The sequence below is a fragment of the Lactuca serriola genome, chromosome 6, assembly GCF_051521515.1.
Source record: "Lactuca serriola cultivar US96UC23 chromosome 6, Lser_US96UC23_V15, whole genome shotgun sequence".
NCBI lineage: Eukaryota > Viridiplantae > Streptophyta > Magnoliopsida > Asterales > Asteraceae > Lactuca > Lactuca serriola.
The window spans coordinates 184,373,402-184,445,490 of NC_136413.1; the positions used below are offsets into that span (position 1 = coordinate 184,373,402).

The 72,089-nt window shown below is 37.3% G+C and overlaps 1 protein-coding gene and 1 non-coding gene across 2 annotated transcripts; one reads left to right on the forward strand and one right to left on the reverse strand.

Moving 5' to 3' along the window:
* The first annotated feature begins 33,971 nt into the window (after positions 1-33,971).
* On the forward strand, positions 33,972-38,096 carry LOC145057529 (endo-1,4-beta-xylanase 1-like). Its single transcript, XM_079005389.1, has 7 exons — positions 33,972-34,381; positions 34,678-35,033; positions 35,112-35,262; positions 35,341-35,687; positions 35,866-36,043; positions 36,134-36,670; positions 36,763-38,096. The coding sequence occupies exons 1-7, from the start codon at positions 34,316-34,318 to the stop codon at positions 37,879-37,881; spliced, it is 2,754 nt and encodes a 917-aa protein (XP_078861515.1). The 5' UTR covers positions 33,972-34,315; the 3' UTR covers positions 37,882-38,096.
* A 7,792-nt stretch (positions 38,097-45,888) lies between these two features.
* LOC145060764 (small nucleolar RNA R71) lies at positions 45,889-45,995 on the reverse strand. The gene has a single exon (XR_013686948.1). It is a non-coding gene; the product is annotated as a small nucleolar RNA R71 (small nucleolar RNA).
* Between the last annotated feature and the right edge of the window lie 26,094 nt (positions 45,996-72,089).

The window sequence follows — 72,089 nt, forward strand, 5'->3', positions numbered from 1 at the left end:
TGGGGTCTCCGGTAATACCTGCCCCTGTTGTCATCTCTATACCCAATAAAATTGACCATTTGATCCGTGGGTAACTATCTGCTGATTTGCATTGCAACGCGTTTGATGTTCCTAAATAATCTCAGTATCTCAGAAGAACCGCGACATGAATGATTGAATTGCTATTGACCAACGTCGATACCTGCGATTGAATTTATCTATGTTTTTATTAATGTTTAGTTTAAACATGTTTCCATGAATGTTTTTAATTTTCATTTGGATATTTAAGACTTAAGTTTCTAAAATTTGGATATATTCGCATCAAGAATTTGTTCATGTTCAATTATCAATTTTATTTATGGAATCTGACCCACAAATTCAAATTTGACACACGAAACCATTAACATGTGAACCCATATAAATAAGTGGGTTGACGGGTCATATATGAGTTTATGTTCAAAACCCGCCAACCCGTGACCTGTATAATTAAGTAGGTTGTGTTTGGGTTGGTATATTTTAACCCGCCAACCCGAACACGACACGATTGTCAGGCGTACTATCTTCTCTAATAAATGAAGTTTTTTTTGTCACTTGTCACACTCTCATTCAATTGGCCAAATATCATTTTTTTAGTTATTTTGAATTAATTCTTTTTCCACATATCACTTTATGAGTTTTTCTATTTTATTAAATTTTACACAATATTTTAATATAATAACTAAGATAAATATAATAATAAATGGATATCAATTTCATTAATGAGCGTACCTTTTAATTTTAAAATTCTAAAAATTAAAGCTCTTTAATTTCTTTTATCTATTTAAATTATTTGTTTAAATATAAAAGATAAAAAACCTTTCTATTATAATAATTCAATATTTTTCTTATTTTCTTTTAAATTCAAAGTTCTCAAATATTTTGACATTTTTATTTATTTATTTATTTATTATTTTTTAAAATTAACTCATATAATACATGAGTCTCACAGTTAATAAACATTATATATATATATATATATATATATATATATATATATATATATATATATATATATATATATGATGCGACATCGACCTCCGGCGAGTCTTCTGGTCTTCTGCTGCGGCGGAGATCTGGACATCCAAGTGTAAAGTCGTTAGAGCCGTCCCAGGGACTGTGCCCCGGGAGCGGACTCCGATGATCAAGTTAGATCAACTAGAAGATCTGAGATGGTCCTCCATAGCTGGAGAGAACCATATTGGTGCTAGTGGTGGTGTATGGTGGCTGACGGCAGCGGGTAGCGGTTGAGCCACCCGGTCGGAGTATAGTGGCGGCTGAGCCATGGGGGAAGATCCCTCTCCATGGAGGAGATACTATTCATTATATAGGGGACAATTAGGTCAAGGGGAATTAGGTCAGGCCTTGGGCCAGTCCAATTCAGGCCCAACTATCAAGGAGTTGGGCAAGGCCGTCCGGAGGCGCCGGGCGGGGCTGGCGGGCGCGCACCAGGAAAGGCTGGCGAGGGAGCGTCGGGCCGGGCCGGCAGGAGAGTCCCCAACATGGCTGGCAAGGGGACGCCATGTAAGGTTGGCAGGAGCACACCAGGCCATGCTGGCGCTCTAGAGTGGTCTAGGCCATGCTAATGGACCATATATCATCAAGTCCCCCCAGTCTGGTGTCATTGGTACGCGGCCAATGACATCGGACTGGAACTAGTCATATAAACTAGTAGGAGAGTCCCCAAAGAGGCTAGCAAGGGAGTCTCCGGAAGAACTTGGCAAGGGAACGCCAGGCAGGGATGGCAGGAGCGCGCCAAGCCAGGCTGGCGCGCTGGAGCAGTCTAGGCCATGCTAATGGACCATATATCATCAAGTCCCCCCCCCCCCCAGTCCGATGTTATTGGTACGCGGCCAATGACATCGGACTGGACTTAGTCATATAAACAGTGCGTCGTCAAGTCCCCCTAGTCTGATGCGATTGGGTTGCTGACAATCGGATCGGACTAGATAAAGCACCAATACTATAAATAATAAAGAGGAATGACCGAACCTTACCCACGATAGTCGTGGGGTTATGCGATGAGCCAGACATTGCTTATGCAGCTTGAGCTGACTTGTTACTCCTTCATTGAGAGGAGTGCGAGCCGATCGGTGCGATGCAACGTAACTGTTTCTAGCAATGTTATGCGCAACGAAGTTGCTAATAATGTTATTGCGGAGGGGGGCTGGTGTACGACATCTCTGTCGTGGCGTTTCCATCGTCTTGGGGGAATGTCATTGATAATTATCTTCATGAGCATTGATAACCATTCTGAAGGTGTTTCTTGCTCGAGCTATTCCTAGCTGGATTCCCCCCAGTCTGATGTGGGTAGCGTAGGTAGCCGTATCAGACTATGGTGCATAGGCAAGGTTTTTATGAGAATATCCAGTGAGGTTGTTTGTTATCATAAGAGACAACCAGATGTTGGCAACGCCTTATTGATCGTCCGAGCATAGGAAAACCATGTTGATTATAAGAGAAGAGACACCAAATGTGGTGATAAGCATGACATAAACTTACGATGTGTGACTTACGATGCGCGACGATACGCGACTTATGTTGCGCGACTTAGAAGAATAGTCTGGGCTTAGCAACTAGCGGTCATGGAGATGTTACGCGGGAAAGCATCGCGTGGAATAGATCGGGCTTGGCTGTCAGCGATCGTAGATAAATCACGCGAGAGAGCATAGCGTGGAATGGATCGGGATTGGCTGCCAGCGATCGTAAGTACATCACGCGGGAAAGCATCACGTGGATTCATATAGGCAAAGGTTGCGAGCCTTTGAGCCTCGTTGGCGGAGCATTCCGTTAATGGAGTCGAGCCGAGAAGTCAGGCGCCTCAAGGAAAGGATGCTGAACCTTGCATGCGGGGGGTGTCACTATAATGCAGTCGGGCTGAGAAGCCAGGCGACTCAAGGCAAGGGTGTTGAACCTTGCATGCGGAGCGTGCCGCTATAATGAAGTCGGACTGAGAAGCCAGGCGACTCGAGGCGAGGGTAATGAACCTCGCATGCGGAGCTTGCCGCTATAATGGAGCCGGACTAGGAAGCCAGGCGACTCGAGGCGAGGGTACTGAACCTCGCATGCGGAGCTTGCCGCTATAATGGAGACGGGCTGGGAAGCCAGGCGACTTGTGACATCCCCAATTTCACGGCCAGAAAAGACCGATTTGTTTATGCTTTGTTTTATAAACCAGATTATTCATTTAAAGTAAACGGTTGCGGAATTTGTTCCCAAAACAAGATATGATAAAAACTTATCAAAACATTTCTCAAAGAGAATGTATTTTCATTAAATAATAAAACCTCGGAATGTCATGTTTCGATACAGACACATAAGCATAAACAGAACATACATTCATTTACTCTAGTGATTTACATCTCCTTTAATCTCTCAGTGCAAAGCAGCTTCGTATCGATACCTGTGATACAATTATACTGAGTGGGTCAGGCTTGGGAGCCTGGTGAGCATATAGGGTTTTCAACCCACAATAATATAATTATTATATGTAAGTATCAAACAATCAACCCAATTACCCATCCCCATTATCTTCCTTACTCTTAAGGGTCTACCCTAAGAATCATCTATTCGCTCACTCCGTATTAGGCACTAAGACAATAGCTGTCAGGATTCTTTATCAGGCATTAAGACAATAGCTGCCAAGGCTCCTTCATAGAGCACTAATTCGATAGTTGCTATGGTTCATTCATCGGGTACTAAATCCATAGCTACCAGTGTAGGTACTAAGTCCATAGCTACCAATGTTTATCTAACAGTACTAAATCCATAGCTACCGGTGTAGATACTAAGTCCATAGCTACCAACGTTTATCTAACAGTACTAAATCCATAGCTACCATCGTCTATCTAACAGTACTAAATCCATAGCTACCAACGTTTGTCTATACGGTACTAAATCCATAGCTACCAAGGTTCATCTATACAGTACTAAATCCATAGCTACCAAGGTTCATCCTTCGTCTCATACTCAAACTCATCCGTCATCACACACCAACTAATTCGTCTACCCATGTTCTACCCAACATATTTGTAGATATAACATACATATACAGTTTAACTCATTTAAAACCTATATAAAACATCTATTCCACGCTTATCTCAAACAAACGACAATATATAAACTCCTAACTCGTATATCGTAGCAAATACTTAATACTTATGTGTTAGAAGAAAGTAGCTATACACTCACACCAAACATATAATTAATACATTCAAACAATACTTGTATTAAAATTGTGTTTATGAAAGGGACTATACACCCACGCATATAAACAACTTTATATTATACACATATCACGTATTTCATAGCAATTACTTAATATTTATGTGTTAGAAGAAAGTGACCACACACTCACTTGATCAGAAGATGATCGGATAGCACTACGACTTGTAGAAGTAGTATTCTTCGGTGAAACCGGGATCACTTCACACACCGGGTTTCTCGCGGGCAGAGCTTCGGCTCGGAAACTCTTTTCTTCTCGGGATCTTCGGACTTCGGGACTCGCTTCGAGTCTCGGGATGATACCGGGGCTTCGGGGGTACTTCTTTGCACGTAAATCGAGGTAATATGGGTGAGAGATGAGAGAATGAGCAACCAAACTCGGCTGGCCCTTCAAATCTATTTATAAGGCAAAACTGGCCCTTGCCACGTCGTGGCACCTTTTTCCACGTCGTGGGCTTGGTCGTCACTGCATGCATCATCGCAAGTTGCGTCTGGGGGACTCCCGGAGATGTCAGAAGACCTGCCACGTCGTGGTCTCTGACACAGCTTTGGGGTTCGCGTCCCGAACTTCAGAAATTCATAACTTTCGCATACGAACTCCATTTTCGACGTTTTTTATATTGACGCGTAGGTGAGATTATTCTCTACAACTCTCGTTTAGACTCCATTGGCTAATTTTGACTTTATTTTTAATATATTATAAATATATTACTTATATATTATCTTTAGTAGGCCGGGACAGGAAAACTCCGTTCGAAATTCATAACTCCTTCATCTGAACTCTGTTTTTGTCTGTCTTTTTATCGTTGGACTACTGTCGAAGATATATTCGAATCTCGTTTAGATCACTAACGATAGATATATATCTACCTTAAATTCACTATTTACGTCGCGCTGGATCGCGCTGGGTCGTGCCGGTTCTGTCGCGACACTTCGACAGGTCATAACTTCTTCGTTATAACTCGGATTTTGGTGTTCTTTATATGCACGGAAACCTTGTGACATATACTAAAACTTGGTTAAGATTAATCCTTATAAATAATCTTCTATCAAAAAGTCATTTTTAATTCTTATCGTCTCTAATTGACTAGCCCTGATCTACGGGCGTTACACGACTCGAGGCGAGGGTACTGAACCTCACATGAGGAGCTTGCCGTTGTAATGGAGTCAGGATGAGAAGCCAGACGACTCAAGGCAAGGATATTGAACCTCGCAGGGTTGGGCACAGCAACCCACTATCTATATGTTCGGCCCGGGTTATCGAGAGTGGCTAAAGTGTAATGGCATCTGATGTTCTACCACATCATTAGTTGATGAGAGTTAGGCAGGATGGTTGCTGAGATCCAGGCAACGTGAATACTGAGAGCTAAGCGTGAGACTGCCTAGGACCGACCACCACAGCTGCTGATAGCCAGGCAACATGATCGATGTTTGGTGTTGGGCCGTGGAGCTTTTCCTTAACTCGTAACACCAATCTCTTCCCCGGGATGCACAATCGTACATAACATCAACTCGTTATGTAGTTCAGCCCGAAATAGAAATAACACTTCTGTATAGTGTTGTGTTACTCCTTCTACTCCCCCTCCCCCCTTTTTTAGGAAAAGTGAAGAATGATATTGGCTTGTTCTTCACGTTCGAGCCTCATTCGTTTGTACATGCTTGCAAGTCCCATGCTCATGTCTTACAGACCGAGCATTACTCCTGTCAGCGAGCTGTGAGTGTCGCGACACTGGAGCAATTATAACTATAAGGAAAAGTTAGGCGACCCAGGATCTGACGAAGGCTGGGTATTGTGGCTGCTGAGAGCTGTGCAACGCAACTGCTGGGAGTCGGACCTCGCAATTGCTGATGAATGGGCTTTGCGGTTGCTGAGCTAGGTTGCATCGCTGCTGAGGGGCGGTTGCACGACGGCTGTGTGCTGAGCAGCGAGGCTAGCGAGGGCCGGCCAACATGAATGGCGAGGGCTAAGCAGCAAGACTGCCCGCAGTTTGTTGACATGGCTGCTGATAGTCGGCCGGTGCAGTTGCTGAGGGTTATTTCGAAATGCTTCACGAGTAGTAACAATAATGCACTACTCTTCTCTCTCTCCTTTTTTTTTGAAACGGTAAACTTTTTTTTTTTGAAGTTTACCATCACTGTAACTCATCATTCTAGTTGGGTTTAGGGTAAATGTATTTTTGAGAATAAGTAATTTCGGTGAAATGATGGTTAACATAAACGGTTCTTGAAAAGCTTTATAAGATGTACAAACAGTACTGTTGTGTGTATAAACGGTTGTTTCAGAGCTTGGAGCTCTATACAAAAAATATAAAAATTATTTTCTGATAGCATTTGAACTTAGAATGGGGTATTTTTTTTTGTTTTTTGCTCTTTAGACGTACCAAACAAACCCCAAACTATTAACAAAACAGGTCTGAATATGTCTTGTTCATAGAAAATTATGAACTGAAAAATTTTCTTGTTAACGTGAACAAAAAAATAGAATGAAAGCTTACAGAGACACATTTTCCCTTATTTTTTCTCAGACTAGACTGAAATAGGGAAAAACCCACAAAAACTTTTTTTTTCTTAGACTACCAAAGAGAACACTTAAATGAACAACAAAATTTCTTTCCTTATTAAACTTTGTTGGAAAGACACCAAAACATAAACAAAAACGAATTTGATAGGGTTTTCTTCCCATAAACTTTCTTCTTTTTCTTTTCAAATTTCTAAAGAGAAACATCAAATTAACAATGGAAAATTATTTTCATTTCAAACTTGTTGACAAAATCCCAACATAAATACAAAAACGGATTTGAAACTTTCTTTTCTTTTCAGCTTGTTCAACAAGCTATCAAGATATTATCATATTAGCAAGAAATAGATCTGAGAAAATTTTCGTTTTTCTTCTCTGAGCTTCTAAAGAAAGCACCAAAGCAACTTAGATGAAGTTGCACACATAGAATTACGAACTAATGGTGGTTTCTTGATAAAAACAACTGGAGATAGGGTAAATAACCACAAAAATTTCTCTTCTTCTCTAGTTGTTTGATGAAACACCAAAATAAAAACGAAAATGGGTTAAAAACTCATAAGAGTTTCTTTCTTCACTATTTGCTGAAGAAACCCATTAAATATAGACGAAAATTAGATCTTATGAAGTCTTTTAAAACTTGAGTGTTGCTCAAATGATCTAAAGCGAAAAATATCTAGATATGTGAGTAAGAAATGAGGCAGATCTGAAGATCTGAGCGAGAAAACTCAACAGATCAAGAGATCTGAACGATGGAGAAGCAGATCTGAAAAGACCTTAGCAATAACTAACAAATCTGAACAGATCTTGGTAAGATCCAAACATATCTGAACAAATGATGGGTAGACATGAACGGATCTGAACAAACCTTAGATGAAAACACATCAGGTCTGAACAAATCTGAGCAAAAACGAGCTGGGGGGCAACTGAGGCTTTTGCTACTTGCTCGAATCCGGGATGGCGCCAAATGATGGGACATCGACCTCCGGCGAGTCTTCTGGTCTTCTGCTGCGGCGGAGATTTGGACATCACAGTGCAAAGTCGTTAGAGCCGTCCCACGGACTGTGCCCCGGGAGCGGACTCCGACGATCAAGTTAGATCAGCTAGAAGATTTGAGATGGTCCTTCATAGCTAGAGAGAACCATCTTGGTGCTAGTAGTGGTGTATGGTGGCTGACGGCGGCAAGTGGCGGTTGAGCCACCCGGCCGGAGTATAGTGGCGGCTGAGCCATGGGGGAAGATCCATCTCCATGGAGGAGATACTATTCATTATATAGGGGACAAGTAGGTCAAGGGGCATTAGATCAGGCCTTGGGCCAGTCCAATTCAAGCCCAACTAACAAGGAGCTGGGCAAGGCCGCCCGGAGGCGTCAGACCTGGCTGGCGGGCGCGCACCAGGAAAGGTTGGCGGGGGAGCGCCAGGCAAGGGAGCGCTGGGCCGGGCCGGCAGGAGAGTCCCCAGCATGGCTGGCAAGGGAGCACCTAGCAAGGCTGGCAAGGGGACGCCAGGCAAGGTTGGCAGGAGCACGCCAAACAATGCTGGCACTCTAGAGTGGTCTAGGCCATGTTAATGGACCATATATCATCGATATATATATATATATATATATATATATATATATATATATATATATATATATATATATATATATATATATATATATATATATATATATATATATAACAGGATCGGGTGACGACTCATTTTAAAGTAAGGACTCGTGAGAACAACTTAAAAAATTGAAAAAAAAAATCTAAAAAAGTACAAATCATAAAATCGAACATAGATCTATGTCCGGAAGAAAAAAAAATGAATCATTAAAATTGAATCATGGATCATAATAATGCAAAATAAAAATTGAATTTGAATCATAGATCAATTTTAATGATGCAAAAAAAAAAATTTCCAATTTTTTTCTCCCGAACATAGATCTATGCTCGATTTTATAATTTGTATTTTTTTAGATTTTTTTTTCAAATTTTTTAAAGTGTCCTCAAGAGTCCTCACTTTAAAATGAGTCGTCGTACACACACACACACACATATATATATATATATATATATATATATATATATATATATATATATATATATATATATATATATATATATATATATATATATATATATATATATATATATATATATATATATATATATTCGTTGATATTGAATTTTAAGTTTGTATTTACTTGTTGGGTTCGATGACATGGTCCTTGCTTCTTGGGCCGATCCGACATTGGTGAATAAGATAGAGATTAGAGATTGCTTTTAAAATAAATTTAGATATTCAAAAGCTAATGTTAAATTGTGGAATTGACATTTTAAATTGAAAAATAGAAACGGGAAAGGAGATCCTATAAAGGAAGTAGTCGAGATTGATTTTAAAATTGGTGTCTTCATTGTTAATCTAGTACAAGTTTTCTAACTAATCCATGCTATTATTCTTGTTAAAATTGGTACCTTACTTTTAATTTCCTTCTTATTGTAAATGTAGTCTCTAGAAAGCTTTAAATGATGGGATATCTGGACTTGGGATACCTGCTAACTATATCATAATGGTTTTAAAATTCTAGGGTAAGTTTTAGGGACAAGAAGATTCATCAATCTAAAAAAAAATTATTTCATACAATGGCAAAAACAAAGATGACAACATGAACCTCGTCGATGATCACGTGAAGCCGAGTAAAAGAAATCACTTTCATTCATTGATATCAATAAAAATGACGTACAAAAATTAATTTGAGATTATAGATGTATATGTTACTATCTCATTGGACGCAAATTCATGTCATTTCAAATGGAATGGAGTAGAACATCACGGCACGCTCGCATGGCTGGCTTATTGACCGGGAAGAAACAAAGCCTTTAAATAATAATAATAATAATAATAATAATAATAATAATAATAATAATAATAAACAAAAAAAAAAAAAAAAAACGGTATGTAATGTGGATGAAGGATAGGAAGGTAATTTGCTATTTATTCCATCGGGAATGAAAAAAATGGGTATAATTAATGAATCATAATCAATGTATTTGAAAAGTTGATATTCTTTCATTAATGGCTCATTCATTTCCTTTTAGTAACCGAACACGTTTCTCTAATTCGGTTGGAACGATGTATTCCTTTCATTTGTGATCATCACCTACCAAATGCACACTTGAGTCGATGGTTGAATTGGAGCACTTGTAGTATATTGATATGGCGCAAAAAGCTAAAAGTCATCGAGAGATAGAAGAAGATAAAACTCTTACGTATTTTAATGGGATGATAAAGAGAACATATTGTCAAATGTCCATTTGGTGGTCTTACATTAGACGGTGAGTGGATAACAAATTCATTTCATGTGAAAGAAATTGTTTTTGGCTCGTTTTAAATATAAGTTCCCGACTTTTAAAGGATTTTATTGAGCGTCATGTTTGAAAAATTGTAGGGTTTATGGTAGAAATCTAGATACCCCTTGGATCGTGTAAACATTTTCCGAATTGATATTTCAACCTTATGTTCGGGTTATAAAAACTTAGCTTATGATAATCCCAAGAAGACACTTACGAATCTAGACATAAAAAACGTAAGTCAAATTGCTAGAAGGTTCTGAGTTTGCATGAAGATAAACAAGAGCTAAAAAGGTTGATCATTCTCCATAAAAAGAGAGTCGTTTTTCTATAGAAAACGACAAGTAGGGTTTCGTTTTAGGGTTGACTGTCTTGGAAACAAGTCAAGGGAATTTGAAATTAATGAGGAAATCAATGGTTTCCAAAACTGACGATCTTTGTCAGTTTTATCATAATCACCCTCAAGAATTTAACTTTTTCATTATATATCTACTTGTAAAATCCTAAGAGTTTTTTGGGGCGCTGCCCTCGACCTCGCCCGTTGACTTGGCAGCGGGACCCCAACTAGGGGCTCTGCCCCTTGGACCCTGCTAGGGGGGCTGCCCCCGAACCCCCAACTTGTCTTCGAACCAACTTCTTATTCAAGCTTATACATGTGTGTACTCCGCACATTCCCAAACATATATTAGAGTACAAATTACAAAACCCCTTTAGCTCACATGTAAGTTCCATTTACACAAAATGACCCGGTGACACTAAAATCACAAACAATCCTCCCCCATTTTAGTGTAACCCTTGAACAAACATAACATTATCAAAACAAAACCAATCCGGTACATACTGAAAATGTCACAGCAATTGAATTTCCACTTAGTATCATACTCTTACAAATATTCGAGAATCAATGTGTTCTAAAAATTGAACCCATCATCCCAGTTAATACCAGAAAGTAAAATACATACTAATTTATTGAAGTTTCTAGCAAAATACAACTTGACACTATTATTAAGCCGCCTGTCCTAATCCTCTCATGATCGTATCAAGGCCAAGTCCACAACCTATTGAAATGCGGCTATACTTCACAATCATGTGGGTAGCTCATTTCCATGTATCTACACATACATTTAATCAAAAGAATTATTAAAAAGTTAAACTTCAACCTGGTCAACTGCAGACCGAACACATTACCCGGGATGTATACTTCATGTGTTCCAATCTATAAGTGTGAGCTTTCTACATTGAATTCAGCTCCTAATGCCATATTAGGAGGGAATTGGGTGTCTCACCATTACAAAATTTAGATGGACTTCAATCCCATCCCAATCACAGACTTGTGCACTAAGTCTCTTAACAAACCCTTAGTCAAATGATCTGCCAAATTATGTAAAGATTGCACAAACTCAATTGAAATCACACCATTCATGATCAGTTCTCTAACCATACTATGTCAGACACCTAAATGTTGACACCTGTCATCGCACACTTGAGTATAGGCCTTGCCCAATACGACAACGTTATCACAACTGATAGAAATAGGTGTTATCGGTTTAGACCACAAAGGAATCTCATAGCCTAAGTTCCTTAGCCATTCAACCTCTTTACCGACAGAATGTAATGTAACGAATTCAGATTCCATTATTGAGTTTGTAATGCAAGTTTGCTTCTTGGAAGCCCATGAAATGACACCTCCCTCAAACAAGAATACCCAACCAGTCGTTAAGGAATGATCCTCCAGGTTAGTTATCCAACTTGCATCTGAATGTCCTTCCTTAACTGAAGGATATCCCAAGTAACTCAAGCCATAATCCATGGTTCATTTGAGATACTTAAATACTTTGTTTACTACTTGCCAATGTTGATTATTAGGATTTTTAGTGTGCCTGCTCATTTTCCCTACAGCAAAAGCAATATCAGGCCTGGTACTTGTCATTGCATACATCAAACTACCAATAGCCTTAGAATATTCCAATTGTGAAATAGGAGTTCCTGTGTTGTCTATTAATTCCACACTTGGATCTATATAAGTGCTCACAGGAGAACAATCAGTAAAATTAAACCGCTTGAGAAGTTTCTCAATATAATGACTTTAAGTCATTACCAAGCCTTTGTTCATCCTTTTAATTCTTATTCCAAGAATTACATCAGCCTCTCCCAAATCTTTCATGGAAAACTTTGATGATAATAATTTCTTTGTTTCGTCCACTTGATTTTGGTCGATACTAAAAATCAGCATGTCATCTACATATAAGCAAATGATCACTCCATCACTAGTAATATCATCAAATCTACTATAAGCACATTTGTCACATTGGCTAATCTTGAAGCTAGAGGAAAAAATAACCTCATCAAACTTTTGATGTCATTGTTTACGTGCTTGTTTCAGCCCATACAAAGATTTGACAAGTTTACAAATCATATGCTATGTCACACCCCCAAACCAGAACGGCGGAAATGTCTGGGGGTGGGTGACTTCATGTATAGTATTATAACAACTGAATAATAATGATCAAAGTCATACAACCATCATATTGATAACTTATAAGTTTAAATTGTATTCAAATCATTGTTTGCTTGATGCCAAAACTACATATGACAAAAATATATGACGTGATGCTGTAGTGCTCCATCCTCAAAAACCGTTTTGATTACTTGTTTACTGATTTCCTAAGAATACAAGCAGTTTTGAAAAAGTATCAACAATTAAGTTGGTGAGTTCACAAGAGTTTTGTATGGGAAAAATCTGCCATTTTTCCTTGTAAGATGATAGAGTGTGATTCCAGAAAATCCAATATTTTCTTGTAAAATGAACTGTTGGTCTTAATCCCAAGACCAAAATGATAAGTAGTGTTGTACTGGAAAATAGTATAATGTAGTTTTATCATTTTATAAAACTGATTGAAGGTAAGTTAGCCCCGTAAACCAAATGTATTGTTAATACCCCATGTGAGTTATTATAACCGTGCTAGCGACTAGTTGGTCTCCTACGACGTTCTTCAGGCGTCAGAATGTTAGACATTTGTCACCCCAGACCTGCCGGTCTAGCTGTAGCTAACAGATTAGGTGCGGGATTGTCAGTCCCGTATAGATCTATACACAAGTGTCACACTCTCTTACCGAGATTCTGGTTATATTTAAGGAACTTTAGTATGTACTTAAGTAAGTACGACGAAGGCATGTCTCACAAAATTGTATTAACAGGTTTACGTATAGTGTAATGAAAACCCTTTTGTAAATGGAAAATTTTCCTTTCTATAGGAGTTTTGTAGTGTAAAATAATTATTCATTTAAAAAATTATTTCTTTGTCCCGAAAGGGTAAACTAGTGAAAGTGCCACATAAACTATATTTATTATAATTTATAAAAAATTCTTCGTTGATATGAAAAACCTTTGTATGTAATGTTATCATTCTTCCTTGATAAAAGTAATATGGAATGAGATAATTATATATGTATTTTTATATAATTATGCACCTTGATCAAAATGTTACAAACGTGATAAAGTTTCATAAACTATACTTACATAGTTTATTATAGAAATTTAAATTTGTACCGTCTATATATATATATATATATATATATATATATATATATATATATATATATATATATATATATATATATATATACATACATTGTTTGTACTCGTTTTTCATATCTCTATGTTTTTATCAAAATTTTGCATGTAAAAGTTCACAAGTTTGGTAGTAAAGCTATTTCATATATTTAGTGCTTTTCGTAAAAAGTAAGAAAACGTATTTAAACACTTGTGTTTTTTTCACACACCCAAATCGGAACGACGGAAATGTCTGGGGGTGGGTGACTTCATGTACAATATCATAACATTTGAATAATAATGATCAAAGTCATACAACCATCATATTGATAATTTATAAGTTTACATTGTATTTATATCATTATTTGCTTCACACAAAAATACATATGACATAAATATATGATGTGATGTTCTAGCGCTCCATCCTTAAAAACCTTTTTGATTACCTGTTTACTGATTTCCTGAGAATACAAGCAGTTTTGAAAATGTGTCAACAATTAAGTTGGTGAGTTCATAAGAGTTATATATGAGAAAAATCTGTCGTTTTTCCTTGTATAATAATAGAGTGTAATTCCAGGAAAATCCAACATTTTCTTGTAAAATGAACTATAAGTCTTAATCCCAAGAACCAAAATGATAAGTAGTGTTGTACTGGAAAATAATATAATGTAGTTTTATCATTTTATAAAACCGATTGAAGGTAAGTTAGCGCCGTAAACCAAATGTATTGTTAATACCCCATGTGAGTTATTATAACCATGCTAGCGACTAGATGGCATGTTACGACATTTGTCACCCCATACTTGTCGGTCTAACTGTAGCTAACAGTTTAGGTGCAAGATTGTCAGTCCCGTATAGATCTATACACAAGTGTCACGCTCTCTTCCCAAGATTCTGGTTATAATACAAGACCTTTGTAGGTACTCTAGAAGTACGTGAAGATAGTGTCTCACAACCTTGTATCAACAGGTTTACGGATAGTGTAATGAAAATCCTTTTTGTATGTGGAAGTAATATCTTTCCATAGTAGTGACATAGTGTAAAATAATTATGCCTTCAAAATAATTATTTTTGTGTTGTATCCCGAATTGGCAAAATAATGTAAATGACCCATAAACTATACCTATTATAGTTTATAATGTATGTTCGTTGAAATGAAAACTGATATGTGCATATTTAGTCATATATTTTGTCTAATATCTTAATACTTTTAGGCTATTTTGTCTAAATTATTGAACAAAATGTACTTAATTATGTTAAAATTATATTTTTCAGCCTAAAAGATATGCTCAAGTTAAAAAGGAAGCGAGACTAGTAATCGGAAGCTCGGGAATTAAAGTTTAAAGAAATTAAGCTAAAAAGGTGAAGAACTCGACGAGTTGATGAGAAGATTCGCGAACCATCAGGTGCCTTACCGTACAAGCTATACAAGGGTTTTAAGTGATGGAGTCTTCGAGTCGGTCAAAAGGACTCGACAAGTTGCCCCTGTTTTCAGAAAACTATTTAAAGGACATTATTGCTCGAAACAAAAAGTTTTGGCTGGATTCTTTTGGCAACTTATTGGTGAATAGAAGGATTCTTGGAGCTCTGAATTTTGAAGATCAACTCTAGAGATCAATTGGGAAGAGATCAAAAGGCAACACACATTCTCTTTTCTTAATCTTTTGCATACACTATGTTTTTATCATTATATTTTGTTTTTGAGATGTTAATTACTGCTATAGATATGAGCTAAAAACTCATTACTTCTGTTTGGACTAGATAAACTTAGGAATATGGTTTGATTTTATGGTTTGGATTAATTTGATTTGGTGAATTGTTTTGTTAAGCTTGTTAAAGACCCTTATATGTTGACAATAATTATTTTCTGTTAATTATAAAGTCTATTAAGTTGCATGAACATCTTCTTAACTACTTGTTTCATATGATTTTTGTGAAAACAATATTATATGCCTAGTATTAGTGAATATGAACCTAGGATTAACAAGAAAATAGGTAAATTAATCTATGAGCTTCTGTGGTGAACAACCATACAAGATGTTGATTGAATTGATAAATTTAATTAGCTAATATTACAAGTCTTACTTAACCCGAATTAAATGCTAGGAAACTTGTTAGTTTAATCAATTGGCCACAATTTGAATTAATTAGTTTGATAAGGATTACTAATAGTGAACATGAATCTAATCACATTATAAATCGGTAGCCAATGATAAATTAATCCATTACACTTGCCATAAAATCAACCATAGGAATAAGCGAGTCGAATCTGAACATAATTCTCTTTTATTATTAAATCTAGTTACCTTTTATTTCCTTTAGTTGTTAATTGTTTTAGTTGAAGTGTTAGTTAATTGCTTAAGTTTCTAGTCTTGCAAAACTAGAGAAAACCCTTCTTTTTATTACTTGTTTTTATTTAGATAATTCTAGTAGTTAGTTTAATTGTTACCGTTCCTTGTGTTCGATACCCTACTTGCTTGAACTATATTGCTAATCGATAGGTACACTGCCTTTCATGTGTTTAATTTGTGTTTAAAATAGTAGGATTAAAACTAGTGCATTTCACACACATCAAAAACCCTTGTATTTTTAGTAAACTTTGCATGTAAAAGCTCGTAAGCTTGGTAGTAATGTCATTTCATGTATTTAGCATTTTTACATAAAATGTAAGACAACATAAGTAACGATTTGTATATTAACACAAGCTCTCTTGTGTTTAACTTGTATTCTCCCCCTAAAAACATGAAAATCTCGAAAAATGTAGGGGTATGAACTCACCTTGAGTGTGCTCGTGTTTGGATACAAAGGTGACAATGATGATCTTCAAGCTTAGAATACTCGAAAATAGTTGTATCCTATGAGTTTTTAACACATAATAATGTGCGTGAACAAGATGAATTATCATGAATGTTTTATATAAACACTAGATTAAATAAGGAAACTTACAATAATTCTTAAGAATTAACTTGAAGAATAGTTTCCTGGAAATGTGTTGATCTTGTTTATGGAAAGGAACTGTATGAAGTTGAACTCGGTTTCTTAAGAGCAAATGTAATAAGTTTGAAGATGGAAATAAGACTTGGGAAGGAGTTTTCGGTCACACACACACACACATATGAATTGGGGGGGGGGGGTGAATTGACATTTGTCTTGAAGTGTGTAATTTATCACATTGGAAAAAGATCCACCAGTCATGATCAAGCACCACCGAATTCACAAGGAGATTTCGGCCTAGCACCACCAAAATCACAAAGTGATTTCAGTCATGGCACCACCGAGATCACCAAGTGATTTTGGTCATGGTGTCAACCGAGGTCACCAAGTGATTTCGGTCCAGGTGTCAATCGAAATCCAATGCTTTGGGTTTTTAATCAGCTTACCTTCTGTAACGACCGAAAAATTCCAACCAATTAAAATTTTTCAAAAACAACCCGATTTCATTAAATTATTACAAAAAAGTTTTCAATACAATTTATTTAGAGTATTCCCAGAATCACATCACAACATAAACATGAGGAGCGGTACGATCACGCCTTCGCCTTGCCACGGTCTCCCGAAGAACCTGAAAAACATTAAACCACAACTGTAAGCCCGAAAGCTTAGTGAGATATCCCCAAAATACCAACCACACATACGCTCTTCCAGGCTACGACCTTCCGGAACAAATCATAATGCCTTCCGGCCCATATCATACATAGCATACATAACATAACAGAACACAGAACAGCCATGCACTTCGGGTCTACTGTGAGACTGGTCCGCCACACTGGCCAACAGTCCACCTGGTCCACCCTCCGAATCTAGCCATATACATCGAGTCTGCAGTGTGATTGGTCCGCCCGTACCGGGCCTTCAATCCACCTAGTCCACTCTCTGAGTCTATAGTATGACTGGTCCGCCCGCACCAGGCCTTCAGTCGGCCTGGTCCACTCTCCGAGCCTCGGCATGTCTGGTCCGCCCTCTTGGGGCCTACAGCCTATCCTGACCGCTCGCTGGGCCTTCGGGACAACCGGTCCGCCCTGGGTATCTTGGCCTATAGCACAAAGCAGGACTCGCCTCAACCCAACTCCAGTCCAAACAACCATGTGCACATAAACATACAATCATATAAGCATTCATAGTCAACAAGCCGATCAAACAGATCACATAACATATCATCATCCTAACCAGGATACCAACCTAACTGGTCACTAGCATAGCATCACCCTACATATCAGGGAACCGACCTTAACCAGGTCTCTAACATGTACCTGATGGGTTTTAGCCATAAGAACTTTCCTATGTGCGCATGCAAAACCCTAATGCTTGGATCTAGGCTTTCTAATTAAACATGCTTTGAATCCAAGACTTCTAATGACTATTTAGGAATAAGAACAATGTTAAAACAGATCTAGAATCATACCTTTGAATTCCTTGTTGATCTTGTTGTCTTGGAGCTTCTAGCGTCACAATTGTCACTCCTCTAATGGCTTACAAACACCAAATAGCAAGGAGGATGATTTGGGAGAGAGAGGAGAGGGGAGGAAATCGGCCAGGGTTCTCTTACTTTAGATGAAGTGCCGATTTCCCTTTGCCATAGGGTCTATTTATACTTGTAGACTCCTTAAGGGTTACAACCTAAACCCTAATTAGATAATCTTCTCTTAAGGCTATCCAAATCCATTCCTTAGATAAGCAATGGACGATTTAAGCTATCCTTTAGCTTCTAGAATCCGTCCAATCCATATCTATATGGATTTACAGTCTAAAGTTTAACAATCAAACAATTGACAGTTTATACCCTCTTATTTAATTAATCTCTTTAAGTCACCAAATTAATTCCAATTAATTCTATGACTTATATTAATCAAATAACAATATATTATTCTTTATATTATTCTCATAATATACTAATAATATTTACTCTCTCTTAATAAATCATCCTATCAAGTTGCTATGGTGAAGGCAACCCAAAAGGACCATGCACAACCGGGTCAATTACTTGCCTAATATAGTTGCAGCCTTAGACACTATTCCAACAGTACCATCCTAGCTACGAGGATGCAAACATATCAAAGCAATAACATAAAAACAAATACCCGGATCTCAATCCGATAAAGGGCCGGCCTTGGTGCCTTAGACCCTGTCGATATAGTGAGGATAACTCACCTCGCACTACCGAAACTCTGAACTGAGGAAGCAGATTCTCTAATCACCGACTCACCAAAAATCCCGAACTAGCCAACATAGCACAAATAAACATTAGGCCAAGCACAATACTCTTCTAAGGGTAAATTGACCATTTTACCCCTAACTCAATCCAACCCAACACTAGGTAAGCTCCCAAGCCCACCAATGGCCCAAAGTCTAGAAGTCCAAAACAAAACCCATTATTGGCCCAATTTACTAAATTGGGCCCACCTCACCAAATGGGCCTAAACTCATGATCCATAACAACCAATGGGCCCAAAAGACTCTATCCATAATGTCCAGTCACGGCCCAAAATCCAGCAACTCAAATAACAGCCCAAACCCTAAGGCCCAAAATGAAAACCCAACAGAGGGAGTACGTTGGGCGTACACGCTGATTCGCAACAGGGGATCGGGGCACTGACTCGCTACGCGGGGCGTAACTTTGCTACTCAATAAGTCCTTATAACTTCTTAATGGCTTAAGCTCTTAAGCCCAAACTTCAGATCCCTAGGCCAAACATGCCTAAGATTCATAAAGTCTCAAACTTTATCACTTGGGACATCCAAAAGCTCTTAATCTAAGGTCTTAATCCATTAAGACCTATACATCTCACACATGGAACAACTACAGCCCTTGGGACCTCATTTTTCTTACTCAAGACCTCTCCAAAGGTCTGAAAGGACAGATAATCTCGGCTAACACAAAGCATGAATCAAGATGAGAACTTTGGGACAAGAAAGATGCTAAAACTTCACAATACTTAGATCCATGCAAAATAAATGGCAAGCAAGAAGCTTTATACCTCAAATAAGCTCCAAAGGATGATATCTCTTCAGATCTACAAGCTCCAAACGTTCCTTTCCTTCTTTGACAACTTCTCCTTTCTTATTCTAGCTTTTCTTTTGCCAAAATGAGCTTCCAAGGCCAAACACACCCAACAATGGAGGGAATACAGGTTTCTAGGGTTTCTGAGGTTAAGGGTGAGCTTAAGGAGGCTAAGGTATGCACCAACATGTTCCTTATATAGTGGCTGACCCTAAATTTAGGGTTTTAGAACTCTGAGAGTACGCTGGGCGTACTCAACATTGCACCCACGTCCATGAACGCCTTACGCTGGTCGTAATTCCAGCTTACGCTGGGCGTACTCGGCGAGTTCCCAATTTCATACTTGCCCCTCATTTTCCACTTTTCCCACAAGATGACCAAAATATCATTTCTCTTGAATCCCGGGGACTCACAATTAGGTACTCTTAGGAATGGGGCGTTACACCTTCATTGAATTGTTTGACTTTTTTTGACCCAAAACTACCAATTGTCATAGTTCTAATGTAAGTTTTCTTGTCTTTTACTTGTATCCCCCCCAAACATGGAAAAGTCTCGAAAATGTTGGGGTATGAACTCACCTTGAGTGTACTTGTGGTTGTATAGCGAGGTGATGGTGAAGATCTTTAAGCCTAGAATACTTGAAGGTGGTTGAAAAATTCTTTGAAGGTGGTATTATCCTATGAGTTTTAACACATAATAATGTGTGTAAATGAGATGAATCTAGCATAAAAGTGTGTAGAAATACTAGATTAATAAGAAATACTTACCAAAAATTCTAGGAACCAACTTGGAAAAATAAATCCTTGGAAGGTTGAACTTGATCTTGAGAAAAAATGTGGAGAAGATGAAGGAAACGTTGAAATGCGAAACATGGGTGGAATAGCTCTTGGCTGAAGTTAAATAGGGGGAAAAGGCGGGTGGGTGGGATGAAGTGACCTTTGCATTGATTTGTGTAATATATCACACTGGAAAAAAATGCACCAATCACGTCACAAGACCACCAAAATCACATGGTGCTTTTAGACCAAGCACCACTGAGATCCCATGGGGATTTCGGTCCAAGCTCCATCCGAAAACACAATTTGTCCACCGAAATCACCAGGTGCCACCAAGATCCCATGGCGATTTCGTTCCAAGAACCACCAAAATCCCATGGTGAGTTCGGTCAAAGACCCAACTGAAATCTTGGTGATTTAGGTCCTAGGCTGAAAAACTTTAAAAGTAAAATGTAAACCCAAAATTTATGTCTAAATCAGTTGACCTTCGTTGACTTGTTTGACTTTTGCTTACTCGTTGACTTTGATTGACCAAGAACTGCCAATTGGCACATGCTCTTTACTGGGCATAATGAAACCTTATGGTTCTTTCATGTAAACTTCCTCGTCAACTTCACCATTCAAAAAGTTTGTTTTCACATCCATTTGATGAATGACCAGGTTGTGGATGCTTGCCATGACAATCAATAATCTAATAGTAGTAATACATGCAACCCGAGCCTACGTATCAAAATTGTCAACACTGGGTTTTTGTCTAAAACCTTGAATGACTAACCGAGATTTGAACCGGTCAATAGTAACATTAAGATTCATTTTCTTTCTAAAAATCCATTTGCAACCAAGTGGTTTAGAACCTTAAGGCAAATCAGTTAACACCCATGTGTTATTTTCAAGAATTGATGACATTTCATCATCAATTGTTCCCTTCCAAATATTGAAGGGTTTTGAGCATTCTAGCACTCCTATGGTGTACATGCAACCCTAAATACCTTGGATCTATGTTTTCTCTATTATACATGCAAACTTCAACTTTCCAAGGTATTACCCTAACTAGCATACAATCATTGATACTTGGGTAATATAAATAAGTTAAAAGACATACATTTTCATGTAACTTGATTCCATGGAGCTTAAGATCCTAGTGCATCAAGTGTGACACCTCAAATGATTCACAAAACATCACCAACATCTTGGAATAACTTGAGAGAAAAGGTTCATATGCTTAAATCGGCTAGCCCTCATGTGTACACACACTAGTGCCAATTTCTTGAGCCATGGGGTCCTTATATATGGTGGCTATTAGGGTTACACCATGTAACTTATGTCTTTCCATATTCTTCATGCTCCATGGGTTAAAACCTCCATGGAGTATCCATGGGTTTAGCCCAACTTGAAGAACTATGGATCATAAGCCCACATATATAAGAATGAATGATTTACACAATCAATCCCCATATATTTAATTAGTCTCCTTTTGATCACATAATTAATTCCAAATTAAGTCTTTATCAATACTAATTAAATAATACGATTTCATATTAATATATTAAAACTTATAATATACTAACAAATCATAATTATCCTTTTCTCACAAAAGTCTATCCAAATTGTTCCGATGCCATGCAACCCAAATGGACCATGCCAATCAGGTCAAGTACATACCAATTATAGTTATGGACTTAGACACTAATCCAAAAGTCTCCCACTTGGATAAGTCTAAACTTATTATTGTGTATGACTTCAAAACCCGACTAGCAATCGTAGCTCTTAAAAGTTGTTGTCGAACTCTGAACAAATCAATGACGCGTCCATTAGATAAGGGATCATATATTCCTCCATTCTAGATATCATATGGACTGAGACATGGATTATAATCATTCTCTTTGTCCATTTGTTGTTTCCCGATTTCCAATTTATAACGACCGACTAATTGAACAAATCAAATTAGTCCAGGCTTGGCCAAGCACTTCGGGGTGTCATCACTAAATCATCGAGGGCCCACATATATCACTTTTATCCCTTTAAGGGTAAAAGGAATGGATAAAATTCGACTCCTATGCTTGTTACACTACTTGTTGAATCATACACAAAGGCACATTTTATAACATTGAGTTACCAATGCGTTTTCATACAATCAATGCATAACCAACTCATAGGCAACAAGTCATATCTCTAGGTTTGAAGAATATAAGATATTATCGTCTCATGATCACTCATGATAAAATCCATGAAGTGATTCAAATGAGCGTGGGTTTAATCCAATACTCAGAACTTATGAGCACTCATGAATGCATCATGAACTCTTGCTATGTCCACTACATTGGACATTTACAAACTAGCTTCATGACAGTCTTGATTCATATCTACTTCCAACATATGACCGACTGTGGATGGTTTGAATAACTTAGTCATTCAGGAAGAACGACCTAGTTATTCTGGAAGTCAAAACATGCAAAGTGAAACACAAGAATAATCGAATCCCATATGGTCTCAAAACTTATGAATATAAATAAAACACCTTTTATTTATCACCATATTGATTACCTATCATTCATTGCATACTATTTCAAACTATCAACTTTATACTTGAATTAAAACAATAGTTGTCCCATGCTCGGAGCATGTACACTATGTTTTCTAAACACTAGTCATGCCATACACCAAGTATGCACACTATGTTTGTCTAAACATTAGTTATGCCATACACCAAGTATGCACACTAAGTTTGTCTATGATCTTTACTCTGTGAAATAGATCGATTGAACATAATTCCAATGATTCTCATTTCACAATCCCAAATCCTTACTACAAATGCAAGAATTCCAAATTCTTACCATTTACCTAAATTTGTTAGATTCTAAACTTATATGCACTAATCCTCTGTAATGATTATGCACAAAGTCACAAAGACTTGTCAACATACATTACAGAGTATTCCAATGGAGATCAACTCCATGGAAACGAAGTCTCAGATTCAAACTAGATCTCTTTGAACATCCTTCTTGCACTAAGTTTCCTAATCTTATACAGATTTAATGAATAACTTCCACCTATGAGAATATTTCCATATTCCCACTTTGACTATCACTTCTGAACAAGAGTTGCCTCTTTTCAAAATATGTCAATATGGTCCTACCAAAATTAACAATATACTTCCAACTGTCCTTGAGCAACCAATCTTTGGTAAAGCTTAGATTGTCCTCGACAATTGCTTAATCATTTTTAGTTATATCTAATTCTAGACTTTTCCCCTTTTAATGCCCTGAGCATTTGGAAAATTTAGAAAGGATGAATACTATAACACATGCAATCGATCCTATATCCGAAGCATATGGGACACGATTCATGATGTGTCACATAAAGACATGATACTAGACCAGTCTTTCTGCTATAATATTTCTATTTCTATTTGCCAAATTCTCATAATTCAGATTATGAAAAGGGATGTCGTAATCATAATCGAATTTTAGAACGCAAATAATGGACCCATATATAGAATTTTCTTATGTTGAGCCATTCCAAGATAAAATTCATATATATATATATATATATATATATATATATATATATATATATATATATATATCCTTGACTAAAGATGATTAAGTCAATCTAAACTTTTAGAATTGAAATGAAGTATAATTTCGTCTCCCTTAATTGTAGCAAAACAACTTTTCCCAATTGAAACTTTTGTTTTTTATAATTAATATTGCTAACTTGTAACACTTATCATAATTATCATGCTCCCACTAACATGATGATTATCAGCAAAACACTTATGCTCCCACTAGCTTTGACATGTACTTAGAAATCAGCTGAACTTCTAGAAATCAATACTTTATTGACTTTCTTACCAAAGTTCAAAATTTTGATACGAGATGCTTTGATAAAACTTTATCAAGATCATACACCTTTCCTTAGATAGCACACATGTGTGTCTAAACAATTTCAGAACTATGAAAAGGGATGTCGTAATCATAGTCTCAATTGTTTAGACCTTTTCCATTCCTCACAAGTCCATGTTAGTGTGCTGGTTAACCACACATGCTCCACTAAAGACTTTGAGGGTGCAAATATCACAATTGCTATCTACTTAAAACCACTTAGTGAAAAACGTTTCCTCACCATCATTTTCATGAATCAGAGAGAAACCTTATGACACTTAGATTTTATGGTGTATGTGTTCCTATCCATGTGAATTTGTCAAAACCATAATCACAAGAAAAAGTTAGTGACAAATCCAAACTCATATGGATTGAACTTGTGCAGTCTTAACTTCTTGTCACCTACATCACAAGGGCCTGGCATTACTTCCAAGTTGTTATGAAACCAATTGAGAACTATCATAACTCATATGTAAAGCCAAATTTAACTGGAATGGGCACAGAAATAGGAAAAATATCAACACGATAGGTTATAAACCTCAAGTCGTGAGCTAGTGAGAAACTACAGGTTTTTATTCTTGATTAGATCTTGAAATTCTTTCAGGATCTTTTAGACTCCCACTGTTCTCTTAACATATAATACTCTCTTGTCAAATATTCAAGAGATAGTGCGGAATCTTATCAAGACAAACACTTCACACAATTGGCCTAAGTTGATCTCTGTTTTATCCAAAACATCACAACTTACCAATTTCAAATGTACAAGAGTAGGACACATATTACTCTTACATTTGACTAGTGTTAATAAACCTTCTTCAAGATGTGTCACTTCAAATTACAATCTTGGAGTATAACTCTAAGACTTGTTTTGGAACGAAGTATGACTCACTTTCTTGATTTAACCATTTCAACAATTCATGACTCCTTTTCTTAACCATAAGAATGCACTAAGATGTCCTTAGAGGATGAATTGTGATATGGTCTCCTAAATCATTAAGATGATCACAAAACATGATACTAAATTACTCTCCCATCTTTTTAGATTTGAGAAACTTTTATCTTTCTGCATAATTTGATTCTTCTCATTCGTTCTGCCATACATCGAAACTTTTCCAATGTTTCAGAATTATACTTAAACTTGTAAGTATAACCATATTTACTAAACTTTAGTAAATCATGACAAATAGTCTTATCGATCTTTTATGGTGGACTTGACCAGTGCACAAGAATGTGTACTCAATCCCTTAGTTCTTCACTTGACTTACATATACATATGAACGAGGCATTAGTCTTAATTTTCCAAAGCTGAAAGTTCTCATTCATCATACTATACAACTTGCATGATTCCAAGTGTCGGTCAAATTGAAAACTTGGGTGATGAGAATATTTCCTTATTTGGTGAATTTAGACACTACCATAAATGAAAGAATCAATTTCATATTTCCATCATTGCTAGAAACATATAAACATCAATTTTCCATAAATGCCATTGCAAGGAGATAAAATAAAATAAAACAAAATTTTATTTATTTATAAAAATGTGGAAAAACCTTTTCATTACAATGCAACTTTAAATGAAAAACTATGCTATTACATATTCTTCTAGCAATCTATCATAACTCCTAAGTAGTAGCTCAAGAATCCGATCTTCGAACCATGCGATTGAAATCCATCTTCGCGATCAGATTCAACATACTCTTTCTTTAAGTTTCCTTCCCTTTGCTTGATACTGCCATACATCAAAATGTATTAAGAATCTCCAACCGGGAACTTAGTTGAGTTAGATAGTGGACTTACCTGAAGCAGAGTCAAGCTTTTTGACTAGACCTTCTCTTAGATCTTTCAGGTAGTTAGGGCAGCTTTGCAACCAATGCCCCATCCTTTTGGCAATAGAACCTTATGGACCCTTTAGGGATGGTATACAGGACCATCTCAGACTTAGCCTTTCTCTTAACCATTTTGGTCAACCGAGTTGACTATGGCCGATCCCTTTCCATTGGGAAGAGAAAGCTTTTTCTGGATATTCAATGTTACCATTGTCAATGTCCATGGTAGTTTGGGAAGTTGATATTCTAATCAAATTTGCTTTACAAGTGCTCCAAATCATTGCTGATTCAGCAGCACCAAACAAATATATAAGATCATTAAGGGTCATGTCATAGTCTGTTACATAGTAGTCCATAAAGAACTCACTATGTGACTTAGGAAGTGATTAGTTAACATCCAACTTCCTCAAGACTTTGACACCCAACTCTCCTGGCTTGTCAATATGTGACTTCATCTCCAAGGTGTGAGCACACATAGACCTTGCTTGTCAATAGGGATTGAGTGACCTTGCACTTGTGGGTTAGGGAGAATAATTGGAGGAGTTGGAGGAAGTGAAATATGATTTTCGGGACATCATCTTCATTAGGAAAGCTTGTTCCAAGAGATTTGGGAAGATCATAGTTGTCTGAACCAAACATCTTTTGGGAGATATTCAAGATATTTGATTTAAAGTCCTTAATATAACACCTAATATGTAATATTAAGGCTAGGACCCAACATAATATTTTATAACTTGGAAGAGAGATGCCTTAATCCAAGGTATACAATATTTGAAGGTAAGCGAATGACGATTCACCAATTTCCACCATGAAAAACAAATAATTTATTAGGTTTTAATTGGATTTGAAACTCCTAGATCTTTTGAGATTCATTGAACTTTTCAATGGCATGTTTCAATCTCGATTGTGCCCTCTCAAATTTTGTGACTGGGATGCCGAGGATTACAAAACAAGGTGTGAATAACCATGCAAATATACTTGGTACCCTTAATATTTACCCCTCAATCGATGTGTCGGTTAACCACACGCGCTCCACTAACCGACTTAAGCAAAGTGCAAATTGTAATTTCATGGGTTAGCACCAAATTCACATTTTCCTAAAGTAACTAAGATTGAGAATTTATAAAAGGTTTAGTTACTTTATATTTATCATTAATACTTTTAATGAAGGGAGAATTCTAGTCATTATCCTACCCATTCGGCTAACGAACCTCCGCCAATCAAGGAAACAGTGGGTGAGAGTGGACACTCATTAAACTGCCATTTTATAGGCAGTAACCTTATACCCCCTTATAGACCGGCTTCGTGAATGAGGCCTACTAACGGTAAGACTGACTTGCTCTTATAGACCGGAGTGGTCTTCATCTTTCCAATGAACCAAGCAATCCATTTGTCTTCTAATCTTCATGCATCTTCCAAATTTGGCATCCTCAAGCTCCAACCCAATCCAAGTAATAAAAAAATCACTATTATCCTAAAAAAATATCAACATCTTCAATCTCATGAAGCAACACTTCCAACCGAAAATAGTATCCAAATTAGCAACGAACACTATACACCTCATACTTTTATTCTTATTCTTCAGATAGCCCAAAAAGAGTAAACCATTGTAAGCTTATATGTCATCATTCTTCCATTTGCCAAAAATCTCAACAAACCAAGGTTTGAAAAGAACAATCCAAATTTCAATATCAACAAAATATCTTCAATGTATCCGGTCTTCATCCCACACGAATCCTTATTCTTCAAAATCTTCAAAGCAATCCAATCTTCATGCAACCATTTATGAATGAATAAATTCTTCAAATTAGCCATCCAAAAGTCACTATCTTCATCCACCATCCAAATAATCATCAAGAAAAAATCAAGCCTTGATTTTTTATAGAAAAAATCATAAAACCATCCAACTAAAGTACTTGGGTTTGAACCAAGATTCACGAACTTTTTACATAAAAAGTTAGAAAAATCAAACTATAAGATCCGGATTTGAACCGGTAAACCACAACTTTTTACAGATAAATTTGGAAAACCAAACTATAAGTTCCGGATTTGAACCGGAAAAACACAACTTTTTTAGTAAAAAAGGGTAAAACCATCCAACTAAATTACTTGCGATTGAACCAAGATTTAATAACTTTTTTATGGAAAAAGTTGAAAACCAAACAACTAAAGGTAAAACCACATAACTAAACTACTCGGAATTGAACCGAGATTCCGGAATTGAACCGGGGGGGGGGAGACATCTTTTTTTGGAAAAAAAAGGTAAAACCACATAACTAAACTACTCGGAATTGAACCGAGATTTATTTTCTTTTTATAGAAAAAGTAAGAAAACCAAACAACTAGAATTTTCGGATTTGAACCGGACAAAAAGTGACATTTTGTAAAACAAAAAATGCCAAAATTATTGTAGTACAGTGTATTGCCGGGTGAATACCCCACCACTTACTGATCGAACCAGTAATGGCACCCACAAAAATAGAGGATCCTAAATGAATAGGATTAAAGCGACTATCTTCGGGAATTGAACCCTTAAACACACGAAAGCCAATTTTTTTTATGGAAAAAAATAAAAAACCAACCGTCAATTCCTTTTATGTACACTTCTAGTTGCCTAGAAGGAAACCAACAATTAATGGGGATTAAACCCATTTGCAAATTCATGAAAACCACTTCATAAGAAAAATATCTTATGAAACTTGGGATAATTGCAAATCACTTTTGATAGTAAAAGTGAAAAAAACCTTAGACCCGTCGATTCCTTTACAATGAAAGTAAGAGAAGCATCTATTCACAAAATTAGCACTCCTCCACCACCAAAAAATCCATAATTGCCCCTCAAAAAATAAGTGCAATTACTCCTTCAGCCACACAGCCCCTAATCGACACTTCTTTCTTCCCTCAATGATATTCATATCCCAAGAACTAAAACATATAGATCTGAATAAATAAAAAATTTCCAGCGTGTTGACCAAATTGCCCCTGTCTCCAAGAATTAAAATCACGAATTAAAGGGGAGTTGAGTTACTTAAGAACCAATTGAGCTTATTCACATCAGACATGCCTCCAATTTGAATAAACCAGAACCGAACACCTCCAATTTTTGATTTATACCCAAAACTAGGTGTAAAACCCGTGTATTACACGTGTTGATTAAACAAAAGATTAAACACTAAAATTTAAACGTTAAGTATCTTTTTAAATAAAATTTAAAATAAGGAACGAAGAAATTATTAATTACATTCAATACTTTATATATATAAATATATAAGTATTATGTGGCTTTTTAATTTAAAATTTGAAAAAACCTACAAATTGACATGTAGATATTATTTATTTTAAAATATAATAAAATGACAAGTGTCAAAAACCATGAGATATTGACACGTGTCAAAAAAAACCTTCATTTATTAAGGAGATACCCTTGCCTCCTAACGTCCCCAGACCAATAAGAAAACCCTTCAAGACCCATGCCGCCTTTCATCTTGATCTTGTATCGACTGATAAACATCAAAAGAATCCAAACCTCCTCACCAATCGAATTAAAAAAAAACCAAATCTTTTATTTCCATTTTCATCTGATCAATAAGTATATCCTTCATCCGCACGCCTATTAAGACCCCGCCACTTAACTTTTTTCCCAATTAAGTTTTTATTACTCCAACAATACGCCCCCAAAGAACCACCTTTGATAGTTGTTAAGATGATATTGAGATATATAAAGAAACCCTCAATTTTGGTCTTAGGTATCCCAGAGACTCGTATTTTTGATCTAATAGCAAATATTTAGATTCAGATTATGCATAGTGTATTTAGAAAATTCATCAAAATTGAATGATTCGGTCAAAGCTTCAAATTAGCAGTAATTCACAGTGTATTTAGAAAATCCATTTTTATAAATCTTGAAATTTGATTTATAATTTTATAGTTTATACATTCATTTCTTGTTGGATAAAATTTCAAGATGGGCTTTATCTAACATTCTACAAGCACGCTAATCGATCTTCAAACTGACTATCCTCATGCTAATATTCAACAGTCCGATTATGCAACTTTTCATGTTGATTGTCTATGTTTCCTGCTCTTGCTATCATCCTTTACATGAAAATATTTTGCTGACTATGTCACTATGTTGGAGGGTTAATTTCTAATTATAGTAAACTGTAAAAGTATTAAAAGTATGGGAGCTTAAAAGTTTTTTATTTTTGGATAAGATCCGCATTAATTCATGAGGTCAGATTGAGGTGTCCATCTATTTTCTTGTGGGTCGAATTCCTATATGGTCAGACAATAAGGTTATATCTAGGCAACACACATACCAGGTCTTCTACTGGGGTTCAACAAGGAGACCCCTTGAGACCACTTCTCTTTGCCATTGTGTTGCACCCGTTCTTGCATAAGATTAGAGACAATTGCAAGCTTCTTCTCCATGCCTGGTACTTGGATGATGGCACACTTATCGAAGATTCGGAGGAGGTGGCCAAAGCATTGGAAATCATTACGGTGACTGGCCCAAAATTGGGCCTTCAACTGAATATCAAGAAAATCGAGCTCATTTGGCCCCTGTGTGATGGTAGGAAGTTACGGGAGGGGCTATTTCCGGCGGACATTGGGAGGCCGCCTTTGGGGGTGAAACTTCTTGGGGGAGCTGTTAGTAAAGATGCTAGTTTCATTCGCAGCCTAGCCATAAAGAGAGCCGAAAACGCTGTGAATTTGATGCGCCTTCTTTCACAATTGTCTGGCCCCCAGAGTGAGCTCCTTCTTCTTCGGTCTTGTATGGGTATTGCTAAGCTTTTCTTTGGGTTGAGGACGTGCCAACCCATTCACATGGAGGAGGTGGCAATATTTTTTGACAATGGATTGCGCGGGGCGATTGAGGACATTGTGGTTTGTGGGGGCCCTTTCTTTGGTGACATACAATGGCGAATTGTTTCCTTACCCATTAGGTTTGGGGGTTTGGGTTTATACTCGGCAGTAGAGGCTACCTCCTATCTTTTGTTGCCTCAAGGGCCCAATCTTGGGTATTGCAAGACCATATCTTACAGGATAGCGGTATACATGGTATGGATTCTGATTATGATTGTGCCTTGGCATCCCTTCGCAACAAGCTTCCAGATTTTAACCTTAACAATTTTACTACTAAAGACACCGCCCTCCCTAAATCCCAGAATACACTGGCGAGTGCTCTTTTTCGTAAAATTGTCCAAGATATGGAAATGCATTTCGACATGATGACTCGGCAGAAAGCGGTTTTCCAGTGCTTACGTGCACCACATGCTCAAGATTTTCTTCTGGCTATCCCTATAGATGGGCTTGGCTAACACATGTCTCCCGTGGAGTATCATACTATTCTCAAATACCGACTCATGATTCCCATTTTCCCAGTTGACGAGATATGTCCTGTGTGTCACAAGGCATGTTTGGACTATTTTGGAGAGCATGCAGTTCACTGTAAAGAACTCCCGAAGTTCAAATACAGGCACAATATGGTTAGGGATGTTTTGTTTGACATATTTAAGCGTGCTGGGGTTTCCGCTAAGAAAGAGGCACCAATTAATTTCTTGACTGACCCGACATAAGGAAGGTCAACCCTCAGACCGGCAGACATTTTGATTTTTGGAAGGGTCGGAGGGAAACACGCATGTGTGGATCTTACAGGGGTATCCCCTCTCGTGGGCCTGAGGGATGGGGGTTTCACAGCGGGACATGCTGCTTTAAAAGCAGCCACAAACAAAGTCACAAAACATGAGAGATCGTGCATGGAAAATCAACACGTGTTCATACCATTTGTATTTGATACATTTGGTTTCCTCGCACGGGATGTGGTAGAGCTTCTTAAAAGAGTACAACGAATCATGCATAGTAATGTTATATCCCCTAGATCTTCGGATGTAGTCTTTAAAAGAATTAGCTTTACCATTCAAAAAGGCTTACCGGCGCAGCTTGTTGTCCGTTTGCCATCTCACTTATTGTACGATGACAATTGAACTTTTAGTTTAATCTTAAGGATATATATATATATATATATATATATATATATATATATATATATATATATATATATATATATATATATATATACTAGTCGTTTACCCGCGCAAAGCGACGAGTGCGGATCAGCAAAATGACATAAAAAATTTGTTAAACAAAATGACGAACATATAGAGATTTCTTATACCTGGGCTAGGATTAAACATAAGACATTTTTAGGCTTATTCGATTTTAATAGAAAGAAAAACAAAGGAGGAGGTAGAGAGCATGAGAGAGAACCAAGGTTTTGCGGTCAATGGCAATGCATTCATGATAGATGAATGTTAGATCAATGCGCCTCTTCCAGTTTATATGAAATGTTTTATAACGTGTACATCGTATTAGACCGATTCAAATGGATATGAAGAACACTTGGTCAAACTTTGACCCATTCAAAATCTTATCTTCATCTTATTTGACTTTTTCATTATTATTAACAGATTCAGTATTTAGCGATTCAATTGGATATGAGGAACACTTGGTCAAAGTTTGACCCATTCAAAATCTTATCATCATCATCATCATCATCATCTTATTTGACTTTTTCATAAATGTTGACCGGATAAGATTTAGTATTTACCGATTCAATTGGATATGAGAAACACTTGGTCAAACGTTGACCCATTCAAAATCTTATCATCATCATCTTATTTGACTTTTTCATAAATGTTGACCGAATAAGATTTAGTATTTAGTATTTACCGATTTAATTGGATATGAGGAATACTTGGTCAAACTTTGACCCATTCAAAATCTTATCATCATCATCTTATTTGACTTTTTCATATTTAACCCATTCAATTTGAAGATAAGCTTAGAAGACCTATTCAAAATCTGTCTTTGACCGGATAAGATTTATTATTCTCCGATGCATAAAATTATTGTATATGATGCTTAAAAGCTTGTACCTCTTAAAATTCAGCAAAATCTTGTAAATGTTTTTTAAGGTATATATATATATATATATATATATATATATATATATATATATATATATATATATATATATCTTAATTACCTTATAAAGCATTTTTGGTCAAATGCTGAATTTTAAGTCGTACAAACATACAATGCATTTGTACAATCAATTTATACATTACAAAAAGAGTAGAATACATATGGTCAACAGTTGAAAATGTCAAATCTCTTATCCCCTATTCTTAGGCTATTTTGACACAGTTCATTCCTTATCTCCGTATTTCCCCAAATCTCGCAATTTCTGTTCACAAATCTTGGATATATATCGCTGACGTTTCCATTTCTAGGGTTTAATTCATCTTTCAACATTCAACCACCATTATCACACCCGTCGCTTGGCGCGGGTAAACGACTAATATATATATATATATATATATATATATATATATATATATATATATATATATATATATATATATGTCTTTGTTTACTCAAAAAAAAAAAAAAAATAGATAAGATCGTATCTTACCATTACCATTACCGTTGGGAAGCCATTCAATTCGGCGTAAAATATTTGGGTTTTGGTTATATGGAGCATAAAATGTTTATGTTATGTTATGTATTTCTTAAACGAACTTGTGTTATGTGAGACATACAATTTGAGGATTTCTTAAGCGTGTTTCTTTTGCCATTTGATGAAACATGTGTAGCATGTTTTCGTTTAGTTAAAAACATTTCTAAGATAATTCATAAATTCGAACATCCATTTTTTTTTTCTTTCTAAAGTATAAACCATTATATATTTAATTTGTATTATATATATGATAGGATATATGAAAAAAAAAACATTTATGCTAAAACATCCTAAATTTAATCTTTAAAAAATTAGTCTAAGAAAATTCAAAGAAAAAGAAGGAAAGCCATAGTTCACCGAATCCTTCAAATTCAACTCGTTAACGCGCTATCAGCCATGGTTTGGCTTTCAGACCAAGTCCTGAATCTGATCAAAGAACCTTATTTGAAATCAAATCTTCTATTTCAATTCAAGCATGCACTAATCTTAGCTAGGGTTCAACCCTATAACCCAATCTGCAAGACAAAGAAACCCCCATCAACTATTCTATTCACAAATCCCCCCTTTTTTTTCTTTCTGGAAACTTTTGTAAATCGCTTAAAGAAATTAGAACTCCATTGGTTGTTGGGTATTTTCGTAACGTTCACTTTTACCTGCTCATATAAATGGGAAAGAAGTCGGGAGGTTGGCTCACACTCTTGAAAGATCACACAAAGCTCCACAGATCGCAGGTAAACCTCTCTTTGATTTTAAATTTCACATTAGGCCGTTTCAGTTTCTTAATAAATGCGCTTAATTTTTATAAGAGATTGAAACAATAAAACTATGAAAAACCCATCAGCCATCAGTTTCGCCCACCAGGTGTTTGTGTTAATTCCTCATCGACATCACCTACTTTCATTGCTGGTTGATGAGGTTTTTCTTGGCTTTTCTCCCCCACCCCTTTCTCATAATCCATCTGTTATGGGTATGTCCTCATTTTCGAAGTGATTTGATTCCACAAAGCCTAACATTGCTTAATTCACAGAAATCGAAGGACTGGAACATGGCTAGCAGCAGTGTCACGTCAACCAACATCATTCAAAATCATGATTTCTCTAATGGCTTGCATTCATGGTACACAAACTCTTGTGATGGCGTTGTGGTTGAAAAACAATCCACTCGTTATGCAGTAATTGCAAACAGAAAAGAAACTTGGCAAGGATTAGAACAAGATATTACAACCAGAATTTCACCAGGTTTAACTTACACACTAATCGCACATGTTGGAGTTTCCGCTGAACATCCACATCTCCATCTCCATCTCCATGGCCATGCTGATGTCATCGCCACCCTTAAACTTGAATATCATGGATCAGAAACAAAGTATATGCAAATCACAAGGTAAATACTTAATAACTTAATCTAGTATCTGATTTACAATTTTAGGGGTCGCTAGAAAAATCACTTTTTTTTTTTTAGGACTTCTGTTTCAAAAGAGAGGTGGGAGAAGTTAGAGGGGACATTTGTGCTGCCCGAGAAGCCTGACCGAGTTGTGTTATATTTAGAAGGGCCTGCCCCGGGAGTCAACATTCTCATAAAATCCTTGGTGGTCACTTGTGCTACTTCTCATGTAAATTCACCCTTCTTTTAAATCACATTGACAATTATTATCGTATATATTTTCAACAAATATAAGTAATTTTTACAGGGTATAGTTGAAGGATGTAATGTTGTTGAAGATGAAAACATCATATTGAACCCTAACTTTGAAGACGGTGTTAATAATTGGTCTGGAAGAGGGTGTACGATTGCTCGACATGACTCCATGGGCAAAATCGTACCAAAATTTGGAAAGTTTTTCGCATCAACAACACAACGCACACAAAATTGGAATGGAATTCAACAAGATATTAGTGGAAGAGTTAAACGAAAACTTGCTTATAGTGTTATTGCTACAGTTAGAATCTTTGGAAATAATGTTACAAGTGCCGACGTTCGAGCTACTTTATGGGTCCAAACCCCCGATTCCCGTGAACAATACATCGGCATCGCCACGTTCGTTTTCTCTCTTTTATTTTTATATACAGTTCACCTGTTAAAGTCTCAGCAGCTGCAGTGTCAGAGTTTTAATTAATTCCAATGTAGATTGGGATGTCATGTCAGCCACCTAGCAGACTGTTGTGGGGCCAGGACAACTTTTGCAGAAACTAATAATGTTTTTTTTTTTTAAAAGTGCGCAAGCAACAGACAAGGAATGGATGCAGTTGGAAGGAAAGTTTCTTTTAAATGGTTCCGCGTCGAAGGTAGTGGTATATCTTGAAGGCCCGCCACCTGGCGTTGATATTCTCCTAAATGGTATGGTGGTTAAACATGCTGAAAAAATCCCCCCTTCACCTCCACCATATATCGAGGTTGGTTGATTAAATATTAATAATATCATAATATGTACTTTGTTTTTACCCATAGTAGCAATGTACTTATGTTGTTATTTGGTTTTTCAGAATGTAGATTATGGAGTTAATATTATTACAAACAGCGATCTTCATGAAGGAACAAACGGTTGGTTTCCTCTGGGGAACTGTGCGTTAGGTGTGACAACCGGGTCCCCTCATGTACTCCCTCCAACAGCTCGAGACACCCTGGGCCCACATGAGCCGTTAAGTGGACATGGTATTCATGCAACCAATCGGACCCAGACCTGGATGGGTCCCGCCCAAATGATTACGGACAAAATTAAGCTTTTTGTCACGTACCAAGTATCGGCTTGGGTTCGATTGGGTCATGGGTCGAGTGGGTCCCATAATGTAAATGTGGCTCTTGGTGTGGATAACCAGTGGGTCAATGGTGGTCAAGTTGAAGTCAACGATGACAGGTGGCATGAAATAAGCGGTTCTTTTCGAATCGAAAAGGAATTTGGAAAAATTATGGTTTATGTTCAAGGGCCCGCTCCCGGAATCAGTTTTATGCTTGCCGGATTCCAAATCTTTCCCGTTGACCGCAAAGCAAGATTCAAACAATTAAAGCAACAAACCGATAAGGTAATCTGTTTACTTTACAGTACAAGTACAACCTGTTCTGTCATGTCATGTCATGTTTCTGTTCAGATAACAGAAATACATTTTGTTTACAGATTCGTAAACAAGACGTCACGCTAAAGTTCTCAAACTTGGATGAAAGCAATATGCAAGGAAAAATGGTAATAATCAAACAAATACAAAATAGTTTTCCAATCGGATCATGCATTAGTAGATCAAACATCGACAACGAAGATTTCGTTTCGTTTTTTCTAAAACATTTCAATTGGGCCGTGTTTGGAAACGAACTTAAATGGTATTGGACCGAATCACAACAAGGCAATTTCAACTACCGAGACGCGGACGATCTTCTCGAATTTTGTAACCGTAACAACATTCCCGTTCGCGGGCACTGTATCTTTTGGGAGGTAGAAGACACGGTCCAAAATTGGGTAAAAAATCTAAGTAAAAGCGACTTAGCAATAGCTGTAAATAATCGTTTAACTGGACTTTTAAACCGATACAAAGGTAAATTTAAACATTATGATGTAAACAACGAGATGCTTCACGGGTCTTTTTACCGTGACCGATTAGGGAACGAAATTAGACCGAATATGTTCAAAATTGCAAATAAACTCGACCCGTCATCCGTTTTATTCGTGAATGATTACCATGTTGAAGACGGGTGCGACACGAGATCATCACCCGAGAAATACATTGACCAAATCTTTGACCTTCAAGAACATGGTGCACCAGTTGGTGGAATCGGGGTTCAAGGGCACATTGATTCTCCGGTGGGTTCGATTGTGGGCTCGAATCTTGACAAATTGGGGCTAACCGGACTCCCTATTTGGTTCACGGAGCTCGATGTTTCGTCTGTAAATGAGCACGTGAGGGCAGATGATTTGGAGGTGATGATGTGGGAAGCTTTTGGGAACCCGGGTGTTGAGGGGATTGTGTTTTGGGGGTTTTGGGAATTGTTTATGAGTAGAGAGAATTCGCATTTGGTTAATGCGGAAGGGGAGGTTAATGAAGCTGGGAAGAGGTTTATCGAGGTTAAAAAGGAATGGCTTTCGCATGCTCATGGGTTTATTGATGAGGAAAATGAATTTCGGTTTCGGGGATTTGAAGGGACTTATGAGGTGGAGATTGTTGGGATTTGTGAAAAGATTGTGAAGACGTTTGTGGTTGAGAAGAGTGGTTCGGAGGTTGTGGTGGTGTCGATTGGATTGTAATAAGTTGTGTCAATTGAATGAAATAGAAAGAAAAAGAAATATCTGTATCTGAAATTTCGAGATTTGTGAAAAATCATAAACTAAGCAATGCCTACTTGGTTATAGGTGTTGGGGGAATTGGAAGATCTCAAATTTGTGTTCATAAATGCTGTGCAATGTGGACTATATGTTATACATTCGTTTCATACTAATAAAAATGAAGAGTACTACTGAGATATTCACGTCTAAGTGAAATACTGATAGATAGAACAAAATTAAGCATATTGGTCTTTCACACACATAAAGTAGAATAAATAGAAAAATGCAGTTTGTGAACTTTCAAGTTTAAAAATAGAAGGGTAAACTAAGATGTTCCACTTAACCTAGAAAAGGTCAAGAAATCTCATTATTAACTTGATATTCAACTTTAAAAATAGAAATACACACCAATCAACATAAAATGCCTCTGATTTGTTGCATGTTCCACCCATCAAATTAGAAACACATTTTAAATTCAAACAAAAAATCACAAATATTTGGAAGACCCTTCACATACCCATTTAAGATCAAGGAAAACATACATTTTCAAGTCTTGCTACCACTTCAAGAGTAAGTTAAGTATGGCAGCCTGCAAATAAGATGATAATGGCAATTGCTTTCTACAACTATAACTCCAATGAAATAAATTAGTTGTAGCTGAATATTAGAGATTAGAAAAATATTGGTGTTGTTTCTTTTTTATATAATGGACTTAATGGTGGGGACAAAATTTGATCTATCAAGCTACATATAACTGTTTATTTTGTATGTAATGCGGAAAAGAACTACTTAATATATAAAGTCAAGGAAAGGATACCTTTTATAGTTATAATTTGCTATGGTGTGGGGCCCACTAGTTTAAATGACTTATTCTTTAGACTCTCATGGACACTTGGAACCACTAGGTACAAAAGTCTTAACAGATTCCTTTTTCTCCTCTTCAGCTTCTTCTGATGCTTGTTTTCCGCTTACTGAAGTTAATGATGACATGAGAAGTTGCAAAACAAACAATTGTATCAAGACCTTAGATAAAACTTCACGCATATACATAATTTCCATTAGATAAACCAGCAAATAGAGTAACCAAATGAATATCAAGGAGAAAACTTTAACAATCTCATAGAGATAAACCGGTGAAAACTCGTGTTAACTTCTGTAGTGCTCATACTCGCCTATTATCCTCTCTTGGACATTTCTACAAACATTGCTTGCGCACTTTCCTTGAGCATGTTACAGGATTATAGAATCCAATTTTTAGGGTCATTCCCATCACATCCTTCTTAAGAAACCTCAACACAAACATTTTACAAGAAGAAAAAAAATGATACAGAAAACACATAGAAGGGTAAAGGAAGAATACATAAACCATTTGAGGAGAAAGCTTGAGCAACCCTTAGAAAGACACCAAAGCCAATTCATTTCGATTGTAGTTTCCATTACAAAATCCTTCACTAAAAGGGTTTAACGAAGGATTTACATTAAATATACACTTATTAGCATAGTTGTCAACTCGTGATTTGAAAAGGTAATTTTTGACTTATGACTCGAATAAGAGTCAAAATGTTAACGCGCGCGCGCGCACACACATATATATGAATCACAAGTATTGTGTGAATATGTAGTCAAATTCTAACCATTTGATTAAAAAGAATGAAATGATGTGATCTTGAATTACATGTTACTAATATGGACTAGGATGTATTATATAATTACAATTATTAATTATTAGGGCAATTATGATATTTAATAAAGAGAGAGAGAGAGAAATGATAATTATCTATATTTTAGGCAACAAAGTAAAATTAATTAATAAAAATCAAATCAAATCTTATATTTTATGTAACATAATTAAATCATTTTTTTATAATACGTCTTCATTTAACACATGAACACATATTTTGATTATTTTATTCTTGAAGAATATGATTTTATTTAATAATTTTTTTAGTTTTTCGGTCTTAAAGAATATAATTTTTTTGAGAAGCCACATTCTATAATATGAAAATAAGAACCATTTTTATAACATAATACAATAATATATACAATATTTTAAAGAATATACACAAACTTTTGTATTACATTCTTTAGGAATCTTTTATCATTTCCGAATAATATACAAAAAATTATAATATATAATACATTGAAGAATATTTCTTTGTTTTTTGATGGTTTTCTCATGCCCATGTCTTTGTTTTTTAATGATTTTTTCATGCTTCTATTTTGAAGACTTGTATCATTTTTGAAAAGTTAGTTATCATTTCTTTTAGCCTTTAATTATTTAAAGTATATGATGGTTTCAGTCCTCTATTTGTCAACATCGACAAAAGCAGTTGAACACATGCTATATTGAAGTTCCAATATTCTTTGAGAACATAAATAAGTGAATAAATTCTTATAGAATTGGTATATATATATATATATATATATATATATATATATATATATATATATATATATATATATATATATATATACACATACACACACACACGAAGCTGGTTCAACTACATGAAAATGATGAACATATAACATTCTTTAAAAATATGCAGCTTGAACTATAAAATTCTAAAAAAAATAATAATACATTCTCTATTCTCATATTGTAATTCTTAAAGAATCGTCGGTAATTTTTTAAAAATGAGTGGAAATACATTCTATGAGAATGACAATTTATGAGAATGTCTTCCAAGATATTGAATTCTAGTCCTTTGTTTTGGATTCTTGAACTTAAGTTATATCTTTTTGTGAGCACCAAAACCCTATTTCTCCTCGACCAACACTATCTTCAAACATTTTGAAAGAACAACCACAATTTAAACCGATTTAAAAATAGCTACAAAAATTAAGAAAATAACCATATAAACAAGTTCTAATTCTCATAATAATTAATTTATATATGTTGACAAATTCAAAACATTTTACCTTTAAAATTTTAAAAATATACCTTTCCTATATGGGCATTTGTTCTAAGGGAGTAAACAAGTTTTTGATGGGTCATAATTCTTTTATGAATTGAATAACAAAACTCTTTTATGACTTAAAACAAAAGTGACCATTATTTTGAATATGATAAGAAAAATCAAGCATATTGATTTCTTTCAAATTTGAGACCCATAATTAAAAATCGTCAACTGTTGAATTCCCATTCCATGCAATAAAGAAAAAAATCAAGACCACTCATGAACCAAAGTTCACTTCGTATTCATTGAATACGTAATTTTGAATATATAATTTTTTTTAACAAGAATTTAAGAGAATCATTAATTTTTGATGTGCAGGTCCATTTTAAGTAGTGAATTCAAACTTACTAATAGCCACCAGTTTTGTTCAAGATTCCGTCCCTTCTGTATGCAAAGTTCACTCTATTAGCAAGTATAAGTAAGATAATCATACTACTAAACAACAAAAAGAAATATTATAAACGAGCAAGTCTATGTTTTATACGATGTAAAAGGTTCGTTAGTATAAAAATTCCACGTATTTTCCGCATAACTTAGTCACGAATTACTTACAGAATTTGATATTACAAAAAATAACATAAAGTTCAAGATTATGTAACGACTACTGTTCGTGTTTTAAAATTATAAAAATATCGTAAACTGAAAAGAGAAAAAAATTTAAATGTGTAAATATAAATATTAAAACCTCGAATTATCAAAAACTTTTGGCCCATTCTTTAGTTAAGTTAAGGGCTAAGCCCCAAATCGTTGAATTGGACTTATTTTAATTTCTGAAACAGTAGAAGTTGTGTTATATATATATATATATATATATATATATATATATATATATATATATATATATATATATATATATATATATATATATATATATATATATATAGAGAGAGAGAGAGAGAGAGAGAGAGAGAGAGAGAGAGAGAGAGAGAGAGAGATGGGTTCAATTGAGAAAATAAAAAAGGTTGAGAATGAGAGAATCATTCTCAGCCACTCATTTTATTCAAGCATAAAAAGACACGGTGGCAAACTTGTAAATATGAGAACAACCTTTAATATCAAATACGTATCTGTAGTTCAAACCCATTCATCGTTCATCATCCAAATTTCTTCTCCAAATTTCAACAATCATCCAGATTTCTTCGATTAAACCATCATCAATCCATTTTTTTGATCGGGTAAAGCCGTAAAAGGGATACGAAGCAGATGATGGCGAGAGGAAAACGAGAAGCGAATCGATGAACGAACACAGCGGGCTTTGCAGCAACCCTTCGTTCACCTCCCGTTGTCGGCAGCAAAGGAGACTAGGGTGAAGATTCTCCGGTGCTCGTCTTCGTCTGATTAAGGGGGAGAAGCACGGAGGTTCGTCGCCCGACTCGCAAAACGAGATGGTCTCCGTGGTTTTGACTAGACCAAAGGAGGAGGTGTTTGGTTTTGCTAGGAGATTGCGATTGGAAAGAAGCCCGAAGCGAGGGTTTGGTTTTGCTAGGAGATTGGGTCGGACGTCCGCTGCCTCTCATTTGCTTCCTGCCGGCGAGAAATGAAGAAAGAGGGAGGCGAGGGAAGATGGCATCGGTGTTAGTGGGTCAACGAGCCAAGGCATAAAGGGAAACTGAGGTTCCAATCGACGAAAATAGTCTAGAAGATGGTGGCTTTTGGCTGTGGTAATCGACGGGAAGTACTGAAGGATCTCGATGGGGCAGTTGCTGCTTCAATTGGTACAGTCCTCTTCTCGTTTCTTTTATTTTGATTGTAAATCAGTTAGGTGGGTGTTTGGGTGATCGATGTTCAACGGGTGAGTAGATGGGGGAAAAGGATTTGATCAGGTTTGGTGTGTTCATCATGAACAGATGGAGAAAGGGGTTTGACTGGAAATCAACGATAACGAAGGGAGTTTGGTTTGTTTCATTTGACAGGAAAGAAAACAGATGACAATGATTTCATGGATGTTTGTTTGCTATTGTTTAATCTTGTTTGGATAGAAATGTATGGTGTGTTTGGTTGGATCATTTGACAGGAAAGTCTGTATGTTATTCATATGTGAATAACATATAAAAATTATATATATTTGTGAAAATACATTATAATATTCATATGTGAATATACTGTGTAATATTCATAAGTGAATATATCATCTAATATTCACAAATGAATATACTATGTAATATTCACATGTGATATACCATGTAATACTCTGTAATATTCAGATATGAAAATATTATCTAATATTCATAAGTGAATATACCATCTAATATTCACAAGTGAATATACTATGTAATATTCATAAGTGAATGCATCGTTTAATATTTAAATATGAATATACTATGTTTATTATATGCTATATTCATATATGAATGATACTTAAATTGTAAAAAAAAAAAAATTAATCATAGTTTTTATTCATAACTGAATAACAAATGTACTGTAGTAAAAATCTGATTCATTTTTATTCACTTATGAATAACGATAGCTGAAAATATAAAAAAAAAAAAATTTTTATTTTATCTTAAAACTATATCAATATGGATGTCTATTTGTAGAGAATAAAAAATCATGAATTTTGGTATATTTAAAATCATTTTTCGATAAAAATAGCTTCTTAAAAATAAAAAAAAAATGAAAAAACTATGTTTTTGTATATATTAAGGTTATGATTAGCATAGTTTAAGGAAACATGTTTTGTTGGAAAACACATGACTATTCCTTTCCCATTTCTGTTGGTACGACGGAGGCTTTTGCGGCAAAAATAAATGAGTGGCTGAGAATGATTCCCCCATTCTCAATGATATTGCCATATTTATACCTATTTTTAGGCAATATTTAAGTACATTTTTATTAATAAATTAATAATATGTTTAGAATAATGATACTTATGACTTTAAATTGTTATTTTCAGTCAATTAAAAGGATTTTCGAAGAGAGGGACCAAAAGTGACAAAATGTGGAACATGGGAGGCTTGAATGACAAGAAAAGAATAAATTCACGATAAATACTTAACCCACGATGTGGCGATGAAGCCCACGACGTGGCATGGGGTTTCTAGAAGATAGACATCGCGACACAGATGATTTCCTTGTACGATACGGATTACTTGAAGCCCACGACGTGGCACAGCTGGCCACGACGTGGCGCGAGTTTTTTTAAGATTATATAAGTTCTCCTGATTATTACGAAAGGAACAAGTTTTTGGCAGAAGGAAAGAGTTCCAGGAGTCGATTCAGAGCGAAAGAAGGGTTCTGGAAGAAGGTTTTCAACACCAAAAAGAATAGAGGTTTATATTTTAGTTAAATAAGAACACGTCTTTCATTATTTTTAGATGTGTTGGTTTAGGTGCTATGATGAGCAGCTGAATCTAGCTACTCTTGTTTAGCTAGATGAAGCTTTAAACTTATGCATAGTTCAATGTTTATGGATTAATTTTTAGTTGGTAAAAATTGCTTGTGTTTGATTTGTATAACCTAGCATGCTACTGTTTGTTTGTCTAATTGCTTGACTGCATGTTCTGTGTAGCTTAGTGACCATTAAACTGCATGAACTTGTTTACCTAATGATTTAGTGAACATTGAATTGTTAGAGCTAGGATTGACCAATCTTAGTTAGTAATTAGAATAAATAAAGCTTAGCTGTGTTAGAGAACGTGTATTGTGATCATAATTGCGTTTATACAACAAATCTTACATAACATATTTACATTCATAATTAGTTCTGTGTTTAATTATGTGTGAACATACATGGTTTGACATGAATTAGTTAATTATTGGTAAGTTAGAATTAAATTACTAATACAACTAAAAAACCAACTTAATAAACCGTAATCATTAGCTAGCCATAAGGGAGAAGTGGATTCAAACTAAACAAGAGTGCGTTTTTATTTATTGAATTTGATTTAAGTTCATCTGATCTTGTAAAACCAGATAAACCCCCTTTTAAACTTGTTAATAAATTAGGTTAATTTAATAGTAAGTAAATTAATTAGTAACATCGTTCCCTGTGATCGACACCCGACTTACCCAAGCTATACTGTAATCTGACTAGGTACACTGCCTATAAGTGCATAGTTAGTTAAGTTTGTTAGGTTATAAATATTAAAATTAGTGAGTACTTTTGTGCACATCAAGTTTTTGGCGCCGTTGCCGGGGAATGACTTAGTTTTTAGCTTATTTATTTGCATTAAATTGATCGATCCTTCTTGTGGAGTAGAAACCCACAAAAAGTTAATTTTTCAGCAAAATAATTTTTTCTGTTATTCACAGAGTCCACGACGTGGCACTCCTCTGGCCACGATGTGGACAGTTAAAAACTAGATTTTTTTAGTTTAAAGTTAGTTTTTCTTATTTTAGTTCAGTTTTACGTTTTTAGTTTAGCAAGTTGCAGGAGTTCATGACCAGAAGCTCAAACACACACTTGGTGCCACCACTGGAAGATCCCGAGTCTACACTTCACAAGAAAAAGACACCCTTACAAGAATTGAAGTCAACTTTTTCTAGGAAGTCGGGAAAGAAGACAGGAGAGTCAAGTTCATCAGCGAGGCACAAGAGCAATCTTGAGCATTTGGATCATACACCCATCCAAACCGGGTTCGAAAGTGATACCGAGCCGGAATTTGAAGAACACACGAGCAAACCCGAGAACGAGCCAAGGAACGACATGGCAACAATTGAAGAAATGTCCATGGGAGCTTACAAGAAGCGGATCCGAGAAGATGTGGGTCCCGGTTTAGTCCAACCCGCAATACTTGCCACTGCCACATTCGAGTTGAAGGGACACATATTGACGGCACTAAAGGACATCCCATTTTTCGGGAAAGATCATGAGGATACTTTTAAGCATCTAGATGAAGTCAACGACATTGCGGATTACTTCAATGTCCCGAATGTCAACAGAAACACAGTCTTGCTTAGGATGCTTCCCATCACTTTCAAAGGAGCTGCTAAGGAGTGGTTAAAGGCACTCCCACCAGGTACAATCACCACTTGGGCTCAAATGCGTGAGTAATTCCTGGACCAGTTTTGACCGCCATCCAAGATAGCTAAACTCAAGAAGGCAATAGCCAACTTTGAGCAACAGCCGGGGGAGTCACTATACGAAGCATGGGAGCGGTACAAGGGCTTGCTCAGAAATTGCCCTCAACATGACCTAAATGTATAGCAAGAAATGTCAATCTTTTATGATGGGGTCAACGTGATGACAAGACAACTCCTTGATTCTCAAGGACCGTTGACAAAGAAAAATCCAAGGGAGGTCAAGGAGCTAATTGAAGAATTCGCGAAGCACTCTCGTGAATACCACAACCCGAGGCAAGATGGAATCAAAGGCGGTGGAGGGGCCTAAACTGAAGAAATAGCAGCCGTCATGGCCATGCTGAATAATATGGATCGCAGGATAACACAAATGGACCAGTCGATACATGCCATAAGAGTGGGTTGCGAGAGATGCAGTGGGCCACACTTGACCAAGGACTGCAATGTAGATGAGCTTGGGAACAAAAAAGCTCAAGTGTGCTACTCTAGTGGGGATAAGTTTGATGAGGACTGGAGGAAACCGAAGGAGTGGCTGCCATATTAAGAGTACAAGAAGCAAAAAGAAGAAAAGTATAGGCAGACAGGTCGAGGCCTCTATCAAAAGGAGTAGCCACCAGCCGAGAAGAAACCCGACCTAGAGACCATTTTGATGAAGTTTATGGAAGCTTCGGAAAAGAGACACGATGCCACTGATTCTGCCATTATGGAACAACAAACTCTGATAAAGAATCAGCAAGCCTCCATCCATAACCTTGAAGTACAATTTGGTCAACTAGCCACTTTAGTTCATGAAAAATTGTCCCCGAAGAATCCCGAAGTAAAGAACCAATCTCACGTAATGGCCATTGATACTGAAGAAGATGCAATCTCTGAGTTCCTAGAGGCATTGGAAGAAGAACCGCAGCAGCCCAAGAAATCAGGGATCAAAAGTGGAGAAATTGCTGAACCAGGCTCGCCACGACGTGGCACTCCTCTGGCCACGACGTGGCGCATGTCTGATCAAAACCCCTTTGAGCCCGTTCCAACTTATCAGCCACCTTTTCCATTTCCCACCCGAGCTGCACTTAGTCTACTGGAGAAGGAGAATTTAGAGTATGTAAAGCTTGTGAAGGGAATCCCAATTAATACCCCCTTTGTCGAGTCCTTATCCAAAGCTCCCGAGAACCAGAAATTACTGCAAGACTTAACAGACACTCGAAGGCAATTAAAGAAGGAGTCTACAGTGATTCTAAGCTAACAAACTTCAAAAGCTGTGTTGGGAGAAACAACAGAAAAGATGGGGGATCCTGGACGCCTCACTCTTCCATGTGAGTTTGGGAATAAAATGAAAGTTAATGCTTTAGCTGATTCTGGGGCTAGCATTAATCTGATGCCTTTTTCATTTTATCAAAAATTGGAGATTCAGAAGATGAAGGCTACAAAAATGAAGATTCACATGGCGAATCGTTCGGTGACACAACCTCGTGGCATCGTGGAGGATATTCTGGTGAAATTTGGAAAATTTGTTTTTCCAATAGACTTTGTAGTCTTGGACATGAAAGAAGATCCGGATGTTCCAATAATCCTTGGTCGTCCATTGCTTAACACTGCTGGAGCCCTTGTTGATATCCGCGAGTCTAAGCTCACTTTGAGGGTTAGAGATGAACAAGAAGTCTTTGGGATAAAAGATGACTTTCAAGAAGATAAAGAAGAGGTGTTCACAATTAACGAAGAGAATGAACTAGAAGAACTGGAAAAGCTTACGGAAGAAGAGATAAAGACAGTTCATCGAGTCAAAAGGACAAAACCGAGGGCATCTGTTCCATATTTGATTGAAGTCATAGCTTACAAGAGTCTGCCTTCTTGGGTGAGCGAAGAGGATGAGGAGATGACAAGTGATGAAGAGGAGGTCACTTCAAGAGTAACAAAGCCGGTAGTGAAAGAAGAGGAAGCTGCTATGGAGTGCAAGGAACAAACTAAGGGCACAAAACAAAAGCTTGAAGAGGAGGGAAAATCTAAAAAGGAGAATTCAAAGAAGGCATATAAAAGGCGAGTTCAAGCTTACAAGCGGCGGTTCAAGGAACAAAAGATCTTAATGGTGGACTCTTCAGAAGATTCAACGTAGAAGGCACGGAGTCCAACTCAAGACTCCAAGAAAAAGAAGCGCTTCTCGGGAGGCAACCCGAGTTTGGTTTGCATTTTCTTTTCTTTTTTCTTTAGGAAAGACATCAACTCATCATCTAAATAACTGATAATTAGTAAAGAATTAGCTGTAGGGAACTTTAATTAATAATGGGATGCAAAGTAATTAGTTAACATGTGAGACTTTATTAAAATTTTGGATTTGGGCAGTTTCCACGACGTGGGCATAGCAAGCCACGTCATGGTTCAAATTGCAAACACGGGACCAAGATGACAGATTTAAGGTCCACGACGTGGGCATAGCTAGCCACGTCATGGCCTTTAAAAAATCTGGGGGGACCATTTCCTTAAAACCCTTTGACCGATCATTCTCATCCCACTTGAAGACTGCCGCACGAACGGGAACAACATAACCCCACAACCAATTTCTTAATCTACTTCCAAATTCCTTGCAAGATCTTGCCAATTACTCTACTTGGTATGTGTTTTTCTCATTATTATGTAGTTAGTTCTTCCAATTTCAAGTTTTCATGGCTAGGGTTTGTATGATTCATGAAATTGGTTGAATCTAGTGGTTGATTTTAGATTGCATGTCCTTTTAATGTCCATAGGAACAAACCCCAAGCACTAATTTTGGTAGAAATGGCATACAAATGGACCGATCCTAGAACTGTGACCGACTGCGGTCCACGACATGGCATAGCCTGGCCACGTCGTGACTTCTGGCAGAACAGCATAAATTGTTTTAATGTTTTGGATGTTTGCTGTTTTGGTTTGATTTTGTATGCAGAAATGGGACCACGACGAGCTGTTCCACAGGAGGAAAACCCGATAGATGTAGCAAGTATACATCCCTTATACCAGTTTCCTCAAAACATTCCCCGACCGTTGTTAACTACTTACGAGAATCGGCTTGGATGGCTGTACAATAGGGAGTTTGCAATAGCCCCAATTACCGATTGGGGATGGCTTGGTGGAGTGGGAATGGTTGCTGAGTTGACACGCTATTGGTCGAAAACATACGAAGGGGACCAATTTTCTTTCACTTGTCACGGGTGGAGGAATTTGTTTGCCATCCAAGAACCCGTATACCGGGAATTATCGGTGGAGTTTTTCTCTACCGTATGCTTCGAGGAACGCACTATTGATTTCACCTACAACCGGGCACTTGTGTTTCGTTTGGGTGGTGTGTATCGAGAGTGTAGTCTTCGGGAATTCGCTTGGCGTATGGGGCTTTATATCGAAGTGGAGACTCAATCTCCATTTTTCATACCATTCTTGCTTGGCTGCGTACGGGATTTTAATCCCGGTGTTTTGGATGTTCAGTTCTGGAGGAGCATTTCTAGCCATGAGTACAATACTCGTGACTCGAGTGAGTCACAAATTCGGAATCCGGTTTTCCGATTTTTACACCGCCTTATCACCTTTTCAATTAATCACAAGCATCATCGTGATAAAGTCCCCATTCAGAATCTGTTTTATTTATGGACTCTTATTACCCCGGGAGTTTGTTGTGATTTACCTTATATGTTGGCGAGATTCATGGGAAAGAAAGCGGCCATTTCTAGGCCCGGGAGCCCGATTACAGGGGGGCATTTGGTTACTCGCCTGGCTAGGTCATATCATATTTTGACCCATGATTTTGTGAGGAATCTTACTCGATTCCCAGACACAGACTTGACCATTCAAGTCTGGGGTGTTATGCGGGTGGTGGTGAATATCGGGGGTCGTTTTGTTATACCGCCGATAGATGACGAGCAAGAGGAGGCGCAACCAGGACAACAACCACCAGATAGACCGCGGCGTTGGAATGTGCGGGCTAGAGGTGAAGTCGAGAGAGAGCGTGCTGCTTCGCAGTATGTGCAGGGAGTGCCCACCGACCCTTTTCAGAGTCGGGTGGGAACGTATTTGGATAATCTACGGGGGCATGCCATTTACCATACCCAGCTTACTGAGGGTATTTATTCGCATCTGGGTGTGACCCGACCACCTTCTATGCCACCTCAGTATCCTTATTTTCCGACGTGGGAGGAACTATGGCGTCCGTAGAATGACGGGGCAGGGCCAAGTGGAGCACAAGATCAAGATGATGATTCATTTTATTTCTTTTCATTTCATTTTGTTTTTAAGTAGTTTTTTTTTATGTTTGAATTTGGTGTGTAATGTAAAGCATTATTAAACTATGATGTTACTTTTTTATTTCTTTTGGGTTGTTCCATTTTTCAGATTAGCATTGGAATTCTAAGGAGCGTAGAAGGTTAATTTTCGAGTCGTGTTTGTCAAGGAAGCTTAGAGTTGTGAGTTGGAACCCACAATTCAAGATAAGTGTGGGGTACATTAGTAGGAGAGAGGTTACAGTTGGGAAATATATTGGCATAGAAGCGTCTTAAACCATTTAGCCATTGGTCAAGTTGCTAGAGTACATGAAAGAAATAAGGAAATTTTTTGCTGATGACCAGTTTCCACGACGTGAAATTCTTACGCCACGTCGTGGCGCAATTGCAATTTGAAGAAATTAAGCAGTTTGGTGTTCGCGCTTTGATCACATATCACAACGTGGCCAGTTACCTGCCACGACGTGTCCCAGTTTATCATTGCCCACATTTTTACTTACAAACACCCACTTTGAAGAATTGAAGTTCCGAGTCATGTTTACATATTCACCTAGTTCTACATCGATTTTCTATTTTTGGAGGTCCAGATTTCGGAGGCACGTTTTCCACACTTTTGGAGATGCTCACGCCACTATTCCAGGGGAGTCTGTTCCTTTTTCTCCCTTTTCTTTAATTTTCATTTATTTTTATGAATACAATGAGGGCATTGTATGAAATAAGTGTGGGGTAGGGGTAGAAAAAGTAAATTGCTGGAAAATCATAGAATTTGATAGTAAAAATTGAAAAATTAAATTGAAATTTTTAATAATTGAATCTAGTAATACTAATTTCAGCTATAGTTGCTAGTATTATGTGGGATGATCCGATGAAAGTTCAAATGTTTAGTTGAGCCAATACATGTTATAGTGCATTTGTGGCCTCGCTTATTTTAGTGAAATAATGGAACAAAAACATAACCCCGCCTGGTTTGAGGGATGCAATATGTTTAGCAGCCTAAACCTGAAATGTATCCATGAAAATTATTATCATTAACCGATAAAGGTTGAGGTTGAGCGCCTCTGCTTAAGCATGTAGGTTTTGAGTGAAAAAAAGAGAGGTACATGTTAAAAAAAAAAGAGAGAATTACGAGTAAAGTGTGAAGAATTTTGGAGCAAATAAAGTGAAGATCAAAAGATGAAAATTCCAAGAAATTCAAAAGTTGAAGATACCAGAAATCAAATAAGGTGGTGAATTCAAAGAAATCAAAGATCAAATGTCAAGGAAGTGAAGAATTCCAAAAGAGCTCCATAGTGGTATCAATGATTGTAATTCTAGATTATGTATGCTTAGGTTGCTCAACTAAAAATACCTTGAGGATAAGGAGGTTTTCTGCGGATGGATTCGGAGGGTTGCATAAAATGAGCATTGTTCGGAAAAAGTGGGCGAGTGTTTATGAAGATTGTGAGTATTTAAAGTATGGGGAGGTACTTTAGGAAAATTTTAGACACAAATGCATGCGTTGAGGTCTTGGCGTAATGGCTAAACTAGAGTCGGATTGTTCTGTGTGGTGTTAGTAATTAAGAATTAAGTTTAAATTTGCTTGGGGGCAAGCAAAGCCTAAGTGTGGGGTATTTTGATATTGCCATATTTATACCTATTTTTAGGCAATATTTAAGTACATTTTTATTAATAAATTAATAATATGTTTAGAATAATGATACTTATGACTTTAAATTGTTATTTCAGTCAATTAAAAGGATTTTCGAAGAGAGGGACCAAAAGTGACAAAATGTGGAACATGGGAGGCTTGAAAGACAAGAAAAGAATAAATTCACGATAAATACTTAACCCACGACGTGGCGATGAAGCCCACAACGTGGCATGGGGTTTCCAGAAGATAGACATCGCGACGCGGAAGATTTCCTTGTACGATACGGATTACTTGAAGCCCACGACGTGGCACAGCTGGCCACGACGTGGCGCGGGTTTTTTAAGATTATATAAGTTCTCCTGATTATTACGAAAGGAACAAGCTTTTGGCAGAAGGAAAGAGTTCCAGGAGTCGATTCAGAGCGAAAGAAGGGTTCTGGAAGAAGGTTTTCAACACCAAAAAGAATAGAGGTTTATATTTTAGTTAAATAAGAACACGTCTTTCATTATTTTTAGCTGTGTTGGTTTAGTTGCTATGATGAGCAGCTGAATCTAGCTACTCTTGTTTAGCTAGATGAAGCTTTAAACTTATGCATAGTTCAATGTTTATGGATTAATTTTTAGTTGGTAAAAATTGCTTGTGTTTGATTTGTATAACCTAGCATGTTACTGTTTGTTTGTCTAATTGCTTGACTGCATGTTCTGTGTAGCTTAGTGACCATTAAACTGCATGAACTTGTTTACCTAATGATTTAGTGAACATTGAATTGTTAGAGCTAGGATTGACCAATCTTAGTTAGTAATTAGAATAAATAAAGCTTAGCTGTGTTAGAGAACGTGTATTGTGATCATAATTGCGTTTATACAACAAATCTTACATAACATATTTACATTCATAATATTAAAATTAGGTTATAAATATTAAAATTAGTGAGTACTTTTGTTCACATCACTCAACCTTTTTTTTTCTCAATTGAACCCTCCTCTCTCTCTCTCTCTATATATATATATATATATATATATATATATATATATATATATATATATATATATATATATATATATATATGAAAATCAAACTAATCATATTCTGTGTTTCCTTTCTCCATACCCAATGCTACATATATTAATACACTAAATATATTATATATGTATATATGTATATTTAGCAACTTTTAATTTGTTTGGCAAATATAAACTACATGGGTATGCTGACAAGAGACACTATCATGAATATAAAAAGGCAAAACAAAATCATTCTTTTGAAATTTTGATTTAATCATATCACAAAAACAAGAATCTAACATATAAAATGTTGTCCCTTTTCATAATATTTAGAAAAAGTTTATCCCAACATGAGCGCATAGATTCATTCTCTTACACACAAAATGTTTGACAACAAAACAAGTTAAACACTTCAGAAAAATATCAAACCAAACTTCGATGAACTTGTACAAATAAAACTTTTGAAAATATAAATCAAGTGAACACAATATTTAATGTGGTTCGATTAAGGTGACCTACATCCACGAGAGAGAGAGAGAGAGAGAGAGAGAGTTTTATTAACTTCCAAGAATAATTACAATCACACACAAATGTTACACCTCACTTGAGCTCTCAAAACAAAAGAATATATCTTGCTTACTATCTGCTCCAAAGGAGTGCTCTCAACATCACAATGATTACTCTCTTGAGATTTCTACACATTTCAATCATGGGAATATATGCCTATTTATACTTGATGGATCAGACCTAAAACCCTAATAGGTCAAGCCCATTGGCACATAGGCCCATGAAAGGTGTCAAACAATCACAATCTGCCATGCAACATCTTCTGGAACATTCATCCTAGTATGAGCATCAGCAACACACATGATGGATCATCATGATCCCTAGTGGCATATCAAGATGCAAGAGTGACACATCAAGATCACCATGTTATATCAACCTTCATGGTGACACATTAAGAAATATCCCTTGAGCATCTTCAACTTCTGATCAGCTTACTTGAACAATCTTGAGCATCATAGCGGACTTCATATCATACAACTCATCAAGGAACATAAGTGGTGCATCTACCTTCAAAATGGCGCTTCTTCCTCGAAAATATCATATCTAGACAATGAGTGGTGCTTCCACATTATGGATGGCGTTTCTGGAGGGTTTTAGTATACTACAACATCCTATGGTGCACATACAACCCTAAATACATTGGATCTATGTTTTCACAAATTATACATGCAAATGGTTTCCAAGACATTAATCCTATAACTAGCATGAAATTGACATAAACCATATAAGATACTAGTTAGGGTAACATACCTTTTATGTAGCTTCAAGTCTTGATGTATTTGGCCTTAAGAGCTTAGCCCCAATAGTATGGAAACCTCAAATGAAGTCATAGCACATCATGGACAAAGGATGAAACTTGAGAGAGAATTCATACACACCAAAACCGTCCATATCTTCTAAGAATACATTAGTGGTGATTTTGGCTATGAAGTAACATATTTATATGTGGAATTCCAAAATTCATGGGTTAACCCAAACCCATACCCATGGGTTTATGATCCATGGTTCATGTGGCCCAACTCTTTATGTATCCATACATAAACTTGGTCCAACATGGATCATAAGCCCAACACATATAAATATAACTAATTACCATAATTAGTCCCCATAGATTTAATTAGTCTCTTTTGATCACTAAATTAATTCCAAATTAATTCTTGATCAATACTAATTAAAACATATGGTTTCATATTAATATATTAGAACTTATAATATATTAATAAATCATACATAACCTTCTCTCAAAAGTCTATCCTAACAAATTGTCCTGATGATATGCAACCCAAATGGACCATGCTACTCTCGAGTCAAGTACATACCAATAATAGTTATGGGCTTAGGCATCTAATCCAACAGTCTCCCACTTGGACAAGTCTAAAACTATTATTGCAAGTATGACTCCAAAAACCGACTAGCAATCGTAGCTCTTAAAAGCCGATGTCGAACTCTGACCTAGTCAATGACTTGTCCATTAGATAAGGGATCATATATTCATCCATTCTAGATATCATATGGACCGAGACATGGATTATAATCATTCTCTCTGTCTATCTATTGTTTCCCGATTTCCAATTTATGACGACTGACTAATTGAACAAATCAAATCAGTCCAAGCCCGACCGAGCACTTAGGTTTGTCATCACTAAATCACCGAGAGGCCCACATATATCGCTTTTATCCCTCCAAGGGTAAAAGGAATGGATAAACTTCGACTCATATGCTTGTACTAACTACTTGTTGAATCATACACAAAGGTATGTTTTATAACATCAAGTTACTGATGCGTTTTCGTGCAATCAATGTACAACCAACTCATAGTCAAGAAGTCATATCTCTAGGTTTGAAGAATATAAGATATTATCATCTCATTATCACCCGTGATAAAATCCATGAAGTGATTCAAATGAGCGTGGGTTTAATCCAATACTCGAATCTCATTCCAGGAGCACTCATGAATGTTGCAGCTGTTGGATTAGGTGTCTAAGTTCATAACTATTTCTGGAATGTACTTGACCCGGTTTGGCATGGTCCATTTGGGTTGCATGGCATCATGCACTTGGGCAGACTAAAATGAGAGAAAGGACACTTTTGGTTTATTAATATATTATAAGTTCTAATATATTAATAATATTATTTAATTAGTATTGATGAAGAATTAATTTGGAATTAATTAAGTGATCAAAAGGAGACTAATTAAATATATGGGTTGATTGTGTAAATCATCCATTCTTGTATACTAGGCTAATGGTCCATGGTTGATCAAATTGGGCTACAACCCATAAGATGCTCCATGGAGGCTCCATGGTGTTTTTGAACCCATGGATCCAAGAAATGAAAAGTCATGTTAATTAGGATTTACATGGTGTAACCCTAATTATGACACACTATATAAGCATCATGTTTTAGACCAAAATCGGCACTAAGTAAGAAAAGTGAGGGCTAGTGGATTTCTAGAGTGTTTGCATTTCTCTCTAAGTTATTCTAAGTGCTTTGGTTTTGTGTGAGACATTTGAGACATCACACTTGAGGTGCTAGGCTCACAAGGTTCTCAAGGAATCCAAGCACCTAAATGTATGCATTTCTTACTAACGTTTATGGTTAAAAGTTCCCCATGTGTGCTAGATAGGTTATGAACCTTGGAAAAACAAATTTGCATGTATCATAGATAAAACATAGATCCAAGGTTAGGGTTTGCATGTACACCATAGGAGTGTTAGAATGCTCAAAACCCTTCAGTGGTATCAGAGCCTAGGGTTTTTTTTCTTGATACTTGATGCTACATGTTTCTCCAAAAGTTGAAATTCTACATTTTTTGCATCTGACTGCTTACCACGACGTGGCAGTATTTACCACGACATGGTGATGCCCCTGTATGCAAAATTTCGGGGTTTTTCTTGGTATTGGATGAGGATCATTACCTTAAACTGTTTTTTGAACCTTAAAACCTGTTTTGATGTGGTAATGATTATGCTAAATCCAATTTCAAAGGTTATTATCAAAATTTCAAGCTTTGGATGGTTTATTTATGATTCTTGAAATTGTTGATATGAATGTTCATGAACTTTTGAGTTTAGAAAATCATAGGAATTATTTGTAACTTGCTTGTTAGTTTAATTCTCGATCACTATGTGTTTTAATGGAATCCATAATTTTTCCTCAATTTATGGATTACCAAAAGTCATTCTTTTAAAGTCCATTATGAAACACATAGGTTACATAAAATGAAAAGTCTTTCATTTTAATAAACCATTAACTCATAAGTTATGAAAGATGAAAAGTTTTGAAAGTTACAAAACTTGCCCTCAAGTTTTGGAACATGTAAAGTCACTTTAAAAACTTTAGATCCAACCCCTAGAATTTTAAAAGTTAAAATTCAACCCTTATACTTTATAATATTATAAGTTTAATAATAATTATATATGTATAAAAAAATTTGTTTTACCGTTAGTAGGCCTCATTCACGAATCCGGTCTATAAGGAGGGTATAAGGTTGTTGCCTATAAAATGGCAGCTTAAGGGGTGTCCACTCTCACCCACCACTTCCTTGATCGGTGGAGGGTCGTTAGCCGAATGGGTAAGACAAGTACTTTTAATCTTCATTAAAAGTATGATGAATATATAGTAACTAAATGTTTTTATAAATTCCCAATATTATTTACTTTAGGAAAATGTGAATAAGGTGCTAACCCATGAAATTACACTTTGCACTTCGATTAAGTCGTTAGTGGAGCATGTGTGGTTAACCAGCACACTAACCTGGACTTAACAAGGTAGGCAAAAGGTAACTTAATGTTTATCAGAGTATCGGTGGAGCGTGTGTGGCTAACCGGCACATCAATTGAGGGGTAAATATTAAGGGTACCAAGTAATTTGCATGGTTACTTTACACCTTGTTTTGTGATCCTTGGCACCCCAGTCACAAAACCTGAAGGGCACACTCAAGATTGAAACATGCCATTGAAAAGTTTAATGAATCTAGGAGTTTCAAAACCAATTAAAACCTAATAATTTATTTCGTTTTTCATAGTGGAAATCGGTGAATCGTCATTCACCTACCTTCAAATATTTTATAGCTTGGATTACGACATCCCTCTTCTAAGTTATAAAATATGGTGTTGGGTCCTAGCCTTAATATTACATTTGGGTGTTTTATTAAGGACTATCTTTATATCTAATCTAAAATTGTCTTTATTCTTTTCAGATGTCTTCCAACAATGCTGCTTCTGGCTCAAACCCTATCAGCTCCTTCTCTCTCATGAACCTTTGTGGGAAAATCATCTTTGATGGATCCAACTTTATGGATTGGATCAGGAACATTAGGATGGTCACTTGGTATGAGGACAAAGAATATGTCCTCGACAAGGAGCTTAAGGAACTTGAGCCGTCTGCTACTCCTGAGGAGATTGCTGAATATTAGGTACATGAAAGATATGCTACCAAAGTGGCATGCATCATGTTGGCGACTATGACAGCCGAGCTCCAAAAGTCCTATGAGGACTACTATCCTTTTGAGATGCACCAGGATTTGATGGACCGATACCATCAGAGTGCTCGTCAAGAGTGATATGAAATCATCTCCTCCATGATAACAACCCAGATGAAGGATGGTAAACCCATCACGGGCCACATGCAGAAAATACAAAGGTATGTGGACCGTTGCTGAAACTGAATGTGAACTTCCCCAAGGAGTTGGCAATAGACATCATTTTGCACTCCTTACCTTCATGTTATGATCAACTCCGTATGACATACTGTAACGCCCGGGTTTCAGGGCTAAGCATTTTTGTCAATGTAATAGTCTAGGTCAACTCTTGTAACTCTTTTTGAAGTAATAAAGATGAAATATTTGAGTATTATGTGAATTATATGTGTTTATTATTTAATTATAAATGTATAATTAATAAAGAATAAAAATGAGCGTCAAAATTAAAGTGTGAGATAATCCCGATATCTCTACATAAAGTTGTAGAATATGTCTCAAGGTTTCCGTGCATATAAGGAACGCCGAAATCCGAGTTATAACGAAGAAGTTATGACCCGTCGAAGTTTCACGACAGAACCGGCACGATACCGGGAAGCGTGAATAGTGAATTTACGATAGAGCGAGATTTAGCCTTAGTGATCTAAACGAAAGTCGTAGAATATGTTAAACTAAGAACATCGATAAAAAGAACGCCCAAATCTGACTTCGTATGAAGAAGTTATGAGATTTTAAACAGACAAATCTTGTCCCGGCTTGTTAAAAATATAACTTTAAAAATAAAGTCAAAATTAGCCGACAGAGTCTAAACGAAAGTTGTAGAGTACGTCTTCACCTACGCGTGGATATAAAGAACGTCAAAAACGGAGTTCGTATGAACGAGTTACAAATTATAATAGCATATTTACGTATTAAAATAAAGTATAAATCATGTATACGTACACATATATATACATATGTATATATCATTAGAAAGGTATCGACGATGCGGTCATTATAAGACTAATGTTGAGTTCTTTCAACATTAGTTTAGTACAAATATCATTAAATCCATTTATAATAGTATTATAGAGGGGTGTTTAGTTGTTTATATAACTAAAAGGTCATTAAGTAATTATGGAGGGTAGTTTTTGAAAATTCAATTAGTATAAATAAGAGCCTTGGGCTCTCATATTTCTTGCACCATTCTCTTGATTCAAGAGTCTTTCTCTCCTTATCCCCCGAGCATTTTGGTCCCTCGTGATTCGACTTCTCTTTCTGTAGCTTAGTATAGTAAGGTGAGCGCTGAAGCGCTGCACGAATCTTTCTTAGAAAGATTCAGCGACGAAGTTCTGCCCCTGCAGAGCCCGACTCCTAGCTAAAACCCCCTTGTAAGTAAGTTATGCTTACCTTATTTTAATATAGCTTATATTTAAAATTAGTATTGTTATTATGAACTTATAATAAATATTTGAGCTATTATTATAACTTATATAAGTGTCGTTATAATATTTTTTTTAACTACTCGCGGTACGGGGAATCTGGTTTAAAGGGCCGCATAGGGTTGTTGGATTTCAGAAGTGCTATATGCCAAAATGGTCCTGCCCTCCGGTGTTTTATGTCTGGCCCCTGTCTGTACATAGTGGTTGGAAAATATTGTTTAACGCTTATATAATAATAATAATAATACTAAGACTAATAGTTGGTCACGGTAAATATTAGACTAAAATTTAGCGATAATAATGCTAGGTTTCGTCGAAGGAAAATAGAATCGTTAGAAGCAAGCGCTGCCCGATTTTGGAATCATCACCTTAACAAGTGAGTGCATAGTTACTTTCAACTTACACATAGATATGAAGTATTTTATATAAATTACGTGTTATGTGTGCATATTATCTGAATACTTGCTATCTATGCTAGATGAACGTTGTTATACATGTTTTCAATGATTTAAACTGTATATGTATTTTATATCTACGAAAATGTTGGGGTAAAACATGGGTAGATGCAATAGGTGATGTGTGATAAAATGATGAGAGGCCTCGATGTTGATGTTGTTGATTCTGTCATCTAGCGGAGTATGGATGACGACCACGGACTCTTCTAGACAGTCTAGTGGAACACTAGCAGGCTCGCAACCTGTAGGTGTTTGTGAACGATATGTTCACCGGTGTACTCCATCCCCCACATGGTTGCCTTTAGGACATTTATTGCTGAGGAATCCCCTTAGCAGTAGTGTCCGTCCCGATGATGATCCTTAGGCTAGGTCCCTTATGATAGGTGTTTAGGGACGTAAAGTGAGGATAACGGGAACGGGTAATCGGGTTATTGTTGATCGATGAAATTAATAAACTTATTTATTGTGGGTTGAAAACCCTATGTGCTCACCAGGCTCCCAAGCCTGACCCACTCAGTTTTATGTATTACAGGTAGTGGCGCATGAGCATAGGTGTGATGTTTTGGACGAGGGATTACGGATATAGGCTTGTAGATATGAAATAATGTAGTAAGGCTTATATTGTACTGTTTATGCTTTTGATCTGTACGAACATGACATCCCGAGTCTTTTAATGAAATACATTTCTATGGAAATGCTTTTGATAAATCTTTATCATATTTTTGTTTTGGGACAAATTTCCGCAACATTTTCATTTAAAATGTAACTCTGATTTTTAAACAAAGCATAAACAAACCGGTCTTTTCTGGCCGTGATTTTGGGGATGTCACAGTTGGTATCAGAGCATTAGTTTAAGCGAACTAGGAATTTGTAGAATTTCTAGACTTAAACTTAGAATGCTAAGCGATGATTGTGAGGTGTGAGCACTAGCTTATTTTAGGAATTGTGCCTAAAATGCTTTTATGTGCTAAATGCTTTGTGCATAATATGCTGTTAATTGTTCGGATCTATGGTCTGTTGCCGACCGGATCTGGAAACCTTATGTGTTTAGGATTCTAAACGTACGACTACGATATTAGAACTAGCATGTAAACATTTCGGAGTGATAAGGACGATTTAAACGTCTATCCTAAATAAAGATCTAAATTCACCTTATTCGGTGTATAGATCAAGATGGCAAGGACCCGTAGCGGAAACGTGAACGCGAATGGAGATAGGAACCACCCCCCAGTGGTTCAGCAAATACCTGTTGTTGAAGAAGTTGCACCTGAGCCAGTCACCATGGCTGGAGTTCAAGCCATGATTCAGGCTATGCTAGCTGAACAAAGGGAAGAAATGAGACGGATGCTCCACGAAAATAGGGACGAACCTACCATACATGTTGAACCGACGGAGCCAATTCCCGAGCCATCTGAGGAAGGGAACTATAGCCGCCAAGTGAGTCAAGTAGGGACTCAAGGTGAGCAAAATGATGGCCCAGAAGGGAGAAACAACAAGGATGGGCGGATGTACAAAAATTTCTTGGGTGCGAAACCACCAAGTCTCTCAGGAAGCCCAAAGCCTGTTGAGATTATGGACTGGATCTCCGAGATGGAGATGGTATTTGAGAGCTGCGACTGCAGCGAGAAGCAGAAGACTGTCTTCGCTGTGAGACAATTGAAAATTGGAGTCTTGAGCTGGTGGAAGCTATTGGCAGATACAATGCCACGGGGAGAAGATCTGAAAATGTCATGGGATGAGTTCTTGGAACAACTTAAGGCGCAGTACTGTTCAGGGATAGACCTGATTGATCTGAACAATGAGTTCCAAAATTTGAAGAAGGGGAGAATGAGCATCGATGACTATGCTGCTGCATTTACGGAAAAGATGAAGTTGTTTCCATACCTAGTGCCAACCGAACTTTCCAAAATTGAGAAATTCGCAAACGGACTGCCGGCTGACTTTGGCCCAACAGTCAAGATGGCAACCACTCTGAAATTAGCTGTTCGAGCAGCTAAGAACGTGGAGACCTAACAAAAGGAAAGAGGTCTGGAGAGGGCTGAGGTTGGTGAGAAATGGAAGTTCAATGGATCCTCGAAGTCCAACAAGAAGAGTAGATTCTCGAAGTCTGGTTCGAGGGGAGGAGGATCAGAAGCGAAGTGGTGTGACAAGTGCAAGAAGAAGCACTCTGGGAAGTGTGACGGAGGGGTCACTTGTTACAAGTGCGGAAAGCCTGGGCACTACGCCAATGAATGCACCCTCAACCAGAAAGCCTGTTATAGGTGCAATGAAGAAGGGCACATTTTGAAGGACTGCCCGAAGAAGAAGGAGACAGGAAGACCCAACATACCACCGAAGCCGAAGGCGAGAGCCTTCCAGATGACGCTCGAGGCTGCAAAGGAGGCAGCAGACGTCGCTTTAGGTACCTTTCTTGTAAATGGTTTGCCTGCAAATATACTATTTGATTCCGGAGCCAACTACTCCTTTGTGTCGCATAAATTTGGTGGGAAATTAGCATTGCCTGTAGAAAAACTAGATAATGCCCTGATTGTAGAAGTTGCCAGTGGCAAATTCGTACCTGTTAGTAATCGTATTAGGAACATCGTCATTGACCTAAACGGAAACGAATTCCACGAAGAGCTATTACCCATAGAGTTAAACGGTTTCGACATCGTTTTGGGTATGGATTGGCTTAGCGCCAACGATGTTGAGATTCAATGCCGAAAGAAGATAGTAAGGGTAAACCCACCCGGAAAAGAATCATTTATGGTGTATGGGGACAAACGCAGAGTGAATTCTGGAATCATCTCCCTGATGAAAGCCAGGAAATGTTTGTCCAAAGGATGTGCATCATACTTGGCATTCGTAATCGATGCCAAGAAGGAGAAGAAAGAGGTGCAAAATATACCGGTTGTGTGTGATTATCCGGAAATCTTTCCCAAAGATCTTCCCGGATTACCACCTAATATGCAAGTGGAGTTTCGTATAGACTTGTCACCAGGAACAACACCGATAGCAAAGGCACCTTACCGATTAGCACCGACGGAGATGAAGGAGCTCATGACGCAACTTCAGGAGCTGTTGGACAACGGTTTTATTCGACCTAGTTCATCACCCTGGGGAGCTCCGGTGTTATTCGTGAAGAAGAAGGACAGAAGTATGAGAATGTGTATAGACTACCGAGAGCTGAATAAGGCAACGGTGAAGAACAAGTATCCATTGCCGAGGATTGATGACCTATTCGATCAGCTGCAAGGTTCGAGCTACTTCTCAAAGATCGATCTTAGGTCAGGATATCATCAGCTGAAGGTGAGAGAGCCGGATATTGAGAAGACTGCATTCAGAACAAGATATGGACACTACGAGTTCTTGGTTATGTCATTTGGAGTAACCAATGCTCCCGCAGCATTCATGGATTTGATGAATAGGGTTTGTAAACCATTCCTCGATAAATCCGTGATAGTGTTCATCGACGACATTCTCATCTACTCGAAAAGCCAAGAGGAGCATGGTAAGCATCTACGGGAAGTATTAGAAGTGTTGAAGAAGGAGAAGCTTTTTGCAAAGTTCTCCAAATGCGACTTTTGGATACGGGAAGTCCAATTCTTGGGTCATGTTGTTAACCAGGAGGGAATAATGGTTGACCCCGCAAAGATCGAGGCTGTAATGAAGTGGGAACGTCCAAAGAGTCCCACGGAGATTCGAAGCTTTCTAGGATTAGCCGGATATTATCGACGATTTATCCAAGGCTTTTCTTCGATAGCTGCTCCATTAACAGCTTTGACTCATAAAGGAGCTACATATACGTGGAGTGAGAAACACGATGAGGCATTCGAGAAGCTAAAGAAGAAGTTATGTGAAGCACCGATACTTTCTCTACTCGATGGAGTCGAAGATTTCGCGGTTTATAGTGACGCTTCTGGAGTCGGGTTGGGTTGTGTTCTGACCCAAAGAGAAAAGGTGATAGCATACGCATCTCGACAATTGAAAGAGCACGAAAAGAACTACCCCACTCATGATCTGGAGTTGGCAGCGGTAGTTTTTGCCTTAAAGATATGGAGGCATTACCTCTACGGCACGAAGTGCAAGCTCTTCATTGATCATAAGAGTCTCCAGTATCTCTTTAATCAGAAGGAGTTGAACATGAGGCAACGACGCTGGCTAGAACTTCTCAAGGACTACGACTGTGAGATACTTTACCACCCAGGTAAAGCAAATATTGTTGCTGATGCTCTCAGTCGGAAAGTCAATCTGGAAAGGAAAAGGCCAAGGGAGTTAAGAATTGAAGTCGTCTCGAAGATTGTCGAAAGTATCAGGAAAGCTCAAGAAGAAGCTTTAGAGAAAAATGACCGAAAGGAAGAACGTTTGGGAAGAACGTTAGTGTTCGGTACAAACAGTCGTGGACTGAAGGTATTCCAAGATCGAATTTGGGTACCTAAGACGGGAGGAATAAGAGATCTTCTGATGGAAGAAGCACACAAGACCATGTACTCGATTCATCCCGGTAGCACTAAAATGTATAGGGACCTAAAACCCTACTACTGGTGGCCGACGATGAAGCTCGATGTTGCGAAGTATGTGGCCGAGTGCGTAACACTTGCGAGGGTTAAGGCACAACATCAGAAACCGTATGAGAGTTTGGAACCTTTACCTGTACCCATGGGTAAATGGGAAGACATCACCATGGATTTTGTGACTAAACTGCCCAGGACGAAGAACGGTCACGACATGATTTGGGTAGTCGTGGATCGTTTCACCAAGAGTGCACACTTCATAGCAGCCAACGAGAAGTGGTCTATGGATAAGCTCGCAAATGCTTACGTGAAGGAAATTGTAAGACTTCACGGTGTCCCTCTTACGATTGTATCAGATCGTGATAGTCGTTTCACGTCAAGGTTTTGGAGGAGTCTACAAGAGGAGTTAGGTACAAAGTTGTGTTTGAGTACGGCTTACCATCCGCAAACTGATGGTCAGAGCGAAAGAATGATTCAGACGTTGGAAGATATGCTGAGAGCATGTACCCTCGAATTCCAAGGGAATTGGGACGAGCACTTACCTCTGGTAGAATTTTCCTACAACAATAGTTTTCACTCGAGCATCAAGATGGCTCCTTATCAAGCCTTGTATGGGCAGAAGTGTCGTACGCCGTCTTGTTGGCTTGAAGCCGGAGAGAAGCAGTTTATGGGCCCCGAGATAGTCCATGAGACTGCTGAGAAGTTGAAGGAGATTAGGGAAAGGATGTTAGCAGCCCAGGATCGTCAGAAGAGCTATGCTGACAAGAAAAGACGACCGATAACTTTCAAAGTTGGGGATTCCGTTTTGCTTAAAGTCTCACCGTGGAAGGGACTTATACGATTTGGGAAACGAGGAAAGTTGAGTCCAAGGTTTATTGGACCGTTCAAAGTTCTTCAGAAGATAGGGAACCAAGCTTACAAGCTGGAATTGCCCGAAGAACTCAATGGTATTCATAACACCTTCCATGTGTGTTATTTGAGGAAATTCACGGGAGATGTTCCCGACATAATTCCAATCTCAGAGTTAAGCATGGATGAAAATAAAAGGTTGATCGAAGAGCCTGAGGCAATTGTTGACCGTAAGACTAAGAAGTTACGACGCAAGATGGTCGACTTGGTGCTAGTCCGATGGAAACATTCGAATGGGCCGAATCTCACTTGGGAAACAGAGGATGACATGATGAGTCGCTATCCACATCTGTTTGCTGATGCATGATTCCGGGACGGAATCATCCTAAGGGGGAGAGAATTGTAACGCCCGGGTTTCAATGCTAAGCATTTTTGTCAATGTAATAGTCTAGGTCAACTCTTGTAACTCTTTTTGAAGTAATAAAGATGAAATATTTGAGTATTATGTGAATTATATGTGTTTATTATTTAATTATAAATGTATAATTAATAAAGAATAAAAATGAGCGTCAAAATTAAAGTGTGAGATAATCCCGATATCTCTACATAAAGTTGTAGAATATGTCTCAAGGTTTCCGTGCATATAAGGAACGCCGAAATCCGAGTTATAACAAAGAAGTTATGACCCGTCGAAGTTTCACGACAGAACCGGCACGATACCGGGAATCGTGAATAGTGAATTTACGATAGAGCGAGATTTAGCCTTAGTGATCTAAACAAAAGTCGTAGAATATGTTAAACTAAGAACATCGATAAAAAGAACGCCCAAATCTGACTTCGTATGAAGAAGTTATGAGATTTTAAACAGACAAATCTTGTCCCGGCTTGTTAAAAATATAACTTTAAAAATAAAGTCAAAATTAGCCGACAGAGTCTAAACGAAAGTTGTAGAGTACGTCTTCACCTACGCGTGGATATAAAGAACGTCAAAAACGGAGTTCGTATGAACGAGTTACAAATTATAATAGCATATTTACGTATTAAAATAAAGTATAAATCATGTATACGTACACATATATATACATATGTATATATCATTAGAAAGGTATCGACGATGCGGTCATTATAAGACTAATGTTGAGTTCTTTCGACATTAGTTTAGTACAAATATCATTAAATCCATTTATAATAGTATTATAGAGGGGTGTTTAGTTGTTTATATAACTAAAAGGTCATTAAGTAATTATGGAGGGTAGTTTTTGAAAATTCAATTAGTATAAATAAGAGCCTTGGGCTCTCATATTTCTTGCACCATTCTCTTGATTCAAGAGTCTTTCTCTCCTTATCCCCCGAGCATTTCGGTCCCTCGTGATTCGACTTCTCTTTCTGTAGCTTAGTATAGTAAGGTGAGCGCTGAAGCGCTGCACGAATCTTTCTTAGAAAGATTCAGCGACGAAGTTCTGCCCCTGCAGAGCCCGACTCCTAGCTAAAACCCCCTTGTAAGTAAGTTATGCTTACCTTATTTTAATATAGCTTATATTTAAAATTAGTATTGTTATTATAAACTTATAATAAATATTTGAGCTATTATTATAACTTATATAAGTGTCGTTATAATATTTTTTTTAACTACTCGCGGTACGGGGAATCTGGTTTAAAGGGCCGCATAGGGTTGTTGGATTTCAGAAGTGCTATATGCCAAAATGGTCCTGCCCTCCGGTGTTTTATGTCTGGCCCCTGTCTGTACATAGTGGTTGGAAAATATTGTTTAACGCTTATATAATAATAATAATAATACTAAGACTAATAGTTGGTCACGGTAAATATTAGACTAAAATTTAGCGATAATAATGCTAGGTTTCGTCGAAGGAAAATAGAATCGTTAGAAGCAAGCGCTGCCCGATTTTGGAATCATCACCTTAACAAGTGAGTGCATAGTTACTTTCAACTTACACATAGATATGAAGTATTTTATATAAATTACGTGTTATGTGTGCATATTATCTGAATACTTGCTATCTATGCTAGATGAACGTTGTTATACATGTTTTCAATGATTTAAACTGTATATGTATTTTATATCTACGAAAATGTTGGGGTAAAACATGGGTAGATGCAATAGGTGATGTGTGATAAAATGATGAGAGGCCTCGATGTTGATGTTGTTGATTCTGTCATCTAGCGGAGTATGGATGACGACCACGGACTCTTCTAGACAGTCTAGTGGAACACTAGCAGGCTCGCAACCTGTAGGTGTTTGTGAACGATATGTTCACCGGTGTACTCCATCCCCCACATGGTTGCCTTTAGGACATTTATTGCTGAGGAATCCCCTTAGCAGTAGTGTCCGTCCCGATGATGATCCTTAGGCTAGGTCCCTTATGATAGGTGTTTAGGGACGTAAAGTGAGGATAACGGGAACGGGTAATCGGGTTATTGTTGATCGATGAAATTAATAAACTTATTTATTGTGGGTTGAAAACCCTATGTGCTCACCAGGCTCCCAAGCCTGACCCACTCAGTTTTATGTATTACAGGTAGTGGCGCATGAGCATAGGTGTGATGTTTTGGACGAGGGATTACGGATATAGGCTTGTAGATATGAAATAATGTAGTAAGGCTTATATTGTACTGTTTATGCTTTTGATCTGTACGAACATGACATCCCGAGTCTTTTAATGAAATACATTTCTATGGAAATGCTTTTGATAAATCTTTATCATATTTTTGTTTTGGGACAAATTTCCGCAACACTTTCATTTAAAATGTAACTCTGATTTTTAAACAAAGCATAAACAAACCGGTCTTTTCTGGCCGTGATTTTGGGGATGTCACACATACCACATGGACAAGGAGGAAGTTACACTCAGCAAACTTCAAGGACTTTTGAAGACCGCAGAAAGTGGTCTTAAAGGTAAGTCGGTTGTTACTACTCCTACTCCTACCGCGACCCCTGTCTTGGCAATCGGGCAAGGCAAAGGAAAGAAGAGGAAGAGATCTTTGAAGGGCACCAAGGGGAATACCCTTGATGGCTCCTCTTCAAGTGGAACCAAGAAAGGTTTCGTCACTCCTTCTGCTAACCGTAAAGAGGCGGAATGCTTCTATTGCCATGAAAAGTCGCACTGGAAGCGAAACTACCCAAAGTACAAGCAAGATGTAAAGGATGGGAAAGTAAAACCCAACCATGCAGGTACATACACTATATTGTCTAATAATTCACCCCATTCTAATTCTTGGGTCCTTGATACAAGATGTGGTATTCATATATGTACTGATTTGCAGGGACTAAGAAGAAGTGAGAATGTGGAGCATGGGAAGATAAACTTGATCATGGGGAATAGGAAAGCTTCACTTGTCACCAAGATTGGAGTTTATTCTTTGTTGCTAAGTAGTGGATTAGTATTAGATTTGAATAAGTGTTGTTACTCGTCTGAAATGGCGAGAAATATTATTTCCTTTCATGGTTTGTACAAACAAGGTTTTACCTTTTCATTTGATAATGATAGTGGTGGTATTAATGCTTTCCTTAATAATGTTTTTTTTTATTTTAAAGCATTACCTTGTGATGGTGTATATGAAACTGTGTCAGTTGTTTATAATCTAGGAAATAATGTATTGTGTATCGATTCTTCCACTAGCTTGGATAAAGCATATTTATGGCATTCTCATCTTGGACATGCAAGCAAGAAACGCATAGGCCAACTACAAAAGGATGGAGTCTTGGAGTCGTTTGACCTAAAGTCAAATGATAGTTGTGAATCTTGTTTGATTGGGAAAATGACAAAGTCACCCTTCACTGGTACTTGTGTTAGGGGTGAGGGTTTGTTGGACCTCATACACACTGATGTGTGTGGACCCTTAAGAACCGCCACAAGAGATGCTAATTGCTTCTATGTGACTTTTACTGATGACTTGAGTAGATATGGATATGTCTATTTAATCAAACATAAGTCAGAGACCTTTGAAAGATTTAAAGAGTTCAAGTAGGAAGTGGAGAATCAGTTGGGCAGGAACATTAAGATGCTTCGATCCGATCGAGGTGGTGAGTATCTTAGTAAAGAGTTCCTTGACTATCTTAAGGAATGTGGGATTATCTCACAATTGACACCTCCAAAGACACCACAACTTAATGGTGTGTCTAAGAGGCGCAATCGAACCTTGTTGGATATGGTTCATTCCATGATGAGTCGAGCTTCGCTACCAATCTCATTTTGGGGGTATGCCTTAGAGACTGCCACCCATATTCTTAATCTGGTCTCTACAAAGAAGGTTGCCAAAACACCTCATGAGACGTGGATCGGAAAAGTTCCCAATCTGGACCACATCAAGATTTAGGGTTGCGAGGCTTTTGTGAGGCGCAAGTCTCACGAGAAGCTCGAATCTCGAAGTGAGATGTGTATTTTCATCGGCTACCCACAGACATCCTTTGTTTACCTCTTCTACAGACCTAGTGATAATGTGGTGTAGCATAGAGAAGAGTCTTTCGCGAGAGAGAATTCATGAGCCAAGGAAACAGTGGGAGGAAAATTGACCTTGAAGAAATTCAAGAGTCAAGTGGTGAAGGAACCTCAAACCCTAGCAATCAACCTGAGGAGGAAACTCTTGTTGATCTGACATAAGAGTCTGTACCTCTGAGGCGTTCCACGAGAGTTAGGAATGCACTTGAGCATTACTATGGTTTCCATATTACTGTTGAGGGTGATACACTTATCAGTTATAGCACACTGGTGATTCTGGATGAACCTAACAGCTACACGGAAGCCATGGCAGGCCCTGAGGCTGCTAAATGGAAAGAGGCTATGGACAGTGAGATGCAATCTATGTATGACAATCAAGTTTGCAACTTGGTTAACAAGGTACCAGGTCGCAAGACAGTCGGGTGCAAACGGATCTTCAAGAAGAAGACAGACATGGATGGTAATGTACACACTTATAAGGCGCGACTGGTTGCAAAGGGATTTTCTCAAACTCCTGGAGTTGATTATGATTAAACCTTTTCACCAGTAGCGAAGATTAAGTCTATCAGGGTTATGTTAGCCATTACTGCATTTCATGTTTATGAAATATGGAAAATGGATGTCAAAACCGCTTTTCTTAATGGAAAGTTGGCTGAGGATGTTTACATGAGTCAGCCAGAGGGTTTTGTCAGTACAGAGTACCCTAATAGAGTGTGTAAGCTTGAGAAATCTATCTATGGATTATAACAAGCACCTCACAGATGGAATATTTGATTCGATGAGAAGGTCAAAGAGTTTGGCTTTTCGAGGAGTGAAGATGAATCTTGTGTTTATGTCAAGGCTAGTGAGAGTATAGTTAGCTTTTTGGTATTGTATGTGGATGGCATACTACTCATTGGAAATGACATCCCAAGTTTGCAGGAAGTGAAGTCCTAGCTTGGGAAGTGTTTTGCTATGAAAGACCTAGGAAAAGCTGCCTATATTCTAGGGATAAGGATTCTGAGAGACCGGAGTAAAAGACTAATTGGACTTAGTCAGAGTACCTACTTGGATAAGGTGCTGAAGATGTTCAGCATGCAGGACTCCAAGAAAAAAGAGTTACCCATCCAGAGTAATGCCAGACTGAGTAAAACTCAGAGCCCGAGTACTGAGGCTGAGATAGCAGAAATGAGTCGAGTACCTTATGCTTCTGCAGTAGGCTCGATCATGTATGTTATGACTTTCACTCATCCTGATGTGGCCTTTGCATTGAGCATGGTCAGCAGATATCAGGGGAACCCTGGCAAGGCTCACTGGACTGTGGTAAAGAACATTCTCAAGTACCTACGGAGGACTAAGGACTGGATTCTTACCCTCAGTAGGAGTGATGACTTGAGAGTATTGGGGTATAGTGATGCTAGTTTTCAGACCGATAGGGATAATTTCCGCTCTCAGTCAGGCTGGGTCTTTACCTTAAACGGAGGCTATATGGCTAAAGAACTTCATTGGAGACCTTGTAGGTGCACCAACTATAAAGGAGCATATATAGATTTTCTGTGATAGTGAAAGTGTAGTTGCCTTAGCCAAGGAACCAAGGGATCACGGGAGATCTAGACACATCGACAGAAAATACCATTTCATCAGACATCGAATAGAAGAAGGACTCATGGCAAAGAGGGTATCATCGGATAAGAACCTGGCAGATCCCCTCACGAAGGGACCGGGCAGGGTTAAGCATCTCCAGCATGCAAGGCGCATAGGGCTGAAGGATGATTTTAGTTTTAGTAGTTAGATTGCTTTGAAATGTGTAAAGTGTAATTGACATTTGATGATGAATAAAAGTTGTATTTATTTATGAGTAAAGTGTTGCTATCCTTTGTAAATCGTTTACTATCATTTCAATTTGCATGTTTTGACTTCCATAATAATTATGTTATGTTATTTCATATTATTCAAATTCTCCACAGTCGGTTATATGTTGGAAGTAGATATGAATTAAGACTGTCATGGGTTGGCTTGTAGAGGTCTAACATGTTGGACATAGCAATATGGTGCTACAACACTCATGAGTGCTCTTTAATTCTGAGTATTGGATTCAACCCACGCTCACTAGTATCACTTCATGGAATTTATCTTGAGCGATCATGAGACGGTAATATCATATAAGTCTTCAAACATAGAGATATGACTTGTTGCCTATGAGTTGGTTATACATTGATCTTACGAAAATGCATCGGTAACTCGATGTTATAAAACGTGCATTTGTGTATGATTCAACAAGTAGTAGTAGAACAAACATATGAGTCGAAGTTTATCTATTCTTTCTTGGATTAGAAGCGATATATGGGCCCCTCGATGATTTTTTTTTGACACATGTATCGGGCCCGGTCAGAACTAAGTTGATGTGTTCAATTAAGTTCTATGTTAAACAAATCGGAAATCTGGAAACAAACTGCTGGACAATAAGTAAGACATTGTTCCATGTATTTGTCTGGCTGATATCTAGAAAAGAGGATTATATGATATCTTATCTTAAATAACATATCATCATCATCTCAATTCCGTGAGACCTTCAAAGAGCTACGATTGATGATCGGTTCCTAAAGTCATTCTTGCAGCTATAGTTATTAGACTTATCCAA

What these genes read in the sequence shown, in the direction of transcription:
- LOC145057529 (XM_079005389.1), top strand. Translation starts at nt 34,316, where the DNA reads ATGGGAAAGAAGTCGGGAGGTTGGCTCACACTCTTGAAAGATCACACA. An exon ending in TCACTTGTGCTACTTCTCAT is followed by an intron (nt 35,263 to 35,340) that starts GTAAATTCACCC and finishes TAATTTTTACAG; the next exon opens with GGTATAGTTGAAGGATGTAA. An exon ending in TAAAGCAACAAACCGATAAG is followed by an intron (nt 36,671 to 36,762) that starts GTAATCTGTTTA and finishes TTTTGTTTACAG; the next exon opens with ATTCGTAAACAAGACGTCAC.